The 66,816-nt window shown below is 40.4% G+C and overlaps 6 protein-coding genes and 1 pseudogene across 6 annotated transcripts; all 7 read left to right on the forward strand.

Annotated features, from left to right (window-relative positions):
• Nucleotides 1-1,074: 1,074 nt before the first annotated feature.
• Nucleotides 1,075-4,202, forward strand: LOC113652339 (extracellular calcium-sensing receptor-like). The gene is made up of 6 exons (XM_027161311.2): nucleotides 1,075-1,178; nucleotides 1,383-1,674; nucleotides 1,806-2,618; nucleotides 2,696-2,923; nucleotides 3,039-3,162; nucleotides 3,295-4,202. The coding sequence occupies exons 1-6, from the start codon at nucleotides 1,132-1,134 to the stop codon at nucleotides 4,200-4,202; spliced, it is 2,412 nt and encodes an 803-aa protein (XP_027017112.1). The 5' UTR covers nucleotides 1,075-1,131.
• A 1,964-nt stretch (nucleotides 4,203-6,166) lies between these two features.
• LOC113652635 (extracellular calcium-sensing receptor-like) lies at nucleotides 6,167-13,564 on the forward strand. Its single transcript, XM_027161838.2, has 12 exons — nucleotides 6,167-6,228; nucleotides 6,433-6,724; nucleotides 6,858-7,674; nucleotides 7,751-7,974; nucleotides 8,070-8,193; nucleotides 8,369-9,267; nucleotides 10,388-10,557; nucleotides 10,705-10,996; nucleotides 11,150-11,965; nucleotides 12,037-12,264; nucleotides 12,438-12,561; nucleotides 12,657-13,564. The coding sequence occupies exons 1-12, from the start codon at nucleotides 6,182-6,184 to the stop codon at nucleotides 13,562-13,564; spliced, it is 4,941 nt and encodes a 1,646-aa protein (XP_027017639.2). The 5' UTR covers nucleotides 6,167-6,181.
• Nucleotides 13,565-23,786: 10,222 nt separating this feature from the next.
• On the forward strand, nucleotides 23,787-29,586 carry LOC113652561 (annotated as a pseudogene).
• A 207-nt stretch (nucleotides 29,587-29,793) lies between these two features.
• On the forward strand, nucleotides 29,794-33,967 carry LOC113652562 (extracellular calcium-sensing receptor-like). The gene is made up of 6 exons (XM_047822815.1): nucleotides 29,794-30,078; nucleotides 30,211-31,023; nucleotides 31,100-31,327; nucleotides 31,423-31,546; nucleotides 31,718-32,616; nucleotides 33,884-33,967. The coding sequence occupies exons 1-6, from the start codon at nucleotides 29,821-29,823 to the stop codon at nucleotides 33,965-33,967; spliced, it is 2,406 nt and encodes an 801-aa protein (XP_047678771.1). The 5' UTR covers nucleotides 29,794-29,820.
• Nucleotides 33,968-37,626: 3,659 nt separating this feature from the next.
• Nucleotides 37,627-40,688, forward strand: LOC113652645 (extracellular calcium-sensing receptor-like). Its single transcript, XM_027161850.2, has 6 exons — nucleotides 37,627-37,769; nucleotides 37,909-38,200; nucleotides 38,292-39,107; nucleotides 39,189-39,416; nucleotides 39,560-39,683; nucleotides 39,781-40,688. The coding sequence occupies exons 2-6, from the start codon at nucleotides 37,943-37,945 to the stop codon at nucleotides 40,686-40,688; spliced, it is 2,334 nt and encodes a 777-aa protein (XP_027017651.2). The 5' UTR covers nucleotides 37,627-37,769; nucleotides 37,909-37,942.
• Nucleotides 40,689-48,891: 8,203 nt separating this feature from the next.
• On the forward strand, nucleotides 48,892-51,711 carry LOC113652656 (extracellular calcium-sensing receptor-like). The gene is made up of 5 exons (XM_027161868.2): nucleotides 48,892-49,164; nucleotides 49,320-50,135; nucleotides 50,212-50,439; nucleotides 50,583-50,706; nucleotides 50,804-51,711. Exons 1-5 carry the CDS (start codon nucleotides 48,907-48,909, stop codon nucleotides 51,709-51,711), a joined length of 2,334 nt encoding a protein of 777 aa, XP_027017669.2. The 5' UTR covers nucleotides 48,892-48,906.
• A 1,408-nt stretch (nucleotides 51,712-53,119) lies between these two features.
• Nucleotides 53,120-56,159, forward strand: LOC113652649 (extracellular calcium-sensing receptor-like). The gene is made up of 5 exons (XM_047822546.1): nucleotides 53,120-53,600; nucleotides 53,804-54,619; nucleotides 54,697-54,924; nucleotides 55,018-55,141; nucleotides 55,264-56,159. Exons 1-5 carry the CDS (start codon nucleotides 53,343-53,345, stop codon nucleotides 56,157-56,159), a joined length of 2,322 nt encoding a protein of 773 aa, XP_047678502.1. The 5' UTR covers nucleotides 53,120-53,342.
• Nucleotides 56,160-66,816: the final 10,657 nt, after the last annotated feature.

The following is a 66,816-nucleotide window of genomic DNA, read 5'->3' on the forward strand; positions in this document are numbered from 1 at the left end:
GTATCCTGCCTTAATACCCGATGACGCCTGAAGCACAGGCTCCCCGTGTCCCTAGGTCGTTCGGATAAGCGGTAGAAAATGAATGAATGAATGAATTTATGTACTTCTGCAAAAGGTAGATCTTTAGACACCATGTGAAGATGGCCAGTGTTGATAAGAGGAACCTTATTCCACCACTTAGCTGGCAGAACACACAAGAGTCATAATGTATTCCTTCCTTATACTATGGGAGAAGTTGTGATCAGTCAAGCAGAGAAGGAGGATTGAAGGCAGTGTGCTTTAATCAGGTAAGTAGGTACCGATTTGTTTTTCTGTTTGTAGGCAAGCATCAGTGTTTTAAATCTGATTATGGCAGCTACAGGAAACCAATTGAGGAGTGTAGAAAGTGGATGGTGTGGGAGAACTTAAAAAATTAAAAAATGTGTCTGGCATCTGCATTCTAGATCAGTTGCAGAGTTCAGGATGTAATCAGAGGAAGACCTGCCAGGATCAAGTTGTAGTAGCTGAGTCTTAAAATTACAAGGGGCTAAACAAGCACCTGATTAGCCTGAGTGGATAGAAATGGATAAATCCTTATGAGATTGTGCAGAAGAAATTGAATAGAGAATGTTAATTGACATGAGAGGGCAAGGACAGTTGATTGTACATGGTAACCCAAGGTTGTGTGAAGTGACTGAAGGTAAGATTAGAATGGGGTCCAGGGAGAGGACATGATCCAGACAAAGAGATAAATCACTTGGGGTGAACAGCTTTTCAATTTCGCTGGAATTAAATCTTAGCCAATGTGTTGCCGTCCATGAGGAGATCTCTGCCACATATGCTGAGATGTGCATATTAGATTATGCATATTAGAACAGAAGAGGACAATAATGAGGTAATACAATTTGTAAACCTACACCCAAGGGTCTGGTTAATTTGGGAATCAAATTGTTATTTAAATGACTAAACATCCATCATAGTATTTATGGAGGGATGATAATGCGGCTCCTGTACACATGGATTTTATTCACTCAGGTGAGAGCTGCGGATCCTCCCTGCAGCTTCCTAGGCCTGCCCAATCCTCCTGAACTCAGCAAAGATGGAGATGTACTGATTGGTGGTATCTTTTCCTTCCATGTCAAATGGGACCAGATGACACAAGCCTTTACATCTGGGCCCCAACAACCAAAATGCAGAAGGTAAGACCACATACAGTAAGTGGAATCTGAATTTGGTTGAATTTGGTAAATGAAACCATAACAAACATTTAAGAGTGATTTAGTTAAAGGAGATTATAAACATTTAAAATTATTTACATTACAGTATTTATAAACGTGTTTCTGTATTAGTGCATATGAGTTCACTGAAAAGATTTATTAGTTTTATTTTTCTTGTTCCTGAAGTTTAAACCTTTATGAATTGCAAAATGTACAAACAATGGTATTTGCAATCGAGGAAATCAACAACAGAACTGATATTCTACCTGGTTTAAAATTGGGATATCGAATCTATGATTCCTGTGCATCAGTAGAAATAACTACAAGAGCCTCCTTGTCTTTAGTCAATGAAAATGGAAAAAATATATCTTTAAAGTCTTGCTCCAAACCTGATACAGTTCTAGCAATCATAGGTGAACCATCCTCGAGTCCTTCTATTGCATTGTCTGCTACTGTAGGACCTTTGCACATACCTGTGGTAGGACTTCTTATTTCTATGTAAATAAAGTATTTTCTTTTCCATAAAAATATCTTTTTTATGGTAAATTGAGAACATACTTAATAATTTAATATTAAGTAAATTACACATTAATGAAATCTCTATTTTAGGTCAGTCACCTTGCAACATGTGCATGCCTAAGCAACAAAATGAAATATCCATCTTTCTTCAGAACTGTTCCCAGTGATTATTACCAGAGCAGAGCTTTAGCTAAGCTGGTACGGCATTTTGGTTGGACATGGGTAGGAGCTGTGTGCAGTAATAACGACTATGGAAACAATGGCTTAAATGAATTTATAATTGCAGCCAAAGAAGAGGGAATCTGTGTTGAGTATTCCAAAGCCTTCTTTCGAACAGATCCCAGAGAAAAGATTTTGAAACTAGTTGAGATTATGAAGGCCTCAACCTCCAAAGTCATTGTAGCTTTTGTTGCATACACTGACTTTGGTCTTCTTCTAAAGGAAATGGCCTTACAGAATATGACTGGGTTTCAGTGGATTGGAAGTGAGTCCTGGATCTCTTCTTTTAACCCAAGCATTGTGCAATGGCAGGATCTTCTGATAGGGTCCATGGGTTTTGCTATCCCAAAAGCTCAAATCAAAGGCCTACGGGACTTTCTAACTAACCTTAATCCAGCTTCTGATGCAGCGATTTTCAAAGAGCTATGGGAGACAATATTTGATTGTAAGCTTCCCACACAAGAAACTGTTGAGACAAAAGAAATTTGCAAGGGTAATGAAAGTCTCAGTCAAGTTCAAAACCATTACACAGATGTTTCAGAGCTACGAATTGCAAATAATGTATATAAAGCAGTGTATGCTGTGGCTTATGCCCTGCATAACATATACAGCTGTTCAAAGTGGCAAAGTGGAAAAGAAGGTCCTACTGCATGTGCAAATATAACAGATAACAAACCATGGCAGGTAAGTATAACAATATAGCCTCATGAACAATATGTAATATATTTTTGATGGAAGTATTTTTGAAATGCTTTATTTAGGTACTCAATGAGTTGAAGAAACTCTATTTCACCACTACAACTGGAGAGGTTGTTTACTTTGATGAGAATGGAGATCCAGCAGCGAGGTATGAACTGGTTAATTGGCAACAACGCAAAGACAGTAAAATAGAGTTTGTTAAAGTAGGTTTCTATGATGCCTCTCTGAATACAGACCTGCAACTGTCATTTAACAACATCAGTATATCCTGGGCCCATAATAAATCACAGGTAAATAACAATATTTTTATACACACATAATGTGTAGAATAAACAAGTCATTATATATTTTAAATTATAAATATATTATAAATTAATAAATATATACAATAAAAATTGTTTTCAGGTGCCAGTCTCAGTGTGTAGTCCAAGTTGTCCCTTGGGTACAAGGAAGGCAGTACAGAAAGGAAGGCCAATCTGCTGCTTTGACTGTATACCATGTGCAGACGGAGAAATCAGTAATATAACAGGTATAATGAATAGTATTTAGATTCAAGAATGCATACAATATTCAAAAATATTTAAAGGTTTTATTAAGCTAATAATCACAAATAGTTGCAGTTGCAAATAGCTAAATTGCTGTTAATTTTATCTTTCTTTAGACTCTATAACTTGTATCACATGCCCACCTGAGCTGTGGTCTAATGACAAGAGAGATACGTGTGTGTTAAAGTTGGTGGAATTCCTGTCTTTTGAGGAGATAATGGGAATCATTCTTGTATCAATTTCTTTGTTAGGAGTTTTGCTCACCATCTGTATTGCTGTAATTTTCTTTAAACACAAGGACACACCAATTGTTAGAGCAAATAATTCTGAGCTGAGCTTCCTGCTGCTCTTATCGCTGACTCTGTGTTTTCTCTGTTCACTTACTTTCATTGGTCAGCCCTCTGAGTGGTCCTGTATGCTGCGCCACACAGCGTTTGGGACTACATTTGTCCTCTGTATCTCCTGTGTTCTGGGAAAAACTGTAGTGGTGTTAATGGCCTTCAGGGCTACACTTCCAGGCAGTAATGTCATGAAATGGTTTGGGCCTCTACAGCAGAGACTCAGTGTACTTGCCTTCACTCTCATACAGGTCATTATTTGTGTACTTTGGTTAATAATATCTCCTCCTTTTCCATACAAAAATATGAGCTACTACAAGGAAAAGATTATATTAGAATGTCATGTAGGCTCAGTTATAGGTTTCTGGGCTGTTCTGGGTTATATAGGACTTTTGGCTCTTTTGTGTTTTATTTTGGCTTTTCTGGCCCGGAAGTTGCCTGACAATTTCAATGAAGCCAAATTCATCACATTCAGCATACTGATATTCTGTGCAGTTTGGATCACATTTATTCCTGCTTATGTCAGCTCTCCTGGAAAATTCACTGTAGCTGTAGAGATATTTGCTATTTTAGCATCAAGCTTTGGTTTACTCTTCTGTATATTTGTTCCAAAGTGTTATGTAATCATGCTGAAGCCAGATAAGAATACAAAAAAGCAAATGATGGGTAAGGCATCTGTGAAATGATTGAATTGTCTAAATAGCCACAATTAAAATGATTTGTATAAAATATTTACCTTAATTAAAGTGAATGTTTTAATTTACAGTAAATGAAAGAATTTAAATAGATTTGTATAAAGATCTACTTTTTTCTCTGCAGTAATAAACTATTGTCTTTTGTCTGACTTTGCAGTAAAATTTGCGTATCATTAATGGTTAATGTTTTAAGTATGATTACATAGAGGTGTGTTTTCACATATATTTTGAAACAGTTTAATTTGCATTTACATTCATGGCATTTGTCAGATACCTTTATTCAGAGCAACATACAGAACTGTTCTATCAATAATTACTGTACATCCTGGTACTGTTTTACTCTTCCACTCTCTAAGAATATGACTGGTTTAGAAACTCTGTTATAGATTTAATATAGAAAGAAAAGCCCACAGCCAACACATTCTTAATTATCACATTAATTTAAGTACTGGGGGGCACGGTGGCTTAGTGGTTAGCACATTTGCCTCACACCTCCAGGGTTGGGGGTTCGATTCCCACCTCCGCCTTGTGCGTGTGGAGTTTGCATGTTCTCCCCCTGCCTCGGGGGTTTCCTCCGGGTACTCCGGTTTCCTCCCCCGGTCCAAAGACATGCATGGTAGGTTGATTGGCATCTCTGGAAAATTGTCCGTAGTGTGATTGCGTGAGTGAATAAGAGTGTGTGCCCTGCAATGGGTTGGCACTCCGTGCAGGGTGTATCCTGCCTTGATACCCGATGACGCTTGAGGCACAGGTTCCCCGTGACCCGAGGTCGTTCGGATAAACGGTAGAAAATGAATGAATGAATGAATGAATGTATGAATGAATGAATGAATTTATGTACTTCTGCAAAAGGTAGATCTTTAGACACCATGTGAAGATGGCCAGTGTTGATAAGAGGAACCTTATTCCACCACTTAGCTGGCAGAACACACAAGAGTCATAATGTATTCCTTCCTTATACTATGGGAGAAGTTGTGATCAGTCAAGCAGAGATAGAGGATTGAAGGCAGTGTGCTTTAATCAGGTAAGTAAGTACCGATTTGTGTTTCTGTTTGTAGGCAAGCATCAGTGTTTTAAATCTGATTATGGCAGCTACAGGAAACCAATTGAGGAGTGTAGAAAGTGGATGGTGTGGGAGAACTTAAAAAATTAAAAAATGTGTCTGGCATCTGCATTCTAGATCAGTTGCAGAGTTCAATATGTAATCAGAGGAAGACCAGCCAGGATCAATTTGTAGTAGCTGAGTCTTAAAATTGCAAGGGGCTAAACAAGCACCTGATTAGCCTGAGTGGATAGAAATGGATAAATCCTTATGAGATGTGCAGAAGAAATTGAATAGAGAATGTTAATTGACATGAGAGGGCAAGGACAGTTGATTGTACATGGTAACCCAAGGTTGTGTGAAGTGACTGAAGGTAAGATTAGAATGGGGTCCAGGGAGAGCACATGATCCGGACAAAGAGATAAATCACTTGGGGTGAACAGCTTTTCAATTTCGCTGGAATTAAATCTTAGCCAATGTGTTGCCGTCCATGAGGAGATCTCTGCCACATATGCTGAGATGTGAGCAGAAATATGCAAGTCTGAGGGAAGGCAGGGAGGATGAATTTAGTGTCATCGGCATACTGTAGCAATGGTATGAAAAACCATGCGAGGATATGACCTCACCAAGAGATTATGCATATTAGAAGAACAGAAGATGGCAATAATGAGGTAATACAATTTGTAAACCTACACCCAAGGGTCTGGTTAATTTGGGAATCAAATTGTTATTTAAATGACTAAACATCCATCATAGTATTTATGGAGGGATGATGATGCGGCTCCTGTACACATGGATTTTTTTCACTCAGGTGAGAACAGCGGATCCTCCCTGCAGCTTACTAGGCCTGCCCAATCCTCCTGAACTCAGCAAAGATGGAGATGTACTGATTGGTGGTATCTTTTCCTTCCATGTCAAATGGGACCAGATGACACAAGCCTTTACATCTGGGCCCCAACAACCAAAATGCAGAAGGTAAGACCACATACAGTAAGTGGAATCTGAATTTGGTTGAATTTGGTAAATGAAACCATGACAAACATTTAAGAGTGATTTATTTAAAGGAGATTATAAACATTTAAAATTATTTACATTACAGTATTTATAAACCTGTTTCTGTATTAGTGCATATGGGTTCAATGAAAAGATTTATTAGCTTTATTTTTCTTGTTCCTGTAGTTTGAGCCTCCGTGAATTTCAAAATGCACAAACAATGGTATTTGCTATTGAGGAAATCAACAACAGAACTGATATACTTCCTGGAGTCAAATTGGGTTACAGAATCTATGATTCCTGTGGATCAGTAGAAATAACTACAAGAGCCTCCTTGTCTTTAGTTAATGGAAATGTGAAAAAATTATCTGTAGTGTCTTGCTCCAAACCTGATACAGTTCAAGCAATCATAGGTGAAACATCCTCCAGCCCATCTATTGCCATGTCTGCAACTGTGGGACCTTTGCACATACCTGTGGTAAGACCTTTTTTGTGTCTTGTACTAATGAATAAATTACGATAAAAAAATTCTACTAATTTATTGTAAATCAAAAACATTCATGATAATTAAAGTTAAGTAAATTACAGGTTATTAATTCTTTGTATTGCAGGTCAGTCACTTTGCAACATGTGCATGCTTAAGTGACAAAATGAAATATCCATCGTTCTTCAGAACTGTTCCCAGTGATTATTACCAGAGCAGAGCTTTAGCTAAGCTGGTCAAGCATTTTGGATGGACATGGGTAGGGGCTGTATGCAGTAATAACGACTATGGAAACAATGGCTTAAATAAGTTCATTATTGCAGCCAAAGAAATGGGAGTCTGTGTTGAGTATTCCAAAGCCTTCTTTCGAACAGATCCCAGAGAAAAGATTTTGAAACTAGTTGAGATTATGAAGGCCTCAACCTCCAAAGTCATTGTAGCTTTTGTTGCATACAGTGACTTTGGTTTTCTTCTAAAGGAAATGGCCTTACAGAACATGACTGGGTTTCAGTGGATTGGAAGTGAGTCCTGGATCTCTGATATGAACACACCCAATGCTGAATGGCAACGTATTCTGAAAGGATCAATGGGATTTGCTATACCAAAAGCTGAAATTGACGGCTTAGGGGAATTTCTGACTAAGCTTAATCCCGCTACTGATGCAGATATTTTTAAAGAGCTATGGGGAACAATATTTGATTGCAAGCTTCCGCAACAAGTGAATGGTGAAATAAAACAAATCTGCAAAGGCAATGAAAGTCTCAGTCAAGTTCAAAACCTTTATACAGATGTTTCAGAGTTACGAGGTTCAAATAATGTTTACAATGCCGTTTATGCTGTGGCCTATGCTTTACATAACACATATGGCTGTTCAAAGTTAAAGAGTGGAAAAGAAGGTTTTATTACATGTGCAAACATGACAGATAATAAAACATGGCAGGTGAGTGTAACAATATATCCTTGTGAAAATCATATTCTTTTATTTGTTGCTGAAGTGTTTGGAATGCTTTATTTAGGTAGTGAATGAGTTGAAGAAACTCAGATTTACTAGTGCAACTGGAGAGGAAGTATACTTTGATGAAAATGGAGACCCTGCAGCAAGGTATGAACTGCTGAACTGGCAACAAGACAAAGATGGTAAAGCAGTATCTGTGAAAGTGGGCTTCTACGATGGGTCTTTGCAAGAACATCGGCAGTTGTCATTTAACAAAATCAGTATAGCCTGGGCCCACGACAAACCAGAGGTTAACAATTATATCTATACATTAGGATAATATGTATAATGAGTAATTTATGGAGTTGTTATCAAAACTATACACAGTTTAAAATTTGGTTTCAGGTGCCAATCTCTGTATGTAGTCTCAGTTGTTCCCTGGGCACCAGGAAGGCTGTACAGAAAGGAAGGCCCATCTGCTGTTTTGACTGTATACCATGTGCAGAGGGAGAAATCAGTAATATAACAGGTATAATTAATAAGACCCAGAAATATTTCAATATTTTTTAGTTTTTTAAAAGTACTATTGAACTGCAAATAACCTCAAATTATATATTTTTCCCCCTTTCAATTGTATTACTTACAAAAAACTAGAAATGCAATTACCTAAATGGTTTAAGTGATATTTGTTTTCTCTTACTTAGATTCTATATCTTGCATCAAGTGCCCTCCTGAACTGTGGTCTAATTACAAGAAAGATACCTGTGTCTTGAAGTTGGTGGAATTCCTGTCATTTGAGGAATTAATGGGAATCATTCTTGCATCATTTTCTTTGTTAGGAGTAACTTTAACTATCTACATTGCTGTAATTTTCTTCAAACACAAGGACACACCAATTGTTAGAGCAAATAATTCTGAACTGAGCTTCTTGTTGCTCTTCTCACTCTGTCTGTGTTTCCTATGTTCACTTACTTTTATTGGTCAGCCCTCTGAGTGGTCCTGTATGCTGCGTCACACTGCGTTTGGAATCACCTTTGTCCTCTGTATCTCCTGTGTTCTGGGGAAAACTGTAGTGGTGTTAATGGCCTTCAGGGCTACACTTCCAGGCAGTAATGTCATGAAATGGTTTGGGCCTCTACAGCAGAGACTCAGTGTACTTGCCTTCACTCTTGTACAGGTTATTATTTGTGTACTTTGGTTAACATTATCTCCTCCTTTTCCCTACAAAAATATGAACTACTACAAGGAAAAGATTATATTAGAATGTCATGTAGGCTCAGTTATAGGTTTCTGGGCTGTGCTGGGTTATATAGGATTTTTGGCCCTTTTATGTTTTATCTTGGCTTTTCTGGCCCGGAAGTTGCCTGACAATTTCAATGAAGCCAAATTCATCACATTCAGCATACTTATATTCTGTGCAGTTTGGATCACTTTTATTCCTGCTTATGTCAGCTCTCCTGGAAAATTCACTGTAGCTGTAGAGATATTTGCTATTTTAGCATCAAGCTTTGGTTTACTATTTTGTATATTTGTTCCAAAGTGTTATATAATCATTATGAAACCAGATAAGAATACAAAGAAGCATATGATGAGTAAAGCACCCGTGAATTGAATTTAGCTCTGCAAATCTTTACCAAAAATAAGATGTTTTTAAATTATGAACCTATGTAAAGAACATGTTCTAATATTAATTAAAGTTTTTAAAATGCAATAGCATAAAGATGTACAGTATTTCAATAATTTTCGTAAATAAACTGGTATACTTTGTCTGACTTTGCAGTACCATTCCAATATGCTTAGTAAAGAGTGCAAAAAGAATGGTCACTTAGCCAGCCCATGTTTTCCGATATATTTTGAGACAGTTTTTCCTAAAATATAATTGTACTGTATATAAATTATAATTCCATAATCTGTGAAAAAGAATAGATCTTAAGTCACACACTTGATACATATTTGTAAGTAAATTGTTAAAGGCCTATCATCAATAAAACTTTCTCTATCCATGCAGAGTAAGCGACTGTTTTTCTACCCTTGCGGTTTAATATTAAGGTATGGAAAACTGGCAGAATGCAAGGTATCTATTTGTGGCAAACTCAGTGGTTTGATGGCTCTTTTTTTGTTTAGTATGTAATTTCAGCAGAAACCTGCAAAAAACTTGAACAAAATCATAAAATATTACTTCTGGGTTGCTTCTGTTTGTTACAGGCAGAAGGTTAACACACAATGTGATTTTTTCCTTTAAGTCATGTGCAATCTATGCATGTTAAGATCAGTGCACCTACCATAGGAATGATAGAGACATTTAGCATGACAGGGTTACTTACAGGATACCATAAAACGTTCATTAAAAAAGGTTATTATCAAGATAAGACCCAATATGGACTAAATGAGAAAGCTAGAGAATTTGGCCAATCCATTGTAGATTTTTATTTATACACATGTACTGTATAATTTGGTGCATGCCCTACTCTATACATCTACTAATCTAACATTATACTCAATAGCATTCTTAGTACAGAAACAAAAAGAGTATCTGGTATTTTAACAGGTATTATGGAAAATGCAAATTAATGAAGTAGTACATATGCATACTGTAAGTAAACACCACACCTTGACGTCTAGGTATTGTGGGAGTTAAAAAGATTATATAAAAGCTTAGAGGTCTAGGTGCATTGGGAGGGATGAGAATGAGTTTCTTGCACACATGGCTTCTATTCACTCAGGTGAGAGCAGCTGATCCTCCCTGCAGCATCCAAGGATTGCCCAATTCTCCTCAACTCAGTAAAGATGGGGATATACTGATTGGTGGAATCTTCAACTTTCACAGCAAATGGGAGCAGCCAGCACGAACATTTACTTCAGGGCCCAAGAAAGGAGAATGCATTCGTTCAAGGTGAGGGAGAATAAGGATAGAGCATTGGGATATTGTCAGTATAAATGAGGTTATATCAAAAATCTATTTCAAAATGATCCTCATTGTGAATTTTAAAAAACATATATTGTTGAATTATATGCCGAATATGATTATTGTTGTTTACAGTTTGACCCTCAAAGAATTTCAAAGTGCACAAACAATGGTCTTTACAATCGAAGAAATCAACAATAGAAGTGATATTCTTCCTGGCATCAATTTGGGTTATAAAATCTATGATACATGTGGAACATCTGAATTGGCCACAAGAGCTGCCTTGTCTTTAATCAATGGTCATGGAGAAAATACAACTTCAGTGCACTGCTCCAAACCTGACACTGTTCAAGCAATTATAGGACATTCTGCATCTACCCCAACTATTGCCATCTCTACTACAGTGGGACCTTTGCAAATTCCTGTGGTAAATCTTAATTTCAAATTATAAAAATGATTTAAACTGAAATTGCACATGCATTGCATGTTATGTAGGCAATTTTTTTTTTTCATTAAATGAAAACATACCAAGTGGTATTATCTACAGTTTTTATATTTAAACCAAATACATTTATTACAGGTTAGTCACATTGCATCATGTGCATGTCTAAGTGACAAAAAAAAACACCCATCATTCTTCAGAACCGTTCCCAGTGATTACTATCAGAGCAAAGCTTTGGCAAAGCTCGTCAAACATTTTGGATGGACCTGGGTGGGGGCCTTGTGCAGTGATAATGACTATGGGAAAAATGGCATAAGTGCATTTATCAGTGCTGCCAAAGAAGAGGGAATCTGTATTGAGTATTCCAAAGCATTTTTTAAGACAGATTCCAGAGACAAAATTCTCAGCATTGTTGATATTATTAAGTCTTCAACCTCCAAAGTGATTGTAGCTTTTGTTGCATACTCTGACTTTGCTTTTCTTCTGAGGGAAATGGTCTTGCAGAACATGACTGGGTTTCAGTGGATTGGAAGTGAGTCCTGGATCACTGATTTAAACACTGCCAATGCTGAATGGCAACATATTCTGAAGGGGTCGGTGGGTTTTTCTATCCCAAATGTTAAAATCAATGGCCTGGGGTCATTTTTGACTAAGCTTAATCCATCTTCTGATGAACCTATTTACAAAGAGGTTTGGGAGACCATATTTCAATGTAAATTTGTAACACAAGAAAACACTGAGATGAAACAACTGTGCAACAGCAATGAAATCCTTGCTCAAGTTAAAAACAGTAGTACAGATGTTACAGACTTACGAATTGCAAATAATGTTTATAAGGCTGTGTATGCTGTGGCTTATGCCCTACATAACAGTTATGGCTGTTCAGAGAAGGAAAATGGACAAGAAGGTGCTATTGCATGTACAATATTAGAAGATTACCAGCAACCCTGGAAGGTAAGTGCAACAAAATAAACTAATAATTTGTATGCTTGAGAGTACAAATTAAGAGTATGCACTTCCTTTAGATAGTGAATGAGTTGAAGAAAATCCGTTTCATGACTACAACAGGAGAGGATGTATTCTTTGATGAGAATGGAGACCCAGCAGCACGTTATGAAGTGCTGAACTGGCAGCAAGGTAAAGATGGTAAAACAGTATTTGTTAAAGTGGGCTTCTATGATGCCTCTCTGCAAACACACCTTCAGCTGTCAATTAACAACAACAGCATAGTCTGGGCCCACAACAAAGCAGAGGTAAATAAAATTATCTATGCCATCGAAATATGTTCATATAGAATTTTTTATTGTATATTCATAAATACAGCACATTATTTTTACTGAAATGCAATTTAAAAAAATAATAAAATAATAAAATAAAATGAAGTTAATAAAATGCTTTACAATTACATACAAAATGTAACTTGCAGGTGCCAGTCTCTGTGTGTAGTCCTAGTTGCCCCCCAGGTACCAGGAAGGCTGTACAGAAAGGAAAGCCAATCTGCTGTTTTGACTGTATACCATGTGCAGAGGGAGAAATCAGCAATATAACAGGTATAATGAATAATATTTTTAAATAATGCACACAAGAACAGAAAAAACAGATCCATAATTCACATCAAAATAATATTTATCTTCTCTTCCTTTAGATTCTATATCTTGCATCAAGTGCCCACCTGAACTGTGGTCAAATGAAAAGAGAGATAACTGTGTCTTAAAGCTTGTGGAATTCCTGTCATATGAGGAAATAATGGGAATTATTCTCGTATCATTTTCTTTGTTAGGAGCTTTGTTCACTATCTGCATTGCAGTAACTTTCTTTAAACACAAGGACACACCAATTGTTAGAGCAAATAATTCTGAGCTGAGCTTCCTACTGCTCTTTTCTCTGACTCTGTGTTTTCTCTGTTCACTTACTTTCATCGGAAGGCCCTCTGAGTGGTCCTGTATGCTGTGCCACACAGCATTCGGGATCACCTTTGTCCTCTGTATCTCCTGTGTTCTGGGGAAAACTGTAGTGGTGTTAATGGCCTTCAGGGCTACACTTCCAGGCAGTAATGTCATGAAATGGTTTGGGCCTCTACAGCAGAGACTCAGTGTACTTGCCTTCACTCTTGTACAGGTCATTATTTGTATACTTTGGTTAACAATATCTCCTCCTTTTCCCTATAAAAATATGAAATACTACAAGGAAAAGATTATATTAGAATGTAACGTAGGCTCAGTTATAGGTTTCTGGGCTGTGCTGGGTTATATAGGACTTTTGGCTCTTTTGTGTTTTATCTTGGCTTTTCTGGCCCGGAAGTTGCCTGACAATTTCAATGAAGCCAAATTCATCACATTCAGCATGCTCATATTCTGTGCAGTTTGGATCACATTTATTCCTGCTTATGTCAGCTCTCCTGGAAAATTCACTGTAGCTGTAGAGATATTTGCTATTTTAGCATCAAGCTTTGGTTTACTATTCTGCATATTTGTTCCAAAGTGTTATATAATCATACTGAAACCAGAAAAGAATACAAAGAAGCAAATGATGGGTAAAGCACCTGTGAAATGAATTTAGCTTTCCAGATCTTCACCAATACTAAGATATGTTTAAATTAAGTAACATATGTAAAGAACATGTACTAATGTAAATTAAAGCTTTCAAAATTGTTTTGCATAAAGATTTACAGAACTTAATTTATTGTGGTAAATAAACTGGTATTTATCTGACTTTGCAGTACCATTTGTACATGGTTAGTGGTTAGCACAACAAGTATGGTGGCATAACTAACTGTGATTTCCATATTTTGATCCAGTTCTCACTCAAAAATTTAATTTTCTTTAAATTATGTTTCCATAATTTGTGCAAGAGAATATATCTTACATCACACAATAGACATTTGTACCTGCACTGTCAAAGACCTATCATAATAAAAGTAACTCTTCTATCCTTATTGTGTAACATTACTGTATAGTGTCTGAAGCTCTGTGTACAGACATGCCAATTAAATGTCTTGGGAAGGCCATAATAGCCCTGCAGGACCTGGGGCATTGGGCAAAGGACAGTAGGCTTGTAGGATTACTGGACAACCTGCCACCCTGGGCACCTTGGGCACATATCCTGTCCTTGGGTGCTGGAAAGCCTTGGACATGCAAGGAAAAATTCAGGGCAGGCGGGGGCAATCAACAGGGCCTGAAATCTCCCACTCTTTGAGGAAGGCCAAAGCTAAGAGCATAGCCACCTTCAGGGTCAGAAACTAATCAGAGGCTGACTCCATGGGCTCATAGGGGGCTTCCAGCAGTCCCTCCAAGACCACAGAGAGGTCCCAGGAAGGAAAGCATAGTCTGCAGGAAGTCCTCAGTCACCTGGAACCACACAGAAAGCATGAGTCCAGAGGGTGCCTTCCCAAGGAGGCCCCAAGGACAGGTTCATAGTTAGCAGCGATGGTGGCCTAGTACACCTTTAAAGTAGACAGGGACAGGCCCTGAGCAAGACTGTAGGAACTCCAGCACTGTAAAGAACAGGCAGTGAACTTGATATTGACAGCGTTTATTGCACCTGAGATTTAAAAGCCTCCACTTCAGTGCATACAGCTTCCTAGTGGTGGGAGCCCTAGCATCCAACAGAATCTAGCATCCAACTAGCATCCATCACCTCAGATAAGGGGCCTGCCTCTAGTAATTTGTCCCCCACAGGGACCAGACCCAGTGCTTCTGCATCTCGGGGTAGGATTGCCCCATGTGCCTCCTGACAGGAACCCTGCATGGAGTGCTGTCTTGGAGGGAGAATAGGTCCATAAACCAAATTTGAGAGGGCCAAAAAGGAGCAACTAGGAGAAGGTTGACTTGACTGTTAGAGCTACCACGGGAAATGCGTACAGATGGGGCCTTGGTCACGTTTGTATCAGGGCCCGACCTCACAGAAGCTGGATTAAGCTATTACCGGTACCTAGATCCTCTCTCCAGACCCCTTTTGCTGGACCTTCTGAAGTGACACAAAGGTCCCACTAACTATATTCTCAGTACACTTGGTCGTAGACGTAGTACCCGTGTGTGTCACATTAACCTGTTGAAACAGTATCATGCTCGGCCTTCTTCAGCAGAGTCCAAACCTGCCCCAGCTGTGACATAAGTGATTACTCTCTCCGTAAGTGGGATGATTCCTCCTGCTGAATACTCCCCTGAAGTTGATGATTTATATCTTGGTAGGAACTGCATGTCTTCCCTTCTTTTTGGTGAACTCTGAAGCCTTACAGTGGCTGCCAGTTACAACCCATGAAATGGTGTATTGTATTGTATTGTGTTCTGTACATGTCTGTGTGCAGGTTGATTCCAGGCCAGAGTTTCAAGCCTGCCCTAGCCTGCCCTGATCCTGCCCCCATATCGATGACATAATCACTAATCTGCTATATAAAGAGGGAGCAGAAGAAGAAGGAGGGTGTGTTATCAGTGGTGGTTCATTGTAGTGTTGCGAGAGATTGATTACTGTGGTGTTGTGATAGTTCTTGTTCTGGTTTTGACTTCTGCCTGTTTCTGATTCTGAGCTTGGTTTACCCTTGTAATTGTTGCTGTGGCTACATTTTGTATATATATCACTGTAATATTGTTTACTGTTTCACTGGCAGTAGGGGTGTGGCTGCCTTTTTTCTTTGGGAGTGGGTTCCTTTTTCCCCTGTGTGTTTCAGTAGGGAGTTAGTTATATATTTTTCTTTTCTTTGCTTTCAGGTAAGAATAATTATCTTTCAGACCTTTTTTATTATTTTGGCCTGGGCCCACCCTGAAGAGTCGCCCTTGTACTGTTGGTTGTGTATACTGTTATGAAAATACACCAATACATTTATCTAGAAATTCTATTTTGTGTATTTGTTTTTGCCCATTTATAAATGTATCAAATCATTGAATCCTGAGCTATAATTCTGTGCAGCCCAACCCTAGACTGGGTCGTAACAATCACCTCAGATGAGAGACCTGTCTCCAGTAACTGGTCCCTTTCAGGAACCAGACCCAATGCTTCCGCATCTCGGGGTAGGATTGCCACCTGAGCCTCCTGACAGGAACCCCGCATAGAGTGCTGTCTTGGAGGGAGACTAGGTCCATAAGCCAAACTCGAGAGGGCCAACAAGGAGCGACTAGGAGAAGGTTGACTTGATTGTTAGAGCTACCAAGGGAAATGCATACAGATGGGGCCTTGGTCACGCTTGTAACAGGGCCCAAACTCACTCCACCACCTGGGGGTGGACATGCCACTCCCTAGGCTCAGCACCTATAGGGAGGCAACAGCAAGTCTGCCTCCCAGTTTACATGCCCTAGGATGAATATTTCTCTCATTGAAAGAAACCTGGTCTCTGCCCAGAGCAGAATCTGCTGCACCAACCTGAATAGGGGGAAAGGACTACAGGCTGAAAGCGAGGCGTCTGTCAAAAGAGTCATGTGATGGTGACATGCCCCTAGAGTGGAACCGAAGACCATAAACCTTGGGTCTTTCCACACAGTGCATAACCCTTATGAACTCGAGAGGATGTCTGTGAGGAAGAAAGCCAACACCCCTGAGGCCTCATGTGATGCACACCCAAAGGAATAACGTTGGCTGCCTCTGCCATAAAGCTGAGCACTATATGAAGCTTCCATGCTACCAGGTAGTCTGAGAGAGGTATTAGCATTTTGCTATGCTTGCCTTGTCTAGTGCCCTGAAGCAGTAAGCTGGAAGGGGCTAACCCAGTAAGACATGACACATAAGGAGCATGGTTGGTCATAGCTGAACCCCATATCAGATAAGTTGGCAGGGTAGACAGCAATGGAGACAGCCTTGGTTGTTAAGATTCCTTCTGATCACAGATGAGATTGGTACAACTGCAAAACTTTGATGCAGCACATGTTGCTCTTCATTGAACACATCAAACTCCTCAGAGTCTGAGACAGAAAATAATAATAATTTTCACATTTGATTTAGGAGAAATAAACTAAGTGAGCTCCTGAAGCTGAAGTAGAAGAATTAAAGCCAGGTGCTTGGCTGGAGAACAGCCAAACAAGCATGGATTGAGCTTAGTGACAACGCACAATAATAGTTCTTCATTCAGGATGGGAGAAATCGCAAAATGAGCTCATGAGGTGGAAGCAAAGACATTAGAGTAAGTGGAGAGGATGAGAAAAATGGCTCACCAATTTCTCATTCTTTTTCAGCAAACTTAACCTCCAAACTCCATGACTATAATCTGCAAACCCCATGGGCATATTTGAACACACAACAATTCTATTTGCTGACCTGGGATCAGGGGCATTGCAGCATGCATTAACAAGACCATAGATAATCATCTACATAACATTCCCTGATTATTTCTGAAGGAAGTGTCTGAAGGAAGATGTCTGGCATGCCTGAAGTGTGGCAAGAGAGCTTGACCTGAGACATTTACTTTCTATGCAACTCAAAGCTGCATCATAGTTTTATGCTGTGGAAATCTGAGTACCAATGTAATCAAACTGAAGAAGAATGCTTCCGGGCAAGGAGATGTGTCAAGAACAATTGCTGACAGCAAACCGGACCCAATCACCCACAACGGACCGGGGATAATGCGGTCAATGCCATGTCCAAGCTGTGGAACATGGTGAATGTGTACAGAGAAGACCAGCCTGACCTCTCATTCACATTGACAATACATACAATGCTTTAGTATTCACTCATTTGTGCTAAAACAAAACATCACTAGACCAACACATCATCTTAAATTTACACTAGATTTAATTTGTCAGCAGAATAGATGTCACTGATATAGATATCATACCTCAAAGTGATGACATCACAGATAATTACCTCATACTGTACGAACTACCTGTAGAACAGGCTAACTGTGCGTCACCACGTTATTGACTTGGTAGAACTGTTGTTCTGACCAATAAAGACAGATAACCTGCCTGATCTGTCTCAGATTACTATACCTTTAAACAAAATAATCCAGATGTAATGACTAAACGCATATAACTACTAACTAGTCTTTCAACATGTTACAATCGTTTAAGCTCTCTGAGATCACAAAATGCAGGACTTCTGTTAGTTCCCAGAATATCAAAATCTACTAAAGGTGGTAGGGCATTTTTTGGAATAGCTTTTCTGATAGTGTTCGAGAATCAGACAGACATTCCCAGTTTGAAGGTAGATTAAAAACCTCTAAAAATCTCTTTAGTCAGCCATACACAATACTTCCCATAATCTTGTGCTCTAGTACATGCACATTAACAACTAGTGCTTGCTTGTATTATTGTATGAACAGCATCTATGCTAATTCCTCTCCACTGCATCTTTCTTTCTACCCATCCCGAGGCATCCAGAAATTGTACCAGATCCAATTGTCATTCGTGTCATGAACATTTTAGACCTTCACTAAGATGAGGCCAACCATGTGAGGATCCTGAGACATCTAGAGATTTGCCAGCTCCAGCTGGATATACTAAAAGGAGATGCCAACTACATGTGGTCCTCAAGGACAACAACCTCCTCATCAGTACAACATTTGTCGGACTGTATATTTATATTCACACTCTCCAGTGTCACACAAATGAGGATAGGTTCCCCTTTCATTAAAGGCACTATACAAATAAATTTGAATTTGAATTTACTTGGACACACCCTAAGTGGGCCTGTCCCTTGGGGATTTGAGTTCACAAGCGTCAAGAGAAGGGGTGTGAGCTGCCTCCTTCTGAGGAGTGTCAAAGTCAGCCACAATGGCCATCTGCTTATGGGCCTATGGGAGCTTGGATCTGGGCAGGAATGACTGGTAGAAATCCCCAGGTGCAGCAAGGGATCAGTTCCTTAAATACTACCAGCTGGCATTTAGCCTCCTTGTACCTGTCAACAACTATACTATTGGCATCATCAAACAAAATTAAGGCTTTCCCTAGGAAGGCTTTGTCTTTGGTTCCCATCAAATTGAGGCACATGTGCCTCTCAGTGAAGACCATGGCTGCCATTGAATGGCCAATGGTTCATGCAGACTCCTTGGTAGCACAGCGGGATACCACCACTGTGTCTGGATTTAATCCCTCTGGTTTGTCCAGGTCTATTTGCCATCCCAAGCAAAGCTGACTTGACTCTGCATGGTTTGGGGGCAGGGTGGGTTTCCACAATGAAGTAGATGAAAAAAGATAGCGAGTGTGTCTTCCACCTTCAGCAATGCTCCTGTGCCTGTGATTGTGAAGCTACAATACGATTGAATAATTTTAGGCAGCAGGGGAATGAAAACAAGCCAAGTATGGATTTTATCAAGTTCTTAACACCTCAGTGTGGAGAGCAGGGAAAACGGGAGATTGCAGTGAGGCGGTTGCATGCAGCCCAAAGTAAATAAACGAGCATATCCATATTTTTAAAGAAAGAGTCAAGCTGCTGAGTGCCCTTCAGAGGACAGTAATTTCTCCAAAATTAGAAGATTTTAGTTTTGACCACTCTGACCACAGCTTCAGCTATAGCCTATAATTAACTAGCAGAAAATGTAATGAATTACAGATTTCTGTATTTTTACAAATTATTACAGATCTATGTATTTCAGTACATGTAACTGTCTTCTGAACAATTCCCAGACGATAGTATGAGCACCTGTTCAGATGGTTAAGCAATTATGTGTAACATCGCATGTGCCTTTCAGGCAAACCTGCGGCCACCAGCACGCCTATTTATAGGCACTCAGTCACATAGCTGTAAGTGTCACGATTGAAGCACCTGCCTCGTCTCCCGAGCACCAACACAGAGAACCGTCTCCTGAGTATTAGCCATTTAGAGGTTTCCTATTTCCCATGCTATATAAGCTGAACTTGAACTTTACCCCAGTGCAAAGTCTCGATCAGCCATTGCGATCATTCTGAGCGTTTACCTGTTTGTCTCTAGTTCCGGTTTTGCTACTCTGTTTTTGTCTTTTGATTTATTGATTGTTTGCCTCCTGCCATGACCTTCTGCCTGTATTTCTGACTACGATTTTTGACTCCACTACGTTATTGTGTTTGCCGTCCCTGACCTTTGCCTGTTGCTTACAAGTGTCACGATGTGACATGGTGAGATAAAGGCAAGTGTGGATCCAAATGCAGTATTCCAATTTAATGAACAAAAAACGAGAAACAGGCAGGCAAAACAGGTCTGAACACAGAACAGGACAGGGAACAGGAACAGACAAGAGAAGAGAAAACGCCAAACACCAACAACGACTCACAACAGGGAAATGAACAAACAGTGTATAAATAGTAAACAGGGACCAATCACAAAGCAGAGACAATCAGAGACAAAGACAAAACACCTGGGGAAGAGATGGAATGCAATTAGTGTCCATGGTAAGAAATGAGTGGGCGGAGCAAACAATTAACATCAGGGAGAGACGGCAGACAGAAACAAGGGAAAACACAGACAGACACGTTACAGAACACCCCCCTACGAGCGGCTTCCAGACGCTCCCAAGTCCACAAAAACCAGTCCAGGAGGGTGGAGCGAAGGCGCAACCAGGGTGGGAGGGCGTTTTCGGGTTTGTGTAGTGGCGGCGCCAGCCAAGCAGGAGGCCAGGGCGGCGCCGGCAGAGCAGGAGGCCAGGGCGGAGCCGGAGGTTGAGCCAGGGACCAGAGCAGGACCGGAGACCAGGGTGGTGCCGCAGGCAGAGTCAGAGACCAGAGCAGGACCGGAGACCAGGGTGGTGCCGGAGGTTGAGCCAGGGACCAGAGCAGGACCGGAGACATGGGTGGTGCCGGAGGTTGAGCCAGGGACCAGAGCAGGACTGGAGACCAGGGTGGTGCTGGAGGCGGAGCCAGAGAAGGACCGGAGACCAGGGTGGTGCCGCAGGCAGAGTCAGAGAACAGAGCAGGACTGGAGACCAGGGTGGTGCTGGAGGCGGAGCCAGAGAAGGACCGGAGACCAGGGTGGTGCCGCAGGCAGAGTCAGAGAACAGAGCAGGACTGGAGACCAGGGTGGTGCTGGAGGCGGAGCCAGAGAAGGACCGGAGACCAGGGTGGTGCTGGAGGTGGAGCCAGAGACCAGAGCAGGACCGGAGACCAGGGTGGTGCTGGAAGCGGAGCCAGAGACCAGAGCAGGACCGGAGACCAGGGTGGTGCTGGAGGCGGAGCCAGAGACCATAACGGAGTTGGCAGCCAGGATGGTGCTCTGGGCCTGTAAACAGAGACAGGAGGTAGAAGGGCTGGCAAATCCAGCGAAACGAAACACAGGACGGATAAAACAGGAACATACATAGGTTCAGGCCAGGCAGAGAGTTCAGGGAGTTTGGGTGTCACGATGTCGACTGCGTTCTCCGACTCAGTCATTTCGGTCGACCAGGCCGATTCGGCTGGTTCCGTCGACCCGGTCGGTTCTGTCGACCTGGTCGGTTCGGCTGGTTCCGTCGACCCGGTCGGTTCCGCAGGTTCCATCGACCCGGTCGGTTCCGCAGGTTCCGGCGACCCGGCTGGTCCAGCTGGCGGCTTAGGGATGCCGGCCACCCGAGCCGACCTCATAGGGGTATCCTCCAGTTTGGAGACCAGCCGGTTAGCACGGGCCTCAGCCGAGCTCGCCGGTACGGTAGCCATGAGACTTGTCTCGGTCACTGGTGTGCACGGGACTGGGCTGGACGGAGGCACTCTAGGGCATTCGGGCGTCCGTGGCTGGTTCCTCTCTGTAGCCCACGGATCCCGATGCTTGCTGCCCCCCCCCAAAAAAAAATATTTACGGCTGGCTTCCGTCTCTACACTGCTCAAAGGTAACGTGGACCCGTCCAGGAGCAAGGGCAAGTTGACGAACTCCGAGAATGTTTTTATCTCTCGGGTAGACGGCATCAGATACCGCAGGATGTCCCTTATTCCATGCTTAAAGATATCCTTGAGCGCCTTCTCGTCGAAGTTGACCTGATTGCACAGGTCCACGAATACCTCCGTATATTCCTCGACCGGGGAGTCCTCCTGACAAAGACAAAACAGTATTTCTGCTGGATCCATGGGGTGAGTCGTTCTGTCACGATGTGAGATGGTGACATAAAGGCAAGTGTTGATCCAAATGCAGTATTCCAATTTATTGAACAAGAAATGAGAAACAGGCAGGCAAAACAGGTCAGAACACAGAACAGGACAGGGAACAGGAACAGACAAGAGAAGAGAAAACGCCAAACACCAACAACGACTCACAACAGGGAAATGAACAAACAGTGTATATATAGTAAACAGGGACCAATCACAAAGCAGAGACAATCAGAGACAAAGACAAAACACCTGGGGAAGAGATGGAATGCAATTAGTGTCCATGGTAAGGAATGAGTGGGCGGAGCAAACAATTAACATCAGGGAGAGACGGCAGACAGAAACAAGGGGAAACACAGACAGACACGTTACAACAAGATTGTTCAATAAAGCTGCAAATTGATCATCAGCCTTACGATGCATCATTACAGTAAGGGCCCGAATTTCGGCGCGCAGCATGTGGACATAGTCTGTGCCAGAATATTACCAGAACAGTAATACGTATCAGAGCACATAGTGCTCTGAGAGGTAATATATACACTGATAGGAGTTAGAAAAATAATGTTTTTCAATGAGTTTCATGGTGGTAACCTGTATCGGAGTGCAAGTCGCTCAGAGGGGTAATTTCCAGTAGAGCAAGGAGTTAACACTGTGCTCTTCCTCGACTGTCTCTTCCGTGCCTGCCTGGTGTAGCGTTTCACCTTCCCTTATTATTATTTTGGGTCAGATATATTTACAGTCACAAGCTAACCCCATGCATTATTTATATTTGCAGCAATTTAAACCTATCCTGTCATCATTCCCTATCCAGCCACGCGCATTCTCTATCTGCTTGGACACATGTCCGATTTCCTATCCACCACTGGAGTGGAACTGGAATCCTGCCCATAACAATATGATTTATTTGACAAATTGAATATGACAGTGCAGAACTAATGGCATTGGAATGCCTTTGTCATCATACAACTCAAGCCACAATAGGGGATTCTCCCAAGTACTCCAAAGATAGGTAATACAAAGTTATTGTTTGTCTGTGTCTTCACAGAAAAGTTACAGGCAGAAGATTACAGGACTGCAAACATAATGTCACTTTTCCTTTCCCGAGTGGCATGCATTTTAGACACTTTAGGTTCAAGTGCTAATATGGGATTGATAGGGACATTTGACATGTGACAGGGTTTCCCTTATTCAATGAACAATATATATACATTTATTTATTTATTTATTTATTGGCTGTGGCAATGCAGAGTTTAGGGCATGACCTACCCTACAAATCTTACTACAGAAATAATTGGAATATCAAAGTGGCATTTTAGCAGGTATTATGGAAAATGCTAATTAATTAGCTAATACATATGCATAAGGAAACAATACAACTTGATATGTAGGATGTGGGATTTAAAAAGGATTATATAAAAGCCTAGAGGTCTAGGTGGTTTGGGAGGGATGAGAATGAGTTTCTTGCACACATGGCTTCTGTTCACTCAGGTGAGAGCAGCTGATCCTCCCTGCAGCATCCTTGGACTTCCCAATCCTCCTCAACTCAGTAAAGATGGGGATATACTGATTGGTGGAATCTTTTCCTTCCATAGCAAATGGGAGCAGCCAGCTCAAACTTTCATATCAGGACCCAAAAAAGGAGAATGCACACATTCAAGGTGAGGAGATATTAAGATAATTTCAATTAGGTTATATTAAATACATATACAAAATTGATTCCTGTTGTGAATTGTACTTATTTTCTGAATTTAACTCATTTACTGAATATTCCAAATTTGATTTTTTGATACAGTTTGAACCTGAAAGAATTTCAAAGTGCACAAACAATGGTCTTTGCAATTGAAGAAATCAACAACAGAAGTGATATTCTTCCTGGCATCAATTTGGGTTATAAAATCTATGATGCATGTGTATCAGTTGAAATAACCACAAGAGCTGCCTTGTCCCTAGTCAATGGTCATGGAGAAAATACAACTTCAGTTCACTGCTCCAAACCTGGCACTGTTCAAGCAATTATAGGACAATCATCATCTACCCCGACAATTGCCATCTCTAATACAGTGGGACCTTTGCAGATTCCTGTGGTAAATCATATGTCTAATTTAAATTTGCATTATTTACAAATCTGCCTGTATTATCTACAGTATATATTTAAATCAATTGCATTTATTACAGGTTAGTCCTGTAATAAAAACACCCATCTTTCTTCAGAACGATTCCAAGTGATTACCACCAAATCAAATCAAATCAAAGTTTACTTATAGAGCACCTTTTTAAAACAGCAGGTGTTCTCCAAAGTGCTGTACAAACAATATAAAATAAACAATAGAACTAAAAAGCATAAAATAATAATAATAATAATAATAATAATAAAATAAAAACTAAATAAAAGTAATAAAAATGCAATAAATACAATAATAATTAGTAACACACACTAAAAAAAACTCCTAACAGGTAACTCTCATACTGCGTTGTATGCTGCACCATACAAATATGTTTTTAAATGTGATTTAAAAACAGTAAGTGAAGGAGCCTGCCTAATGTACAAAGGCAAATTATTCCAGAGTTTGGGGGCCGCTACTGCAAAGGCACGGTCACCTCTGCTCTTTAATCTTGCGTTGGGGGATACCAAAAGCAGTTGCCCAGCAGACCTAAGTGCTCTGGATGGAGCATATGGCTTTAATAGGTCTGAAAGATACTTAGGACCAATCTTATTTAATGATTTAAAAACTAAAAGTAAAATCTTGAAATCAATTCTAAAATGAACGGGCAACCAATGAAGGGAAGCCAATATAGGTGTAATGTGTTCTCGTTTGCGTGTCCCCGTTAATAAACGTGCAGTTGCGTTTTGTACCCTTTGCAAGCGTGTTAGAGATGCCTCACCGATGCCTACATAGAGACTATTACAATAGTCCAGGCGGGATGATATAAAAGCATGGATGACCCTCTCAAAATCAGTAAAAGATACAAATGACTTGACTTTAGATATTTGCCTTAACTGAAAAAAACACGATTTAACTACCAAATTAATCTGTTTTTCTAGTTTAAAGTCACCATCCATTAAAACCCCCAGGTTTTTGACAACAGGCTTCACAAATGACTTTAAGTCACCCAGATCACGAGTATTAATCTTACCGCCAGGTCGAAATAAAATGATTTCAGTTTTATCTTCATTAAACTTTAAGAAGTTGGAGGCCATGCAGGCTTTAATATCTTCAAGACATCTCAGCAAAGGTGCTACAGAGTTTGCATCCTTCCGTTTCAAAGGCAGATAGAGTTGCAAGTCATCTGCATAACAGTGAAATGAAATGCCATGTTTCCTAAAAATGGACCCTAAAGGTAATATATATAAAGAAAATAAAATCAGTCCAAGAATGGAACCCTGAGGGACTCCACATACAAAACATGCAGAAGAAGACACAAATTCCCCAAGACGTACAAAGAAAGTTCTTTCACCCAGATAAGATTTAAACCATTGTAACGCGGCACCCTTTATACCAACACAATGCTCAAGGCGAGAGATTAGTATATTGTGATCTATGGTGTAGAACGCAGCAGTAAGATCTAACAGCATAAGAACAGCATAGTTACCTGCATAGAGCACCAGAGCACAGCTTTGGCAAAGCTCGTCAAACATTTTGGATGGACCTGGGTGGGGGCTATGGGAATGACTATGGGAATAATGGCATAAGTGCATTTGTCAGTGCTGCCAGAAGAGGGGATCTGTATTGAGTATTCCAAAGCATTTATTAAGACAGTCTCCAGAGACAAAATTCTCAATGTGGTTGAAATGATCAAGGCTTCAACCTCCAAAGTAATTGTTGCTTTTGTTGGATACTCTGACTTTGGTTTTCTTCTGAGGGAAATGGTCTTGCAGAACATGACTGCGTTTCAGTGGATAGGAAATGAGTCCTGGATCTCTGATTTAAATGCTTCCAAAGCTGAATCGAAAAATATTCTGAAAGGTTCTGTGGGTTTTGCTATCCCAAACACGAAAATCAATGGCCTAGGGTCTTTTCTGAGTAAGCTTAATCCAATGTCTGATGTAGCTATTTACAAAAAGTTATGGGAGACCATATTTGATTGTAAGTTTCCCACAGAAGACAATACTGAGCTTAAACGATTGTGCAAGGGCAATGGACGTCTCAGTCATGTTCAAAACATTTATACAGATGTATCAGACTTGCGAGTTGCAAATAATGTTTACAAGGCTGTGTATGCAGTGGCTTATGCCCTACATAACAGTTATGGATGTTCAGAGATGGACAGTGGATCAGAAGGTGCTCAGGTGTGTACAATCCTAGCAGAACACCAGCAAACCTGGAAGGTAAGCACATCAAAATACACTGGTGGAAAATATGTACTTATGTGCTTAAATAAAACATACTGTATGCAACACTTCCTTTAGATAGTGAATGAGTTGAAGAAAATCCATTTCATGACTACAACAGGAGAGGATGTATTCTTTGATGAGAATGGAGACCCAGCAGCACGTTATGATGTGCTGAACTGGCAGCAAGGTAACGACGGTAAAACAGTATTTGTTAAAGTGGGCTTCTATGATGCCTCTCTGCAAACAAACCTTCAGCTGTAATGTTTTGCAGGTGCCAGGCTCTGTATGTAGTCCAAGTTGCCCCCCAGGTACCAGGAGGGCTGTACAGAAAGGAAAGCCAATCTGCTGTTTTGACTGTATACCATGTGCAGAGGGAGAAATCAGTAATATAACAGGTATAATGTATAGTATATTTGTTTAATAAAGCACACATTAACAGAAAGATATAATGCAGTATGCATGGAAAATTGATATTCATCTTCTCTTCTTTAGATGCTATATCTTGCATCAAGTGCCCACCTGAACTGTGGTCGAATGAGAAGAGAAATAACTGTATCTTAAAGCTCGTGGAACTCCTGTCATATGAGGAGATGATGGGAATCATTCTTGTATCATTTTCTTTGTTAGGCGTTTTGTTCACTGTCTGTATTGCTGTAACTTTCTTTAAACACAAGACTCTTTGTTTTCTCTGTTCACTTACTTTCATTGGTCAGCCCTCTGGGTGGTCCTGTATGCTGTGCCACACAGCATTTGGGATCACCTTTGCCCTCTGTATCTCCTGTGTTCTGGGGAAAACTGTAGTGATGTTAATGGCCTTAAGGGCTACACTTCCAGGAAGTAATATCATGAAATGGTTTGGGCCTCTACAGCAGAGACTCAGCGTACTCGCCTTCACTCTCATACAGGTCATTATTTGTGTACTTTGGTTAACAATATCTCCTCCTTTTCCCTATAAAAATATGAAATACTAAAAGGAAAAGATTATATTAGAATGTCATGTAGGCTCAGTTATAGGTTTCTGGGCTGTTCTGGATTATATAGGACTTTTGGCTCTTTTGTGTTTTATCTTGGCTTTTCTGGCCCGGAAGTTGCCTGACAATTTCAATGAAGCCAAATTCATCACATTCAGTATACTGATATTCTGTGCAGTTTGGATCACATTTATTCCTGCTTATGTCAGCTCTCCTGGAAAATTCACTGTAGCTGTAGAGATATTTGCTATTTTAACATCAAGCTTTGCTTTACTATTCTGTATATTTGTTCCAAAGTGTTATGTAATCATGCTGAAGCCAGATAAGAATACAAAAAAGCAAATGATGGGTAAAGCATCTGTGAAATGATTGAATTGTCTAAATAGCCACAATTAAAATGATTTGTATAAAATATTTACCTCGATTAAATTGAATGTTTTAATTTACAGTAAATGAAAGAATTTAAATAGATTTGTATAAAGATCTACTTTTTTCTCTGCAGTAATAAACTATTGTCTTTTGTCTGACTTTGCAGTAAAATGTGCATATTACTAATGGTTAGTGTTTTAAGTTTGATTACATAGAGGTGTGTTTTCACATATATTTTGAAACAGTTTAATTTGCATTTACATTCATGGCATTTGGCAGATACCCTTATTCAGAGCAACATATAGAACTGTTCTATCAATAATTACATCCTGGTACTGTTTTACTCTTTCACTCTCTAATAATATGACTGGTTTAGAAAGTCTGTTATAGATTTAATATAGAAAGAAAAGCCCACAGCCAACACATTCTTAATTATCACATTAATTTAAGTAATGGGGGGCACGATGGCTTAGTGGTTAGCACATTTGCCTCACACCTCCAGGGTTGGGGGTTCGATTCCAACCTCCGCCTTGTGTGTGTGGAGTTTGCATGTTCTCCCCGTGCCTCTGGGGTTTCCTCCGGGTACTCCGGTTTCCTCCCCCCGGTCCAAAGACATGCATAGTAGGTTGATTGGCATCTCTGGAAAATTGTCCGTAGTGTTATTGCGTGAGTGAATAAGAGTTCGTGCCCTGCAATGGGTTGGCACTCCGTCCAGGGTGTATCCCGCCTTGATGCCCAATGACACCTGAGGCACAGGTTCCCCGTGACCCGAGAAATTCGGATAAGCGGTAGAAAATGAATGAATGAATGAATGAATTTATGTACTTCTGCAAAAGGTAGATCTTTAGACACCATGTGAAGTTGGCCAGTGTTGATAAGAGGAACCTTTTTCCACCACTTAGCTGACAGAACACACAAGAGTCATAATGTATGCCTTCCTTATACTATGGGACAGGTTGTGATCAGTCAAGCAGAGATAGAGGATTGAAGGCAGTGTACTTTAATCAGGTAAGTAGGTACCGATGTTTTTCTGTTTGTAGGCAAGCATCAGTGTTTTAAATCTGATGATGGCAGCTACAGGAAACCAATTCAGTAGTGTATAAAGTGGGTAGTGTGGGAGAACTAAAAAAATGTAAAAATGTGTCTGGCATCTGCATTCTAGTTGAGTTGCAGAGTTCAATATGTAATCAGAGGAAGACCAGCCAGGATCACGTTGTAGTAGCTGAGTCTTAAAATTACAAGGGGCTAAACAAGCACCTGATTAGCCTGAGTGGATAGAAATGGATAAATCCTTATGAGATTGTGCAGAAGAAATTGAATAGAGCATGTTAATTGACATGAGAGGGCAAGGACAGTTGATTGTACATGGTAACCCAAGGTTGTGTGCAGTGACTGAAGTTAAGATTAGAAAGGGGTCCAGGGAGAGCACATGATCCGGACAAAGAGATAAATCACTTGGGGTGAACAGCTTTTCAATTTCGCTGGAATTAAATCTTAGCCAATGTGTTGCAAATAAGCAAGTCTGGCAGGGAGGATGACTTCAGTGTCATCCGCATACTGTAGCAATGGTATGAAAACCCATGCGAGGATATGACCTCACCAAGAGATTATGCATATTAGAAGAACAGAAGATGGCAATAATGAGGTAATACAATTTGTAAACCTACACCCAAGGGTCTGGTTAATTTGGGAATCAAATTGTTATTTAAATGACTAAACATCCATCATAGTATTTATGGAGGGATGATAATGCGGCTCCTGTACACATGGATTTTATTCACTCAGGTGAGAGCAGCGGATCCTCCCTGCAGCTTACTAGGCCTGCCCAATCCTCCTGAACTCAGCAAAGATGGAGATGTACTGATTGGTGGTATCTTTTCCTTCCATGTCAAATGGGACCAGACGACACAAGCCTTTACATCTGGGCCCCAACAACCAAAATGCAGAAGGTAAGACCACATACAGTAAGTGGAATCTGAATTTGGTTGAATTTGGTAAATGAAACCATAACAAACATTTAAGAGTGATTTATTTAAAGGAGATTATAAACATTTAAAATTATTTACATTACAGTATTTATAAACCTGTTTCTGTAATGGTGCATATGGGTTCACTGAAAAGATTTATTAGTTTTATTTTTCTTGTTCCTGTAGTTTGAGCCTCCGTGAATTTCAAAATGCACAAACAATGGTATTTGCTATTGAGGAAATCAACAACAGAACTGATATACTTCCTGGTTTAAAATTGGGATATCGAATCTATGATTCCTGTGGATCAGTAGAAATAACTACAAGAGCCTCATTGTCTTTAGTTAATGAAAATGAGAAAAAATTATCTGTAGTGTCTTGCTCCAAACCTGATACAGTTCAAGCAATCATAGGACAAACATCCTCCAGCCCATCTATTGCCATGTCTGCAACTGTGGGACCTTTGCACATACCTGTGGTAAGACCTTTTTTGTGTCTTCTACTAATGAATAAATTACAATAAAAAATTCTACTAATTTATTGTAAATCAAAAACATTCATGATAATTAAAGTTAAGTAAATTACAGGTTATTAATTCTTTGTATTGCAGGTCAGTCACTTTGCAACATGTGCATGCTTAAGTGACAAAAAGAAATATCCATCGTTCTTCAGAACTGTTCCCAGTGATTATTACCAGAGCAGAGCTTTAGCTAAGCTGGTCAAGCATTTTGGATGGACATGGGTAGGGGCTGTATGCAGTAATAACGACTATGGAAACAATGGCTTAAATGAATTCATTATTGCAGCCAAAGAAATGGGAGTCTGTGTTGAGTATTCCAAAGCCTTCTTTCGAACAGATCCCAGAGAAAAGATTTTGAAACTAGTTGAGATTATGAAGGCCTCAACCTCCAAAGTCATTGTAGCTTTTGTTGCATACAGTGACTTTGGTTTTCTTCTAAAGGAAATGGCCTTACAGAACATGACTGGGTTTCAGTGGATTGGAAGTGAGTCCTGGATCTCTGATATGAACACACCCAATGCTGAATGGCAACGTATTCTGAAAGGATCAATGGGATTTGCTATACCAAAAGCTGAAATTGACGGCTTAGGGGAATTTCTGACTAAGCTTAATCCCGCTACTGATGCAGATATTTTTAAAGAGCTATGGGGAACAATATTTGATTGCAAGCTTCCGCAACAAGTGAATGGTGAAATAAAACATATCTGCAAAGGCAATGAAAGTCTCAGTCAAGTTCAAAACCTTTATACAGATGTTTCAGAGTTACGAGGTGCAAATAATGTTTACAAGGCTGTTTATGCTGTGGCCTATGCTTTACATAACACATATGGCTGTTCAAAGTTAAAGAGTGGAAAAGAAGGTTTTATTACATGTGCAAACATGACAGATAATAAAACATGGCAGGTGAGTGTAACAATATATCCTTGTGAAAATCATATTCTTTTATTTGTTGCTGAAGTGTTTGGAATGCTTTATTTAGGTAGTGAATGAGTTGAAGAAACTCAGATTTACTAGTGCAACTGGAGAGGAAGTATACTTTGATGAAAATGGAGACCCTGCAGCAAGGTATGAACTGCTGAACTGGCAACAAGACAAAGATGGTAAAGCAGTATCTGTGAAAGTGGGCTTCTACGATGGGTCTTTGCAAGAACATCGGCAGTTGTCATTTAACAAAATCAGTATAGCCTGGGCCCACGACAAACAAGAGGTTAACAATTATATCTATACATTAGGATAATATGTATAATGAGTAATTTATGGAGTTGTTATCAAAACTATACACAGTTTAAAATTTGGTTTTAGGTGCCAATCTCTGTATGTAGTCTCAGTTGTTCCCTGGGCACCAGGAAGGCTGTACAGAAAGGAAGGCCCATCTGCTGTTTTGACTGTATACCATGTGCAGAGGGAGAAATCAGTAATATAACAGGTATAATTAATAAGACCAAGAAATATTTCAATATTTTTTAGTTTTTTTAAAAGTTGAACTGCAAATAACCTCAAATTATATAAATTTTTCCCCTTTCAATTGTATTACAAAAAATAGAAATGCAATTACCTAAATGGTTTAATTAAGTGATATTTGTTTTCTCTTCCTTAGATTCTATATCTTGCATCAAGTGCCCTCCTGAACTGTGGTCTAATGACAAGAAAGATACCTGTACCTTGAAGTTGGTGGAATTCCTGTCATTTGAGGAATTAATGGGAATCATTCTTGCATCATTTTCTTTGTTAGGAGTAACTTTAACTATCTACATTGCTGTAATTTTCTTCAAACACAAGGACACACCAATTGTTAGAGCAAATAATTCTGAACTGAGCTTCTTGTTGCTCTTCTCACTCTGTCTGTGTTTCGTATGTTCACTTACTTTCATTGGTCAGCCCTCTGAGTGGTCCTGTATGCTGCGTCACACAGCGTTTGGGATCACCTTTGTCCTCTGTATCTCCTGTGTTCTGGGGAAAACTGTAGTGGTGTTAATGGCCTTCAGGGCTACACTTCCAGGCAGTAATGTAATGAAATGGTTTGGGCCTCTACAGCAGAGACTCAGTGTACTTGCCTTCACTCTTGTACAGGTCATTATTTGTGTACTTTGGTTAACATTATCTCCTCCTTTTCCCTACAAGAATATGAACTACTACAAGGAAAAGATTATATTAGAATGTCATGTAGGCTCAGTTATAGGTTTCTGGGCTGTGCTGGGTTATATAGGACTTTTGGCTCTTTTATGTTTTATCTTGGCTTTTCTGGCCCGGAAGTTGCCTGACAATTTCAATGAAGCCAAATTCATCACATTCAGCATACTTATATTCTGTGCAGTTTGGATCACTTTTATTCCTGCTTATGTCAGCTCTCCTGGAAAATTCACTGTAGCGGTAGAGATATTTGCTATTTTAGCATCAAGCTTTGGTTTACTATTTTGTATATTTGTTCCAAAGTGTTATATAATCATTATGAAACCAGATAAGAATACAAAGAAGCATATGATGAGTAAAGCACCCGTGAATTGAATTTAGCTCTGCAAATCTTTACCAAAAATAAGATGTTTTTAAATTGTGAACATATGTAAAGAACATGTTCTAATATTAATTAAAGTTTTTAAAATGCAATAGCATAAGATGTACAGTATTTCAATATTTTTGGTAAATAAACTGGTATACTTTGTCTGACTTTGCAGTACCATTCCAATATGCTTAGTAAAGAGTGCAAAAAGAATGGTCACTTAACCAGCATATGTTTTCCGATATATTTTGAGACAGTTTTTCCTAAAATATAATTGTACTGTATATAAATTATAATTCCATAATCTGTGAAAAAGAATAGATCTTAAGTCACACACTTGATACATATTTGTAAGTAAATTGTTAAAGGCCTATCATCAATAAAACTTTCTCTATCCATGCAGAGTAAGCGACTGTTTTTCTACCCTTGCGGTTAAATATTATGGTATGGAAAACTGGCAGAATGCAAGGTATCTATTTGTGGCAAACTCAGTGGTTTGATGGCTCTTTTTTTGTTTATTATGTAATTTCAGCAGAAACCTGCAAAAAACTTGAACAAAATCATGAAATATTACTTCTGGGTTGCTTCTGTTTGTTACAGGCAGAAGGTTAACACACAATGTGATTTTTTTCCTTTAAGTCATGTGCAATCTATGCATGTTAAGATCAGTGCACCTACCATAGGAATGATAGAGACATTTAGCATGACAGGGTTACCTACAGGATACCATAAAACGTTCATTAAAAAAGGTTATTATCAAGATAAGACCCAATATGGACTAAATGAGAAAGCTAGAGAATTTGGCCAATCCATTGTAGATTTTTATTTATAGACATGTACTGTATAATTTGGTGCATGCCCTACTCTATACATCTACTACTCTAACATTATACTCAATATCATTCTTAGTACATAAACAAAAATATTATCTGGTATTTTAACAGGTATTATATAAAATGCAAATTAATGAAGTAGTACATATGCATAAGTAAACACCACACCTTGACGTCTAGGTATTGTGGGAGTTAAAAAGATTATATAAAAGCTTAGAGGTCTAGGTGCATTGGTAGGAATGAGAATGAGTTTCTTGCACACATGGCTTCTATTCACTCAGGTGAGAGCAGCTTATCCTCCCTGCAGCATCCAAGGATTGCCCAATCCTCCTCAACTCAGTAAAGATGGGGATATACTGATTAACTATGAACCTGTCCTTGGGGCCTCCTTGGGAAGGAACCCTCTGGACTCATGCTTTCTGTGTGGTTCCAGGTGACTGAGGACTTCCTGCAGACTATGCTTTCCTTCCTGGGACCTCTCTGTGGTCTTGGAGGGACTGCTGGAAGCCCCCTATGAGCCCATGGAGTCAGACTCTGATTAGTTTCTGACCCTGAAGGAGGCTATGCTCTTAGCTTTGGCCTTCCTCAAAGAGTGGGAGATTTCAGGCCCTGTCGATTGCCCCCGCCTGCCCTGAATTTTTCCTTGCATGTCCAAGGCTTTCCAGCACCAAAGGACAGGATATGTGCCCAAGGTGCCCATAGATAATTATCTACATAACATTCCCTGATTTTTTTCTGAAGCAAGTGTCTGAAGGAAGATGTCTGGCATGCCTGGCAAGAGAGCTTGACCTGAGACATTTACTTTCTATGCAACACAAGGCTGCATCATAGCTTTATGCTGTGGAAATCCGAGTACCAATGTAATCAAACTGAAGAAGAATGCTTCCAGGCAAGGAGATGTGTCAAGAACAATTGCTGACAGCAAACTGGACTCAATCACCCACAACGGACCTGGGATAATACGGTCAATGCCATGTCCAAAACATCACTAGACCAACACATCGTCCTAAATATACACTAGATTTAATTATGTCAGCAGAATAGATGTCACTGATATAGATATCATACCTCAAAGTGATGACATCACAGATAATTACCTCATACTGTACGAACTACCTGTAGAACAGGCTAACTGTACGTCACCACGTTATTGACTTGGTAGAACTATTTTTCTGACCACTAAAGACAAATAACCTGCCTAATCTGTCTCAGTTTACTATACCCTTAAACAAAATAATCCAGATGTAATGACTAAATGCATATAACTACTAACTCGTCTTTCAACATGTTACAATCGTTTAAGCTCTCTGAGATCACAAAATGCAGGACTTCTGTTAGTTCCCAGAATATCAAAATTTACTAAAGGTGGTAGGGCATTTTTTGGAATAGCTTTTCTGATAGTGTTCGAGAATCAGACAGACTTTCCCAGTTTGAAGGTAGATTAAAAACCTCTAAAAATCTCTTTAGTCAGCCATACACAATACTTCCCATAATCTTGTGCTCTAGTACATGCACATTAACAACTAGTGCTTGCTTGTATTATTGTATGAACAGCATCTATGCTAATTCCTCTCCACTGATTCTTTCTTTCTACCCATCCCGAGGCATCCAGAAATTGTACCAGATCCAATTGTCATTCATGTCTTGAACATTTGGACCTTCACTTAGATGAGGCCAACCATGTGAGGATCCTGAGACATCTAGAGATTTACCAGCTCCAGTTGGATATACTAAAAGGAGATGCCAACTACATGTGGTCCTCGAGGACAACAACCTCCTCATCAATACAACATTTCTTGGACTGTATATTTATAATCACACTCTCCAGTGTCACACAAATGAAGGCACTATACAAATAAATTTGAATTTGAATTTACTTGGACACACCCTAAGTGGGCCTGTCCCTTGGGGACTTGAGTTCACAAGAGTCAAGAGAAGGGGCGTGAGCTGCCTCCTTCTGAGGAGTGTCAAAGTCAGCCACAATGGCCATCTGCTTATGGGCCTATGGGAGCTTGGATCTGGGCAGGAATGACTGGTAGAAATCCCCGGGTGCAGCAAGGGATCAGTTCCTTAAATACTACCAGCTGGCATTTAGCCTCCTGGTACCTGTCAACAACTATACTATTGGCATCATCAAACAAAATTAAGGCTTTCCCTAGGAAGGCTTTGTCTTTGATTCCCATCAGATTGAGGCACATGTGCCGCTCAGTGAAGACCATGGCTGCCATTGAATGGTCAATGGTTCATGCAGACTCCTTGGTAGCACAGCGGGATACCACCACTGTGTCTGGATTTAATCCCTCTGGTTTGTCCAGGTCTATTTGCCATCCCAAGCAAAGCTGACATGACTCTGCATGGTTTGGGGGCAGGGCGGGTTTCCACAATGAAGTAGATGAAAAAAGATAGCAAGTGTGTCTTCCACCACCAGCAATGCTCCTGTGCCTGTGATTGTGAAGCTACAATACGATTGAATAAGTTTAGGCAGCAGGGGAATGAAAACAAGCCAAGTATGGATTTTATCAAGTTCTTAACACCTCAGTGTGGAGAGCAGGGAAAACGGGAGATTGCAGTGAGGCGGTTGCATGCAGGCCAAAGTAAATAAACGGGAATATCCATATTTTTAAAGAAAGAGTCAAGCTGTACATGTAACTGTCTTCTGAACAATTCCCAGACCATAGTATGAGCATCTGTTAAGACGGTCAAGCAATTATGTGTAACATCGCATGTGCCTTTCAGGCAAACCTGCGGCCTCCAGCACGCCTATTTATAGGCACTCAGTCACATAGCTGTAAGTGTCACGATTGAAGCACCTGCCTCGTCTCCCGAGCACCAACACAGAGAACCGTCTCCTGAGTATTAGCCATTTAGAGGTTTCCTATTTCCCATGCTATATAAGCTGAACTTGAACTTTACCCCAGTGCAAAGTCTCGATCAGCCATTGCGATCATTCTGAGCATTTACCTGTTTGTCTCTAGTTCCGGTTTTGCTACTCTGTTTTTGTCTTTTGATTTATTGATTGTTTGCCTCCTGCCATGACCTTCTGCCTGTATTTCTGACTACGATTTTTGACTCCACTACGTTATTGTGTTTGCCGTCCCTGACCTTTGCCTGTTGCTTACAAGATTGTTCAATAAAGCTGCAAATGGATCATCAGCCTTACGATGCATCATTACAGTAAGGGCCCGAATTTCGGCGCTCGGCATGCGGACATAGTCTGTGCCAGAATATTACCAGAGCAGTAATACGTATCAGAGCACATAGTGCTCTGAGAGGTAATATATACACTGATAGGAGTTAGAAAAATAATGTTTTTCAATGAGTTTCATGGTGGTAACCTGTATCGGAGTGCAAGTCGCTCAGAGGGGTAATTTCCAGTAGAGCAAGGAGTCAACACTGTGCTCTTCCTCAACTGTCTCTTCCGTGCCTGCCTGGTGTAGCGGTAGAGCTTCAGTCACACAATTCGGGGAGCTTAGCTTCCACATCACAAGCATTTCACCTTCCCTTATTATTATTTTGGTTCATATATATTTACAGTCACAAGCTAACCCCATGCATTTTCCCCTTATTTATATTTGCAGCAATTTAAACCTATCCTGTCATCATTCCCTATCCAGCCACACACATTCTCTACTGTATCTGCTCGGACACATGTCCGATTTCCTATCCACTACTGGAGTGGAACTGGAATCCTGCCTATAACAATATGATTTATTTGACAAATTGAATTTGACAAATTGACAGTTATTGTTTGTCTGTGTCTTCACACAAGAGTTACAGGCAGAAGATTACAAGACTGCAAAGATAATGTCACTTTTCCTTTCCCGAGTGGCATGCATTTTAGACACTTTAGGTTCAAGTGCTAATATGGGACTGATAGGGACATTTGACATGTGAGAGGGTTTCCCTTATTTAATGACCTTGACCTACCCTACAAATCTTACTACAGATATAATTGGAATATTAAAGTGGCATTTTAGCAGGTATTATGGAAAATGCTAATTAATTAGCTAATACATATGCATAAGGAAACAGTACAACTTGATATGTAGGATGTGGGATTTAAAAAGGATTATATAAAAGTCTAGAGGTCTAGTTGGTTTGGGAGGGATGAGAATGAGTTTCTTGCACACATGGCTTCTGTTCACTCAGGTGAGAGCAGCTGATCCTCCCTGCAGCATCCTTGGACTGCCCAATCCTCCTCAACTCAGTAAAGATGGGGATATACTGATTGGTGGAATCTTTTCCTTCCATAGCAAATGGGAGCAGCCAGCTCAAACTTTCATATCAGGACCCAAAAAAGGAGAATGCACACATTCAAGGTGAGGAGATATTAAGATAATTTCAATTAGGTTATATTAAATACATATACAAAATTGATTCCTGTTGTGAATTGTACTTACAGTATTTTCTGAATTTAACTCATTTACTGAATTTTCCAAATTTGATTTTTTGATACAGTTTGAACCTAAAAGAATTTCAAAGTGCACAAACAATGGTCTTTGCAATTGAAGAAATCAACAACAGAAGTGATATTCTTCCTGGCATCAATTTGGGTTATAAAATCTATGATGCATGTGTATCAGTTGAAATAACCACAAGAGCTGCCTTATCCCTAGTCAATGGTCATGGAGAAAATACAACTTCAGTTCACTGCTCCAAACCTGACACTGTTCAAGCAATTATAGGACAATCATCATCTACCCCGACAATTGCCATCTCGACTACAGTGGGACCTTTGCAGATTCCAGTGGTAAATCCTATGTCTAATTTAAATTTGCATTATCTATAAATCTGCATGTATTATCTAAAGTATATATTTAAATCAATGGCATTTATTACAGGTTAGTCACATTGCATCATGTGCATGCCTGAGTGATAGAAAAAAACACCCATCTTTCTTCAGAACGATTCCAAGTGATTACTATCAAAGCAGAGCTTTGGCAAAGCTCGTCAAACATTTTGGATGGACCTGGGTGGGGGCCGTGTGCAGTGATAATGACTATGGGAATAATGGCATAAGTGCATTTATCAGTGCTGCCAAAGAAGAGGGGATCTGTATTGAGTATTCCAAAGCATTTATTAAGACAGACTCCAGAGACAAAATTCTCAATGTAGTTGAAATGATCAAGGCTTCAACCTCCAAAGTGATTGTTGCTTTTGTTGTATACTCTGATTTTGGTTTTCTTCTGAGGGAAATGGTCTTGCAGAACATGACTGGGTTTCAGTGGATTGGAAGTGAGTCCTGGATCTCTGATTTAAACACTTCCAAAGCTGAATGGAAAAATATTCTGAAAGGTTCTGTAGGTTTTGCTATCCCAAACACTAAAATCAATGGCCTAGGGTCTTTTCTGAGTAAGCTTAATCCAATGTCTGATGTAGCTATTTACAAAGAGTTGTGGGAGACCATATTTGATTGTAAGTTTCCCACAGAAGACAATACTGAGCTTAAACGATTGTGCAAGGGCAATGAAAGTCTCAGTCATGTTCAAAACATTTATACAGATGTATCAGACTTGCGAGTTGCAAATAATGTTTACAAGGCTGTGTATGCTGTGGCTTATGCCCTACATAACAGTTATGGATGTTCAGAGATGGACAGTGGATCAGAAGGTGCTCAGGTGTGTACAATCCTAGCAGAACACCAGCAAACCTGGAAGGTAAGCACAACAAAATACACTGGTGGAAAATATGTACTTGTGTGCTTAAATAAAACATACTGTATGAAACACTTCCTTTAGATAGTGAATGAGTTGAAGAAAATCCATTTCATGACTACAACAGGAGAGGATGTATTCTTTGATGAGAATGGAGACCCAGCAGCACGTTATGATGTGCTGAACTGGCAGCAAGGTAACGACGGTAAAACAGTATTTGTTAAAGTGGGCTTCTATGATGCCTCTCTGCAAACACACCTTCAGCTGTCACTTAACAACAACAGTATAGTCTGGGCCCACAACAAAGCAGAGGTAAATAAATATATATATGCCATTATAAAATGTTTATAGAAATTTTGTATTGTATATTCATGAATACAGCATTTTATTATTAAATATAAGAAATAATGATTTTAGGGAAATAATAAATATATGCACTTTGTAATGTTTTGCAGGTGCCAGTCTCTGTATGTAGTCCAAGTTGCCCCCCAGGTACCAGGAAGGCTGTACAGAAAGGAAAGCCAATCTGCTGTTTTGACTGTATACCATGTGCAGAGGGAGAAATCAGTAATATAACAGGTATAATGTATAGTATATTTGTTTAGTAAAGCACACATTAACAGAAAGATATAATGCAGTATGCATGGAAAATTGATATTCATCTTCTCTTCTTTAGATGCTATATCTTGCATCAAGTGCCCACCTGAACTGTGGTCGAATGAGAAGAGAAATAACTGTATCTTAAAGCTCGTGGAATTCCTGTCATATGAGGAGATAATGGGAATCATTCTTGTATCATTTTCTTTATTAGGCGTTTTGTTCACTATCTGCATTGCAATAACTTTTTTTAAACACAAGGACACACCAATTGTTAGAGCAAATAATTCTGAGCTGAGCTTCCTGCTGCTCTTTTCTCTGACTCTGTGTTTCCTCTGTTCACTTACATTCATTGGTCAGCCCTCTGAGTGGTCCTGTATGCTGCGTCACACAGCGTTTGGAATCACCTTTGTCCTATGTATCTCCTGTGTTCTGGGGAAAACAGTAGTGGTGTTAATGGCCTTCAGGGCTACACTTCCAGGAAGTAATATCATGAAATGGTTTGGGCCTCTACAGCAGAGACTCAGTGTACTCGCCTTCACTCTTGTACAGGTCATTATTTGTGTACTTTGGTTAACAATATCTCCTCCTTTTCCCTACAAAAATATGAAATACTACAAGGAAAAGATTATATTAGAATGTCATGTAGGCTCAGTTATAGGTTTCTGGGCTGTGCTGGGTTATATAGGACTTTTGGCTCTTTTATGTTTTATCTTGGCTTTTCTGGCCCGGAAGTTGCCTGACAATTTCAATGAAGCCAAATTCATCACATTCAGCATACTTATATTCTGTGCTGTTTGGATCACATTTATTCCTGCTTATGTCAGCTCTCCTGGAAAATTCACTGTAGCTGTAGAGATATTTGCCATTTTAGCATCAAGCTTTGGTTTACTCTTCTGCATATTTGTTCCAAAGTGTTATATAATCATACTGAAACCAGAAAAGAATACAAAAAAGCAAATGATGGGTAAAGCATCTGTGAATTGAATTTAGCTGTCCAGATCTTCACCAATACAAATATCTGATTAAATTAAGTAACATATGTAAAGAACTACAAGAGCTACAATGTACAGTAATGAGTGCACAGTTTGTTTAACAGTCTAAATTTGCTGTCACTAATTGTTTTCACGGTTTTGGCAAACTTGTTGTAGCCTGCACCATCTCTATGTAGAGCAACAATAATTTTTTTAGATCCTCAGAGTTTTCTTTGCCATGAGGTGCCATGTTGAACTTTCAGTAACCAGTATGAGAGAGTGAGAGAAATTACATGAAATTTAACGCAACTGCTCCCTTTTCACACCTGAGACCTTGTACCACTAACAAGTCACATGACACCGGTGAGAGAAAATGGTTAATTGGGCCCAATTTGGACATTTTTACTTAGGGGTGTACTCACTTTTGAGTACAAAATGTCTAACTGGCAAAATGTCTAACTGGCAAGCAGTTTAGACATTAATAGCTGTGTGTTGATTTATTTCGAAGTCCAGCTAATGTACTGTTATACAAGCTGTACACTCACTACTTTACTTTGAGGCGAAGTGTAATTTCTTCTGTGTTGTCACATGAAAAGATATAATAAAATATGTACAAAAATGTGAGGGGTGTAATCACTTGTGAGATACTGTAAAGTGCAATATTTTAACTGTCTTTATAGTACTACAGTACATGGTTAGTAGTGAGTGCCAGATGTATGGTGACATTATTAATGTATGTTTTCACATATATGTTTTAAGCTGTTTTCCCTCAAAAGTTGTATCATTTCAATTATTTTCTGTAATCTGTTTTCTGTAATTTAATAGATCCTAAGAAACATACTGCACACACATTTCTCAGTTCAATGTCAAAAGCCTATTACCAATAAAAGTAAATGTTCCTAAGCGGTATAAGGGACTATTTATCAATGCTTGTGGTGTAACATTAAGGTATGGAAAATTGGCAAAATGCAAAATATTTATGACAAATTGAGCAGGTTAACTCTGTCCAAAAATATGCCAGAGAATCGGATTTTCTTTTCGGGATTTAATTTCAGCTGTAGCCTGTAATAAACTAGCACAAAATCAAATTATTACTCCTCAGTCAGAGCCGGTCCTGACCTCCCTTGGGCCATGAACAAAATTCTGCTAAGGGGCCCTCCTACCTAACCCGTGAGCCATGTAAACCATTTGCCACACATTCACAATTGCACTGGCAGCACAGCTCAGCTAATTTAGCTAGTCTGATAGAGACTAGAGACAGAATCACATAAACTTAACTTTACTGTTATATGCTCTTGCTGACATCAAACTTGAAGAGAACACAAGTTTACCTGATTGCTGTTCTTTCTCGCATTTAGATATATAGATAGATAGATAGATAGATAGATAGATAGATAGATAGATAGATAGATAGATAGATAGATAGATAGATAGAAACAACTTTATTATCATTGCATAGTACAGATACACAGCAACGGAATGCAGTTTGGCATCTACCAGAAGTGCAAAAGTGCAGATAAATATATAGCATATTTACAGAAGGTGGTATATATGAAAGTGTATACAGTAAATAAATATTACAGAATTACAGAAATGGTTCTAAGGCTGTGGCATTGAAAAGGAATGTGCAGAGCGAAAAGGTTACAAGATTACAAGATTATGGCATTTAAGGAGTTAGCCAGCTGAATAGTCTACTATATATAAATACACACACATATATATGTTATATACACATAGATGAATGTGAAATGGGCAGAATGTACAATAATGATATAAAGATACGTATAGATAACAAAAATAGTGCAGATGTAATGAGGACTAAAAAAGATAAACTATGTAATATGTACATGTATTGTACAAAGATTATATACAGAGGTTTGTTTTGTGTTTGTTTTGTAGTGATCTAGCGGTGTAGTGATCCACCATCACACTACTGAACTCTACGTTCAGTAGTGTGATGGTGGATGGAAAAAAGCTGTCCCTGAATCTGCTGGTTCTGGTGTGTAAGTTACTGTATCTCTTCCCTGATGGATTATGACTAAACATTTTATGACTGGGATGTGAAGAGTCCTTGATAATGTTGTGAGCTCTGCACAGACATCTGCTGTGGTGAATGTGTTCAATGGCAGTTACACACGTGGACAAAATTGTTGGTACCCTTCGGTCAATGAAAGAAAAACTCACAATGGTCACAAAAAAAACTTTATTCTGACAAAAGTAATAATAAATAAAAATTCTATGAATGTTAACCAATGAAAGTCAGACATTGCTTTTCAACCATGCTTCAACGGAATTATTTAAAAAAAATTTACTTAATGGAACAGGCCTAGACAAAAATGATGGTACCCCTAGAAAAGACTGAAAATAATGTGACCAAAGGGACATGTTAATTCAAGGTGTGTCCACTAACTAGCATCACAGGTGTCTACAATCTTGTAATCAGTCAGTGGGCCTATATATAGGGCTCCAGATAGTTACTGTGTTGTCTGGTGACAGAGTGTGTACCACACTCAACATAGACCAGAGGAAGGGAAGGAAAGATTTGTCTCAGGAGATTAGAAAAAAAAATTATAGACAAGCATGATAAAGGTAAAGGCTGTACGACCATCTCCAAGCAGCTAGATGTTCCTGTGACTACAGTTGCACATATTATTCAGAAATTTAAGATCCATGGGACTGTAGCCAACCTCATTGGATGTGGCCGCAGGAGGAAAATTGATGACAAATCAAAGAGATGGAAAATCAAAATGGTAACAAAAGAGCTTCATGCTCAAAGAACATGTGTCAGATCGCACCATCCGTCATTGTTTGAGCCAAAGTGGACTACATGGGAGACGACCAAGGAGGACACCATTGTTGAAAACAAATCATAAAAAAGCTATACTGGAATATGCCAAACTACATGTTAACAAGCCACAAAGCTTCTGGGAGAATGTCCTATGGACAGATGAGACAAAAATGGAATTTTTTGCCAAGGCACATCAGCTCTATGTTCACAGACAGAAAAATAAAGCATATGAAGAAAAGAACACTGTCCCTACTGTGAAACATGGAGGAGGCTCTGTTATGTTCTTGGGCTGCTTTGCTGCATCTGGCACAGGTTGACTTGAATCTGTGCAGGGTACAATGAAATCTGAAGACTATCAAGGGGTTCTAGAGAGAAATGTGCTGGCCAGTGTCAGAAAGCTTGGTCTCAGTCACAGGTCATGGGTCTTGCAACAGGACAATGACCCAAAACACACAGTTAAAAACTATTCTAAAGTGGCCTTCTATTAGCCCTGACCTCAATCCTATTGAGCATCTTTGGAAGGAGCCGAAACCTGCCGTCTGGAAAAGACACCCTTCAAACTGGAAGCAACTGGAGCAGTGTGGTTTTGACCACCATTTGCAGGGCTTTACGTTCACACACAGTGAAGCCAATGTACCATACGGTGATGGAGTTGGTCAGGATGCTTTTGGTGGTTCAGAGGTAGAAACTCTTTAAAATCCCCGGGGACAGATTTGATTTCTTGAGACTTCTCAAGAAGTGCAGGTGTTTTTATGCTTTTTAAACCAGAGCTGAAGTGTTCTGCTGCCAGGACAGATCCTCAGGAACTTAAAGCTGGAGACTCGCTCTACCTCAGTTCCATTGATGTTAACTGGTAGATGTCTCCTGCTCTTGGATTTCCAAAAGTCCACAATGACCTCTTTGGTCTTTCTGGCATTGAGGGTCAAGTTTACGGATTATGGATCTCTTCCCTGTAGGCCGATTCGTTGTTGTTTTCGATCTGGCCGACTACAGTGGTGTCATCTGCATACTTGATGAAGATGTTGGATTTATACAGAGGAGCACAATCGTGGGTGAACAGGGAATAGAGTAGTGGGCTCAGGACACAGCCCTGTGGGCTGCCAGTGTTCAGAATGAGGGTTGAGGATACCTGGTTTCCCAACCTAACAGATTTAGGTCTGTTGGTGAGAAAGTCCAGAATCCATCTGCAAGTGGAGGTACAGATACCCTTAGTGATCAGTACAGTGGGGAGGACTGTATTGAATGCAGAGCTAAAGTCAATGAACAGCATTCTGATGTCGGTGTTGCTTTTATCCAGGTGGGTGAGAGCTGAATAAAGAGCTGTGGAAACTGCATCCTCTGTTGACCTATTCGGGCGATAGGCAAACTGGTGTGGGTCAAGTGTAGGGGTAGGCCCACAGTGAGGTGATTCAGGACCAGTTTCTCAAAGCATTTCATAGCTATGGGGGTGAGTGCAATTGGGCAAAAGTCATTCAGGCATTCAACAGCTGAGTGCTTAGGCACAGGTATGATGGTTGTGGTTTTCAGGCATGTAGGAACTGTGGCTTGGGTCAGTGACAGGTTGAAAATGTCAGTAAAAACCTGTGCCAGTTGTCCAGCGCATGCTCTGAGAACATGTCCTGGTATACCATCCGGGCCAGCTGCCTTGCGTGCATCCACTCTGCTAAACACTGAATAGATATCCGTTGTTGAGAGTGAAAGTGGGCTGTAAGCTGTAGAAGAGTCTATGGTTGAGGTGAAATGTCCTGTGCTTTGGTCAAGACGAGCAAAAAAAAGTGATTGAGTTTGTCTGGTTGGAAGGCACTGCTGGTTGGTTGAGCTGTGCGTTTGTAGTCTGTGATGGTCTGGATGCCTTTCCACATGCGTCTGGAGTCAGAGTTGTGGAAGTGCTCTTCTATGTGGAGTTTTGCTTTCCTGATGCCTCTTTTCAGGTTGGCCCTGCCAGATTTAAAGGCAGCATCTCTTGCTTTCAACAGGAGATGGACTTCAGAGTTCATCCACAGCTTCTGATTAGGAAAGTATTTCACGTGTTTGCTGTTTGTGTTTTGCTGTTTGCTGATAGCTGCATGCAGTTCCTCCATGGCTAGCTCAGCATTACCATCCGGTGGAATGTACACCGCAGTCACAACAATGGCTGAGAATTCTCTCAGTTAATAAAAGGGTCTGCACTTAATCATTAAATACTCTAAATGAACAGAGCAACGACTTTCAGTAACAGTTGAGTCTGTGCAACATGAATTATTAACATAAATGCACAGACCTCCACCTCTGCGCTTACCAGAGTCCTCTGCCGTCCTGTCTGCCGAAAAACACCAATTACAAGACAGAGGCAATCACAGACTAAGACAAGACACCTGGGGAAGAGAATGAGTGTAGTTAATGTCCATGGTAACAGATAGGTGGGCGGGGTCAACAATTAACATCAGGGAAAGACGGCAGACAGAAACAAGGAAAAACACAGACAGACTCGTTACAGAGCAGGAGGCCAGGGTGGTGCTGGAGGCGGAGCCGGAGACCAGAGCAGGACCGGTGACCAGGGTGGTGCCGGAGGCGGAGCCGGAGACCAGAGCAGGACCGGAGACCAGTGTGGTGCCGGAGGTGGAGCCGGAGACCAGAGCAGGACCGGAGACCAGGGTGGTGCCAAAGGCTGAGCGTTCAGGTTCAGGCCAGGCAGAGAGTTCAGGGAGTTTGGGTGTCACCATATCGACTGCGTTCTCCGACTCAATCATTTTGGTCAACACGGCCGGTTCGGCTGGTTCCGTCGACCCGGCCGGTTCGGCTGGTTCCGTCGACCCGGCTGGTTCGGCTGGTTCTGTCGTCCCGGTCGGTTCTGTCGACCCGGTCGGTTCGGCAGGTTCCGTCGACCCGTCAGGTTCCGCAGGTTCCGTCGACCCGGCAGGTTCCGCAGGTTCCGTCGACCTGGCAGGTTCTGTCGACCTGGCAGGTTCCGTCAACCCGGTCGGTTCGGCAGGTTCCGTCGACCTGGTCGGTTCGGCAGGTTCCGTTGACCCGGCAGGTTCCGTCAACCCGGTCGGTTCGGCAGGTTCCGTCGACCCGGCAGGTTCCGCAGGTTCCGTCGACCCGGCAGGTTCCGCAGGTTACGTCGACCTGGTCGGTTCCGTCGACCCGGTCGGTTCGGCAGGTTCCGTCAACCCGGTCGGTTCCGTCGACCCGGTCGGTTGGGCAGGTTTGGCTGGTTCCAGCGACCTGGTCGGTTCCGTCGACCCGGCTGGTCCAGCTGGCGGCTTAATGATGCCGGTCACCCGAGCCGACCTCATCGGGGTATCCGCCAGTTTGGAGATCAGCCGGTTAGCACGGGCCTTAGCCGAGCTCGCCGGTACGGTAGCCATGAGAACTGGCTCGGTCACAGGTGTGCACGGGACTGGGCTGGACGGAGGCACTGTAGGGCATTCGGGCATCCGTGGCTGGTTCCGCTCTGTAGCCCATGGACCCCGATGCTCGCTGCCCCCCCCAAAAAAAAATATTTACGGCCGGCTTCCGTCTCTACACTGCTCAAGGTTAGCGTGGACCTGCCCAGGAGCAACGCCAAGTTGACGAACTCCAAGAATGTCTTTATCTCTCGGGTAGACAGCATCAAATACCGCAGGATGTCCTTTAGTCCATGCTTGAAAATGTCCTTGAGCGCCTTCTCGTTGAAGTTGACCTGATTGCACAGGTCCACGAATACCTCCGTATATTCCTCGACCGGGGAGTCCTCCTGACAAAGACAACACAGTATTTCTGCTGGATCCATGGGGTGAGTCGTTCTGTCGCGATGTGACATGGTGAGACAAAGGCAAGTGAGGATCCAATTGCAGTTTGAACTTTTACTCAACCAAACAAGAAACAAACAGATAGGCAGACAAAACAGGTCAGAACACTGAACAGGACAGGGAACAGGAACAGACAACAGAATATACCAAACACCAACAATGACTCACAACAGGGGAATGAACAAACAGTGTATATATAGGGAACAAGAACCAATCACAAGACAGAGGCAATCACAGACTAAGACAAGACACCTGGGGAAGAGAATGAGTGTAGTTAATGTCCATGGTAACAGATAGGTGGGTGGGGTCAACAATTAACATCAGGGAAAGACAGCAGACAGAAACAAGGGAAAACACAGACAGACTCGTTACAGGAGGTGGGGCCTTGCGTAATTTGCGGGGCCCTACGCAACATGTGTAGTGTGCCTATAAGGCCAATCGGCTCTGTCCTCAGTTATTTTAAGTTTATCTCTTCACATGTAACTGTCTTCTAAACCATCCCCAGACCATACTATTAGCATCTGTTCAGCAGGTCAAGCACATTTCTAATCTGTGACTAGAGGCTCTAGGAAATATGATTAATAATTAAATTGCATTTGAACAATTTAATATATTACAGCAGGTGAAAGGGCACTGACATTTCTGTGGCATAATACATCTCAAGCAAAAACAGAAAATGCTCCTAACCAAAGGTGATAATACAAATATTTAAAGACAAAAGAGTTATAGGCAGAGTATAACAGGACTGCAGAGGCAATGTGAGTCTTCCTTTTCCTAGTAGTTTCTGTTCTACAAAAGATATGGTCAGTTCACACGATGGGAATGAAAGGGACATTTAGCCTTAATAAGTTTCTCTTAATACAGACTAATTAAGTTTTATCTTTAGTTTATCTACTTAAACCACTTTAGTTTTCACCCCCTATTTTCATGAGTTTGTAGATAAATTGAAAAAACATTAGCAAGATAATATGCAGTAAGAACTGAAAAAGGAACCTTGTCGAATATGGCCATTCTGTATTTTTACATGTAGATGTATATTAATTGTAATATTATATTCATTGGCTTTAGCTATGTACAATATCCTAAGCTATGAACCAATTCAATTCAGATATTAGTTCAGAAATATTTGAAATATCACACTTGCATTTTAGCAGGTATTATGGAAAATGCAAAATAATGAGCTTGCCTATATGCATGTGTAATCATTTCACCTTGACGTCTTGGTATTGTGGGATTTAAAATGGATTATATAAAAGCTTAGAGGTCTAGGTGCTTTGGGAGGGATGAGAATGAGTTTCTTGCACACATGGCTTCTATTCACTCAGGTGAGAGCAGCTGATCCTCCCTGCAGCATCCAAGGATTGCCCAATCCTCCTCAACTCAGTAAAGATGGGGATATACTGATTGGTGGAATCTTCAATTTTCACAGCAAATGGGAGCAGCCAGCACGAACATTTACTTCGGGGCCCAAGAAAGGAGAATGCATTCGTTCAAGGTTAGAGAGTAGTAGGATAGGGCATAAGGATAATTTCAATAGAAATGAGATTTTATCAAATACATATTCCAAAATAATTCTTGTAGTTAATTTTAAAAAGCTTATTCTGAATTACATTGTGATTTATGTTGTTTTCCAAAGTTTGGCCCTGAAATCATATCAAAGTGCACAAGCTATGATATTTACAATTGAAGAAATCAACAATAGAAGTGATATTCTTCCTGGCATCAATTTGGGTTATAAAATCTATGATACATGTGGAACATCTGAATTGGCCACAAGAGCTGCCTTGTCTTTAATCAATGGTCATGGAGAAAATACAACTTCAGTGCACTGCTCCAAACCTGACACTGTACAAGCAATTATAGGACATTCTGCATCTACCCCAACTATTGCCATCTCTACTACAGTGGGACCTTTGCAGATTCCTGTGGTAAATCTTAATTTCAAATTATAAAAATGATTTAAACTGAAATTGGTCTTGCATTGCATGTTATGTAGGCAATTTTAATTTTAATTAAATGAAAAGAAAACATACCAAGTTGTATTATCTACAGTTCATATTTAAACCAAATACATTTATTACAGGTTAGTCACATTGCATCATGTGCATGCCTAAGTGACAAAAAAACACACCCATCATTCTTCAGAACCGTTCCCAGTGATTACTATCAGAGCAAAGCTTTGGCAAAGCTCGTCAAACATTTTGGATGGACCTGGGTGGGGGCCTTGTGCAGTGATAATGACTATGGGAATAATGGCATAAGTGCATTTATCAGCGCTGCCAAAGAAGAGGGAATCTGTATTGAATATTTCAAAGCATTTATTAAGACAGATTCCAGAGGAAAACTTCTCAACATGGTTGAAATGATCAAGGCTTCAACCTCCAAAGTGATTGTAGCTTTTGTTGCATACTCTGACTTTGCTTTTCTTCTGAGGGAAATGGTCTTGCAGAACATGACTGGGTTTCAGTGGATTGGAAGTGAGTCTTGGATCACTGATGTAAACACTGCCAATGCTGAATGGCAACATATTCTGAAGGGGTCTGTGGGTTTTTCTATCCCAAATGTTAAAATCAATGGCCTGGGGTCATTTTTGGCTAAGCTTAAACCATATTATGATGAAGGTATTTACAAAGAGGTATGGGAGACCATATTTCAATGTAAATTTGTAACACAAGAAAACACTGAGATGAAACAACTGTGCAACAGCAATGAAATCCTTGCTCAAGTTCAAAACAGTAGTACAGATGTTACAGACTTACGAATTACAAATAATGTTTATAAGGCTGTGTATGCTGTGGCTTATGCCCTACATAACAGTTATGGCTGTATAGAGAGGGACAATGGACAAGAAGTTGCTATTGCATGTACAAAATTAGCAGATTACCAGCAACCCTGGAAGGTAAATGCAATAAATAAGACTTCAGAAAAATGTGTACATATGTGCTTAACTAAAAAGTATGCAACACTTCCTTTAGATAGTGAACGAGTTGAAGAAAATCCGTTTCACGACTACAACAGGAGAAGATGTATTCTTTGATGAGAATGGAGACCCAGCAGCGCGTTATGATGTGATGAACTGGCAGCAAGGTAGCGATGGGAAAACAGTATTTGTTAAAGTGGGCTTCTATGATGCTTCTCTGCAAACACACCTTCAGCTCTCAATTAACAACAACAGTATAGTCTGGGCCCACAACAAAGCAGAAGTAAATAAAAATATATATGCCATTATAAAATGTTCATATAAATGTTGTATTGTATATTCATGAATACATCATTTTATTATTAAATATAAGAAATAATGTTTTTCAGGAAATAATAAATATATGCTCTTTGTAATGTTTTGCAGGTGCCAGTCTCTGTTTGTAGTCCTAGTTGTCCCCCAGGTACCAGGAAGGCTGTACAGAAAGGAAAGCCAATTTGCTGCTTTGACTGTATACCATGTGCAGAGGGAGAAATCAGTAATATAACAGGTATAATTTATAGTATATTTGTTTAATAAAGCACAAATTAACAGAAAGATAAACTGCAGTATGCATGGAAAATTGATATTCACCTTCTCTTCTTTAGATGCTATATCTTGCATCAAGTGTCCACCTGAACTGTGGTCGAATGAGAAGAGAGATAACTGTGTCTTAAAGCTTGTGGAATTCCTGTCATATGAGGAGATAATGGGAATCATTCTTGTATCATTTTCTTTGTTAGGCATTTTGTTCACTATCTGTATTGCTGTAACTTTCTTCAAACACAAGGACACACCAATTGTTAGAGCAAACAACTCTGAGCTGAGCTTCTTGCTGCTCTTTTCTCTGACTCTGTGTTTCCTCTGTTCAGTCACATTCATTGGTCAGCCCTCTGATTGGTCCTGTATGCTGCGCCACACAGCGTTTGGAATCACCTTTGTCCTCTGTATCTCCTGTGTTCTGGGAAAAACTGTAGTGGTGTTAATGGCCTTCAGGGCTACACTTCCAGGCAGTAATGTCATGAAATGGTTTGGGCCTCTACAGCAGAGACTCAGTGTACTTGCCTTCACTCTTGTACAGGTCATTATTTGTGTACTTTGGTTAACAATATCTCCTCCTTTCCCCTATAAAAATATGAGCTACTACAAGGAAAAGATTATATTAGAATGTCATGTAGGCTCAGATATAGGTTTCTGGGCTGTTCTGGGTTATATAGGACTTTTGGCTCTTTTGTGTTTTATCTTGGCTTTTCTGGCCCGGAAGTTGCCTGACAATTTCAATGAAGCCAAATTCATCACATTCAGCATACTGATATTCTGTGCAGTTTGGATCACATTTATTCCTGCTTATGTCAGCTCTCCTGGAAAATTCACTGTAGCTGTAGAGATATTTGCTATTTTAGCATCAAGCTTTGGTTTACTATTCTGCATATTTGTTCCAAAGTGTTATATAATCATACTGAAACCAGAAAAGAATACAAAGAAGGAAATGATGGCTAAAGCATCTGTAAAATGACTTTAGCTGTCCAGATCTTCACCAACACAAATCTGATAAAATTAAGTAAAATATGTAAAGAATATATACTAATATCAATGAAAGCTTTAAAAATAGTTTAGTCTAAAGATGTATAACTTCAGTAACTGTGGTACATAAGCTGGAATATTTTAAATTAACTTTGCTGAACCATTTATTTCTAGCTACCAGTTAGTGCCAGACATATGGTGACAATCAATGCATGTTTTCACATATTTTGTGGCTGTTTTCCCTCAAAAATATTATCTGAAAAAATAGTAGTTTGTTTTTACTAATTTGCGCAATAGAATATGTCTTAAGAAACACCTTACAAACAATTCTCAGTTCAATGTCAAATGCTTTTAATCAATAAAAGTAAATGTATCTAAGCAGTATAAGTATAAGGGACTGTTTTTCTATCCGTGTGGTATAACATTAAGGTATGTAAAATTGGCAAAATGCAATTTATCTGTGACAAACTGAGCAGGTTAACTTTGTCAAATAATATTCCCCCAAATCAGATTTTTCATTTAGCATTAAATTGCAGCAATAGCCTGAAATAAATTAGCACAAATTCAATTACTCCTTAGTTAATTTATCTTTTTACACGTCTTCCAAACAATTCCCAGACTATACTATGAGCACCTGTTCAGCATGTTCAGCACTTTTTAAGATTTGAATAGAATTTAAAGAGCCAATATGATTAACAACTAAATAGCATTGACATATGTAATATGTCAGTGCAGAAGGAAGGACATTATTATCTTTTTCATCATACATTTCAAGCAAAAACAGTGGATGCTCCTAAGCACTTCAAATGTGATAATACCTTTGTACTGATTGCCTGTGATTCATACAAGAGAGAGTTACTGTACAGGACTGCAGAGATAATGTGACTTTTCCTTTTCCCAGTGGTGTGCAAAATAGCCATTTTATGCTCAGGCCCTTCCATGGCATGGATTGTGACATTTAGCATGACAGAATTACCATAATACATAAACATAGATACTTTTTAATGTATCTATGTTTTAAAATTTGATATCCTGTCATGCTAATTGTCCTAATGGGGCATGCCCTATGGAGCATGTCCTACTCAGTCCATCATTTCAAAACAACTCTGAGTCCAGCTCTGAAATGCATCAAAGGAATTATGCAAAATGCAAATTAATGAGCTTGCAGATATGCATAAGTAATCACTACACCTTGATGTCTTGGTATTGTGGTATGTAAAATGGATTATATAAAAGCTTAAAGTTCTAAGTGGTTTGGGAGGGACAAGAATGAGTTTCTTGCACACATGGCTTCTATTCACTCAGGTGAGAGCAGCTGATCCTCCCTGCAGCATCCAAGGACTGCCCAATCCTCCCCAACTTAGTAAAGATGGGGATATACTGATTGGTGGGATTTTTTCCTTCCACAACAAATGGGAGCAGCCAGCACAAACATTTACCACAGGGCCTAAGAAAGGAGAATGCATAAGGTGAGTGGGCATAAGGACAATTTCAAAATGAATGAGGTTGTGTTAAAAGCATATTCCTTAATTATTTGCATTATACATTCCACAAGTTATTTTTATTTATATTGTGATTTTGTTCCAAAGTTTGAACCTTAGAGAATTTCAAAGTGCACAAACAATGATGTTTGCAATTGAAGAAATCAACAACAGAAGTGATATTCTGCCTGGCATCAATTTAGGTTATAAAATCTATGATGCATGTGCAACAGTTGAATTGACCACAAGAGCTGCTTTGTCCTTAGTCAGTGGTCATGGAGAAAATACAACTTCAGTGCACTGCTCCAAACCTGACACTGTTCAAGCAATTATAGGGCAAACATCATCTAGTCCCACTATTGCCATCTCTACTACAGTGGGACCTTTGAAGATTCCTGTGGTAAATCCTATGTCTAATTTAAAATTACAGTCATGTATTAAATGGAAATTACACTTGCATGTCCGCATTTCATTGCCTTGTACATGTGTAATGAAAATAAAATGAAATCTAATCTAGGCAGTTTGTATTGATTCTCATGAAATGAAAACCTAGGGAGTTGTATTATGTACAGTTTATATTTCAACCAATGACCTTTATTACAGGTTAGTCACTTTGCAACATGTGCATGTCTAAGTGACAGAAAAAAACACCCATCTTTCTTCAGAACAATTCCCAGTGATTATTTCCAAAGCAGAGCTTTGGCAAAGCTCGTCAAACATTTTGGATGGACCTGGGTGGGGGCCTTGTGCAGTGATAATGACTATGGGAATAATGGCATAAGTGCATTTATCAGTGCTGCCAAAGAAGAGGGAATCTGTATTGAATATTCCAAAGCATTTTTTAAGACAGACTCCAGAGACAAAATTTTGAAAATAATTGAGATTATCAAGGCTTCAACTTCCAAAGTGATTGTAGCTTTTGTTGCAAACTCCGACTTTGGTTTTCTTCTAAAGGAAATGGTCTCGCAGAACATGACTGGGTTTCAGTGGATTGGAAGTGAGTCCTGGATCTCCGATGTGAACACTGCCAATGCTGAATGGAAACATATTCTGAAAGGGGCTGTGGGTTTTGCTATCCCAAAAGCCAGTATCGATGGCCTAGGGTCATTTCTTACTAAGCTTAATCAAGTTACTGATGTTAGTCTTTACAAGGAGGTTTTTGAGACCATATTTCAATGTAAATTTCTAACACAAGAAAACGTTGAAATGAAACAGTTGTGCAAAGGCAATGAAAGCCTCACTCAAGTTCAAAACAGTAGTACAGATGTTACAGACTTACGAATTGCAAATAATGTTTATAAGGCTGTGTATGCTGTGGCTTATGCCCTACATAATAGTTATGGCTGTACAGAAAGGGTTAATAGACAAGAAGGTGCTATTACATGTACAAAATTAGCAGATTACCAGCAACCCTGGAAGGTAAGTACAACAAAATAGATTCATGAAAAATATGTATGTATTTATATTTATAACTGAGTATGCAACACTTTCTTTAGATAGTGAATGAGTTGAAAAAAATCAGTTTCACGACTACAACAGGAGAGGATGTTTTCTTTGATGAGAATGGAGACCCAGCAGCACGTTATGAAGTGCTAAACTGGCAGCAAGGTAAAGATGGTAAAACAGTATTTATTAAAGTGGGCTTCTATGATGCCTCTCTGCAAACACACCTTCAGCTGTTGTTTAACAACAACACTATAGTCTGGGCCCACCATAAACCACAGGTAAATAACAGTTATATAAATGATAATAATGATGTGTACAATAATAATGTTAGAGACGTATTATTAAAAGTACACTATAAAAATGATTTTCAGGTGCCAGTTTCTGTGTGCAGTAACAGTTGTACCCAGGGCTTCAGGAAGGCTGTGCAGAAAGGAAGGCCAATCTGCTGCTTTGATTGTATACCATGTGCAGATGGGGAAATCAGTAACATAACAGGTATAATTTTAAAGTTTTTCATGTCAGTGATGTAGACAAGTCATTGTATGATTTAAATTTGTATTAGACTATTAAACAAACAAGAAAAAATAATTAACTTCAGTGATTGTATTTTTCTTTAGATTCTATATCCTGCATCAAGTGCCCTCCTGAACTGTGGTCTAATGAGAAGAGAGATAACTGTGTCTTAAAGTTGGTGGAATTTCTGTCATTTGAGGAAATAATGGGAATCATTCTTGTATCATTTTCTTTGTTAGGAGTTTTGTTCACTATCTGTGTTGCTGTAATTTTCTTTAAACACAAGGACACACCAATTGTTAGAGCAAATAATTCTGAACTGAGCTTCTTGCTGCTCTTTTCTCTGACTCTGTGTTTCCTCTGTTCACTTACTTTCATTGGTCGGCCCTCTCAGTGGTCCTGTATACTGCGCCACACAGCGTTTGGGATCACCTTTGTCCTCTGTATCTCCTGTGTTCTGGGGAAAACTGTAGTGGTGTTAATGGCCTTCAGGGCTACACTTCCAGGCAGTAATGTCATGAAATGGTTTGGGCCTCTACAGCAGAGACTCAGTGTACTTGCCTTCACTCTTGTGCAGGTCATTATTTGTGTAGTTTGGTTAACAATATCTCCTCCTTTTCCCTACAAAAATATGAACTACTACAAGGAAAAGATTATATTAGAATGTCATGTAGGCTCAGTTATAGGTTTCTGGGCTGTACTGGGATATATAGGACTTTTGGCTCTTTTATGTTTTATCTTGGCTTTTCTGGCCCGGAAGTTGCCTGACAATTTCAATGAAGCCAAATTCATCACATTCAGCATACTTATATTCTGTGCAGTTTGGATCACATTTATTCCTGCTTATGTCAGCTCACCTGGAAAATTCACTGTAGCTGTAGAGATATTTGCTATTTTAGCATCAAGCTTTGGTTTGCTATTCTGCATATTTGTTCCAAAATGTTATATAATAATACTGAAACCAGAAAAGAATACAAAGAAGCAAATGATGGCAAAATGATGGTCTGTGAAATATATTCAGCTGTCTACGTATATATTCAATACTAAGATCTGTTCAAATAAACTAACATATGTAAACAACATGTGCTAATCTAAATGAAAGCTTTAAAAACATTTTGGAATAAATTGATATTTTATCTGACTTTAGTACTACATGTATATAGTTAGTAGTTAGTGAAAGAATTATGGTGACAATCAATGTATGTTTTCACATATTTTTGGGCTGTTTTCTCTCAAAAGTTTAATTTCTTTCAATATTTTTTCTTTATCTGTGCAATAAAATCACACACTGATCACACATTTCTGAGTGCAATGTCAAAGACCTGTTATCAATAAAAATAAACATACCCAAGCAGTGTACGGGACTGTTTTCTATCCTTGTGGTGTAACATTATGGTAAGGAAAACTGGCAAAATGTTAAATATCTCAAACTAAGCAGGTTGACTGTCCAAAAATATTTCCCAAAATCAGATTTTTCTTTTTAGCATTTAATTTCAGCTGTAGCCTGTACACTCCTCACAGTTTTTTTAAATATTGTTTTATATCTTTTTATGCAACAACACTGAAGAAAGGATACCTTCCTACTATGTAATGTAGTGAGTGTACCGCTTGTATAATGGCATTCACTAAATTCCAAGGGTTTCGTTTCTGGAGTTCTTGGGGGAAATATGAGCATACCTACGATGGATAATGAAGGACAAAACAGTCATGCAGGTAGATTTTATATCTACTATGCTTTATTATCTTACAGTTAAGCTACTTTCAAAAACAAATAAACAACCAAAAACTACGGTTTGGGTTAGATTATCAAATAGGTCATGCCTTCCCAATGACGTAATATCTGTTACGCTGTTCTGAAATCCCTGGAAAAAAGTGCATCCCCTTATATAACAGTGTACATTTGCTGTCCCCTCAAAATAACTCAACACACAGTCATTAATGTCTAAACCGCTGGCCACAAAAGTAAGTACACTCATAAGTGAAAATGTCCAAATTGGACCCAAAGTGTCAATATTTTGTGTGGCCACCATTATTTTCCAGCACTGCCTTAAACCTCTTTGGCATGGAGTTCACCAGAGCCTCACAGGTTGCCACTGGAGGCCTCTTACACATTTGAGAGCTGGTGGATGTTACAGACCTTGTACGCCTCCACCTTCCACTTAGGTGCTCTACAGATTCTCAATAGGGTTTCGGTCTGGAGACATGCTTGGCCAGTCCATCACCATTACCCTCAGCTTCTTAAGCAAGGCAGCGGTCATCTGGAGGTGTGTTTGGGTTAATTATTATGTTCGAATACTGCCCCTTGCCCAGTCTGTGAAAAGAGGGGATCATGCTCTGCTTCGGTATGTCACAGTACATGTTGGCATTCATGGTTCCCCTCAATGAACTGTAGCTCCCCAGTGCTGGCAGCACTCATGCAGCCCCAGACCATGACATTCCCACCATGATGCTTGACTGTAGGCAATACACACTTGTCTTTGTACTCCTCACCTGGTTGCCGCCACACATGCTTGACACACCTGAACATGGTTCCAGTATTCCAAGTCCTTGGTCTGCTTTTCTTCAGCAAACTGTTTGCAGGCTTTTTTGTGCATTATCTTTAGAAGAGGCTTTCCTCTGGGAATACAGACATGCAGACCAATTTGATGCAGTGTGCAGCGTATGGTCTTAGCACCTAACGGCTGACCCCCACTCCTTTAACCTCTTCAGCAATGCTGGCAGCATTCATACATCTATTTCCCAAACACAACCTCTGGATGTGACGTGGACCACGTGCACTCAACTTCTTTTGTTGACCATGGTGAGTCCTGTTCTGAGTGGAACCTGTCCTGTTAAACTGCTGTATGGTCTTGGTCCCCAATGCTGTAGCTTAGTTTCATGGTCTTGGCAATCTTCTTATAGCCTACACCATATTTATGTAAAGAAACAAATCTTTTTTTTCAGATCCTCAGAGCGTTCTTTGCCTTGAGGTGCCATGGTGCTTACAGTGGCCAGTATGATAGTAATAGTGAGAGCACCAAAATTAACACACCTACTCCCCATTCACACCTGAGACCTTGTAACATTAATGAGTCACATGACACCGGGGATAGAAAATGGCTAGTTGGGCCCAATTTGTACATTTTCACTTATTGGTGTACTCACTTTTCTGGCCAGCGGTTTAGACATTAATGGCTGTGCTTATGAATAATAAATGTGATGTTAGATGTATGTAAAATATACAGTATCTCACAGAAGTGAGTACACCCCCACATCTGTGAGATACTGTATATTTTACATACATTTAACATTACATTTATTATTCATAAGTGCCTTCTGAACATTTTTACAACCATACTATGAGCACCTGTTCAGCAGGTCAAGCAAATTTAACACTGTAAGATGTGAATAGGGACTATAAGTAACAAATTTGATTAACAAATGTATAAAATGCAGAAGGAAATGCATTGGATTGCCTGTCATCATACACCTCAATTAAAAATAAGGTATGCTCCCAAGCACTCCAAAAGTGATAACACATAGTTATTGATAGCTATAACACACACAAAAGAGTTACAGAAAGAGGGTTAAAGGACTGAAGACACAATGTCACATATTCTTTTCCAACTGGCATGTGTTCTAGGCACTGAGTACAGGCCCTAATATGGGATTGAGAGGGACATTTATCATGACAAATCCCTCTTCCTTATGGTTTAAGGAGCAATGGAGATGTGCACATAGTTGGCCTCAACGCAGGTGAGTGCTGAATCTCCGGTGGCAACACCGTCTCTCCTCCTGTTTTTCTCTCCTGAGGTAATTACCACAGACACGGCAGTGCTAACTTTAGCTTAGCATAGCTCTCTCAGCGCCGTTTTTGGAAACACAATTCAGCTCACTCCCCCTCAGCGAAGGTCATCCACAAACTCCTCTGTGGTCCACTAAATCAAGGAACATTTTTTCCAAGCTTGCTGAAATGCATCTCCAAGCCCTTTTTCTAACTATTTTCCTGGACACAGCCATCGGCATCACATGTTCAGGCCCTAATATTGGATTGAAAGGGACATTTAGCATGATAAGGCTACCATAATCCCTAAACAGATAAAAAAGGTAATATACAGTATATTCACTTTTGTGACAAGCCCATACCCACAGAGACAGAAATGTCAGTGCCACCCAAAGCCAATAAGCCCTGGCTAGCCAGCTGTATGCTACATGCCACCATATGCAAAAAGCTACCACCATCACCGTAGACTTTCGGACTCTGGTGGCATGGTACTCATTTAGCATGGTAACTCTGGCCTGACCATTAGTCGTAGGCCACACAGCAAGGCATGGACCGTTTCGGTTTTATGTGTTCAAGACAAGTCAAGAAGCTTATATTGTCATTTCAACCATATATAGCTGATATAATACACAGTGAAATGAAACAATGTTTCTCCAGGACCATAGTGCAACATAAGACTAAAACATTAAACAACACAGAGCTAAGGATTTAAGTCCTAGCCACATAAAGTGTAACCTTGTGCAACAGTGCGAGATGAGGACAGTGCAAACATACAATATAAAACACTACAAGACAAAATACAAAAAGAACACAAAATAGCACTGTCCAGTGTGCATACACTGTTGAGTGAGTGATTGATTTGTACAGTCCAGTGTAGTTCACGAAGTTGGGTGTGAGTGTGTGTTTGGTATAGGTCAGTTCTGTTTGTTGAGAAGCCTGATCGCTTGAGGGAAGAAACTATTGCACAGTCTGGTTGTGAGGGTCCAAATGCTACAGTATATTATTCAGATGGCAGAAGAGTAAAGAATGTGTGTGAGGGGTCATCCACAATGCTGTTGGCTTTGCAGATGCAGCATGTTTTATGTCCATGATAGAGGGAAGATGGATTTCGATGATCTTCTCAGCTGACCTCATTATCACTGCAGGGTCTTGCAAATCGAGATGTTGTAGTTCCAAACCAGCCAGTGATGCAGCTGCTCAGGATGCTCTCACTGGTCCCGCTACAGAATGCAGTAAGAATGGGGAATGGGAGATGGGCTTTCCTCAGTCTTTGTTGGGAGTAGAGGTGCTGCTGGGCTTTCTAACTGAAAAACCTGGTGTTGATTGACCAGGAACTTGGTGATCTTGATGTTTGCTATGGAAGATCTGTCAATGTTCAGTGGAGAGTGGTCGCTCTGTGTTCTCCTGAAGTTAACAACCATCTCTTTAGTTTTGCAAACATTCAGCAGTTAGCTGTTTCACCTCCTCTCTGTATGCTGACTTGTCGTTCTTGCTGATGAGACCCACAACAGGTTGTGTCATCAGCAAACTTGACTATGTGGTTTGAGCTGTGCATTGCTACTGTCTTGAGTCAACAGAGTTAACAGAAGTAGACTGAGCACATTGTTCATTTTTATGGTGCTGGAGATGATGTTCCCAATCCGGACTGACTGCCAAAGTCAGTCCCAGGGTCACGAGTCACTTTCTCATTGTCAACTTCTCCACATTGTACCCCAAGGTGGTCCCCACCTCCTGTAGCATTATTTGAGAGCTACTGCTCCTGTTCAGCAGAGTGGAAATATCAAAATACCTCTTGACTGACCAAGGTACACCTTTTGTGTCCCATCTTATGGTTGCTCTGTGTCATCTGTTGAAGCTAAAACACATGAATACATCTGCCTACCACCCCTAGATGGATCAAAGGCTTCAACCAAAAGCTGAAGAGCATGTATTTGACGAAGTGCTGCTCCCTGTCCCCAATGCTACCTGTAAGGTCTTGTCAAAATGGCAATTATTTCAAATTAACCTACTTAAAAACATGGATGGAGCCTTTGCCTGTTTTGTCTTCATTTGCCATATGTGCCAAAGATCCCATGGAGCACACATTGATTCAGAGAGGGGCTGATCTCACTCTGTCCCAGCAAAAAGATTTGACAGAGGTGGTGGACCAGTTTGTGGACATTTTCTGCTTGACTCCTGTGCCTGATCCACCTGGTCCACCAGCAGAAGTGGGAAAAAAGTTCCAGAATAGTGTGATTAGGGGATGGAGGACTCCTAAATGTGGTGGTGCTGAAGCCACATGGGAGCCTACATGTATCCAACGATTTCCAGAAGCTCAAACAGGTCTTGGGGGTCTGCAGGGTCTACCCCCTCCCCACAGGTGGATGACCTGGTGGAATGGCTCAGTAGAGCCTAGTTCATCTCCACCCTAGATCTGAATAGTGGATACTGACAGCTGGCCTCACCCCAGAAGCTAAAGGAAATACAGCCTTTATCACTACCAATGGCCATTGGCAGTATTGGGTTCTCTCATTTGGGCTGCACAGAGTTCCCACAGTGTTTCAGAGGCATATGGACATATTGTTGTGGCCTCATCATACATATGCTGCAGTCTATGTGGATGGCATTGTGATACACTCCTCCACCTGGCCTGAATAACTCCACTATTTGTGGGAGGTCCTGGGGGCTCTCCTGAAGGCAAGATCTTGGCCAATCTGAAGAAGTGCTGTCTGTGGCTGACCAAGGCACAATGCCTAAACTGTCAGTAAGGTTTAGATTGGGAACACACATGATAGGCTTTTATGTTTGCTTCTACATCTTGGTTTAGTGAAGCCATTTCTTCACAGACAGCAGCAGGATGGATTTGGGAGGCATGGGTTGGTTTATGGTGACATGAAGGCATAAATGGCCATCAGCTGTACTGTTATTGCTTCCTGGCTGATACAGTAAGTTACTGCAAACTGGAATTGTCTGAAGAGCAGAAGCCACCGGGCCTGACAGGGGTTGAGGAGTTTATTTCACTTTTAATGAGGTTCTTGTAATCAGTTATTACTTGGAATGTTTTCACCCCTTCTAGCCAGTGCCACCAATCCTAGAAGGCAGTAATAAAAAAGAGCAATAACTACCGGTTGGCATACATCATAATTAGCTTCTGCAGGGGTCAACTTCCGGCAATAGAACACACACTGAAACTATTTACCTGGCTCCCCAGAGCGCTGCTATAATACTGCCCTGATTCCATAACTAGAGGTGTAAAAGAAACTACTGTAGGTAGGGGATGTTTCAGAATGGGAGCTGTTGGAAACCAGTGTTTTAGTTTCAATCCGTTGTTGCCATTTGTGTTTAGCCCATAGAGATGTTGTGAGAGGTCATTAATAAATAAATTATGAAATTCTGTCAATTATGAGTCAATTGTGAGTCTGAAGATGAAGATTTTATCTCTGCTTTAACCTCCCATTACTCCTTTGATTTTCTTGCACTAAGAGAAACCTGGATATCCTCACAGAACACTGCTACACCACCTGCTTTATCCTCTGCCATTGCGTTCTCTCACTAACCACGAGAAACGGGCAGGGGTGGTGCTGTTGTCAAAGAGATGGTGCTTTACACCACTCCTCTTGTCTCATTTAACCATCTCCTCTTTTGAATTCCATGCCATTTCAGTCACATCTCCAATCATCCTTGTTATCATTGTTGTCTACTGCCCTCTTGGTCCCCTAGGCGACTTCCTGGAAGAAATGGACACACTGCCTAGTGCTTTCTCTTCCGATAGCTCCCCTCTGACAGTGCTTGGTGATTTTAACCTCCCCTCTGACAAGCTTCAATCTTCTTCCCTCCTGACTCTTCTTGACTCATTCTCCCTGACACTGAACAGCTACATCCCCACACACAAACGAGGCAATGTTCTGGACCTGGTTTTCACCCGTCCTTCTCCAGATACAGATGTGACTGCTACCCCACTACTCATCTCCGATCATCACCTGGTATCCTTCACCATCACTCTCGCTATCTTCTTTTATATTTTATTCTTATATTTTTATTGTTTACTTTTATTTCACTCTTTCATAGCTATATTTTCATCTGTGTTGTATTTTTTATTAATTGCACTGTCCATAGAGTGAACCTGATTCACATTTCACTGCTGGTTATATATGCTCTATATAATTGTGTATGTGACAAATAAAAACCTTGAGTCTTGAATCCTACCAAAAACTACCTATCACCCCCTCACTTTTACCTGCAACTCTTAACTCTGTCTCTCCTTCTTCTATTGCTTCTGATCCTCTTCATTCTCTTTTTCCTCACTACCCTTGTACTCAGCAACAGATACTTTCCTCTCATCTCTTTGCTCAACTATGGACTCTCTCTGCCCTCTGCCCACTAAACCCAAGAAAACTCCACAACATCATCTCTTCTCTACTCAACTCCCCGGATCCACCTTCTTCATCCTCCCTAACTGCAGAAGACTTTGCTTCCTTCTACCATGAGAAGATTGAGGAAATCTGCTGGACCTTCACTTCTGCCCCAACTGCACTTACATCTCACAGTATAGATTCTCCCACTCCTTCGTTGTTGTATTTTTCAACTGTAGCAGCAGAAGAGATTTTACAAGTCATCCAGTCTTGAAATCCTACCTCCTGCCCATTGAATCCACTCCCTTCCATTATGCTCCAGACCATCCCGCAAGACCTTCTGCCCTTTATTACCACTATCATCAATAGATCAATAGCATTTGGTTACGTACCAACTACTTTCAAGAGAGCAAAGGTTACTCCCATCCTAAAGAAACCTGCTCTGGATCCATCGGACATCAGTAACTACAGACCAGTACATTTACATTTACATTTACAGCATTTGGCAGACGCCCTTATCCAGAGCGACGTACATAAGTGCTTAAATCTCTAACACTGAATACATTAATGCTGGTTCACTAGGTTACATACTTAAGATACCATGAGTTTAAAACATTTGTTCAAAGTTAATGAAAAAGTGTCAGTTTTATTTTATTTTATTTTTTTTAATGCAAAGGATAAGGAAAGAAGTGCTAGTTGAAGTGCTTCCTGAATAAGTAGTATCACTTCCTGAATAAGCAGTATCACTTCTCTCATTTCTTTCAAAAATTCTTGAGCGTATTGTCTGTAATCAACTGTCTGTCTATCTCTCACAGAACAACCTCCAAGATCCCAACCAGTCTGGCTTTAAAGCAGCTCATTCCACAGATGCAGCCTTTTTGGATGTCTCTGAGAAAGTACATGCTGCTAGATCAGCCAAACTGTCATCCATCCTTATACTCCTTGACCTTATCCTCCTTGACCACAAGACTCTCTTGTCTGCCCTCAGGAGTCTTGGGATTTGTGGAGCAGCTTGGGAATGGTTTGCTTCCTACCTGGAAGGACGCTCATATCAGGTAACATAGAGGGGAGTGACATCTGCTCTATGCAGACTCTCTACTGGTGTCCCACAGGGCTCAGTACTTGGTTCTTTTCTTCTTTTCCCTGTATACTCACTCTCTTGTTGAAGTTATTTGCTCACATGGGTTCTCTTACCACTGCTATGCTGATGATACACAACTTATCTTCTCTTTCCCATCCTCAGATACCACAGCTTCTGATCTCAGCATGTCTGGCAGAAATATCATCATGGATGACTGCTCATCAGTTGAAGCTCAATCCTAGCAAAACTGAACTGCTGTTCATCCCAGGTGATTCATTACCAGGTCATGACCTTGCTATATCCCTGCACAACGATCTGATCTCCCTTCAGCCACAGCTCGCAACCTTGGGGTAACCATGGACAATCAACTGTCCTTTTCCACTCATGTTGCTAATTAGACATTAGAAGGATTTGGCCATTTTTGTCCACACAGGCTGCCCAGCTACTTGTTTAGTCTCTTTTCATTTCAAGACTTGATTATTGCAATGCACTGCTGGCAGGTCTACATATGAACGCAATCCGTCCGCTGCAAATGATCCACAATGCAACTGCACGGCTTGTTTTCAACCTGCCTAAGTTCTTGCATACCACCCTACTTCTGCGATCCCTCCACTGGCTTCTGTTAGCTGCACGCATCAGATTCAAAACACTGATGCTGGCCTACAAAGCCAAAAATGAGCCAGCCCCCTCTTACCTCAAAGCCCTCATCACTTCTCGCACTGCACCCGCACCCTCCAATCTACCAGCAATGCTCCCAGGGTAAGAGGCATGTATACTACAAGACTCTTTTCTGTTCTGGCACCAAGGTAGTGGAATGAACTTCCTCTAGGGGTAAGAGGCATGTATACTACAAGACTCTTTTCTGTTCTGGCACCAAGGTAGTGGAATGAACTTCCCCTAGGGGTCCAGACAGCTGAGTCACTGGCTATTTTCAAATGACAGTTGAAGACCTACTTATTCATGAAATACTTCAACTAGCACTTCTTTTTGAAAAGATTTAAAAAAAAATCAGCTATTCTCAGTTGCTCCGCAATATACGGAACTTATAGTGATAGAGTTGATAGTCCTCGATAGTCAATACAGAGTCTGAGTCCCCCATCTTTCTCCACAAAAAATAATCCTATGGCATTGGGTGATATGGATGTTCAAATGTACCCTGCTGCTTGGGCTTCATGTATATAGTCCTCCACGGCCTGGCTTTCTGAGTGTGACAGTGGGCAAACTCAAAAATTTGGGGGTATTGCATTTGGTAGCACTTCAGTCAGGCAGTATCAGGACTGTTGAGGGCAAAATTAAAAAGTCTGTTCTTGGCTGAGGACATCTTTGATGTCATTGTACTCCTGGGGATTTCTAATTTGGTTGTGAGGTTTGGGGCTTTCCATAGATGTAGTCAGGCAGGGGTGAGTAACGTCGTACTGCAGGCAATGGTTCAATTCAGAAGGGGGACCATTGAATAAGAGTTGTGAAGGTAAAGTCACAGGGTTAAGAGGGTTATAGAGAGAGAGGATGATGTAGAAAGTCAGTTCCTCTGTGTGAAATAATCCAGTTGTAAAGGTTACAGGGTGGTATAGTCCACAGCAAACTACACAGCAGTAACATGGAGTGGGGTAGTACATGCAGCCACAGCTTGTCAACAAGATTCAATGAGTTCACTGGTGCTCAGGAGTCCACTATGGCTAAGAATGAACTTTATGCACAAGAACTGTGAATATGGGTGTTGCCCAGTTGCATGGGTTCAGTGGATCCCTCCCTGGCTGGGGTAGATTCCTGTACATGCTGTTCTTGCAATACAGTTTGGAGAATTGTTTTGATCCATTGCTTTGGGCAGCTAGGGTCTGGAACATAACAACCTATTTACCCAGAAAATCAGAGACCTGAAGCAATCGGAGGAGCTGCACCAAGATGCCCCATCCCCGTCCTGGGCACTCCACTTTGTTAAGCTTTTCAGGCACCCTACATATCAACTCCCTGCAGGAAAATCTGGATCTGTGCAATCTCTGCTGGATTCATCTGTAATATAGCACCTGACACCTGGTGTTGGGAATCCATGTGCAGACATTATTAGAGCAAAGACTCCAAATTGTAATCCAAAACTGCATGGTCAAATAACATGTGAGACATAACGGCAATGAGAGGGCAAAGAATAAAGGCAAAAAAAATCCAAATCGCATACAGTAACTCAGAAAATTAGGAAAAACAGACATACACGTAGAAGTGGCTCAATACTCAGCTCCCTCTAGTGATTAAGGGGAGACGCTGTGAGTCAGGATTTCACAGTTTTCCTTTTCCCAGTCGTGTGCGTTTCAGGTACTTTAAGCTTAGGCCCTACCAAGGGAGTGATAGGGATATTTAGCATCAGAGGGTTACCTTTGTGGACTGTGGGGGCAGTCGTGGCCTAATGGTTAGAGAGTCTGACTCATAACCCGAAGGTTGTGGGTTCGAGTCTCGGGCCGGCCACGACTGAGGCACCGAACCCCCCCAA

Source organism: Tachysurus fulvidraco, chromosome 13, assembly GCF_022655615.1.
Source record: "Tachysurus fulvidraco isolate hzauxx_2018 chromosome 13, HZAU_PFXX_2.0, whole genome shotgun sequence".
Taxonomy (NCBI): domain Eukaryota; kingdom Metazoa; phylum Chordata; class Actinopteri; order Siluriformes; family Bagridae; genus Tachysurus; species Tachysurus fulvidraco.

Excerpts from the sequence above, each read along its gene's own strand:
- LOC113652339 (XM_027161311.2), top strand. The coding sequence starts at position 1,132 with ATGACACAAGCCTTTACATCTGGGCCCCAACAACCAAAATGCAGAAG. Across the intron at positions 1,675-1,805 it reads GACCTTTGCACATACCTGTG|GTCAGTCACCTTGCAACATG; the intron begins GTAGGACTTCTT and ends TCTCTATTTTAG. Across the intron at positions 2,619-2,695 it reads CAGATAACAAACCATGGCAG|GTACTCAATGAGTTGAAGAA; the intron begins GTAAGTATAACA and ends TGCTTTATTTAG.
- LOC113652635 (XM_027161838.2), top strand. The coding sequence starts at position 6,182 with ATGACACAAGCCTTTACATCTGGGCCCCAACAACCAAAATGCAGAAG. Across the intron at positions 6,229-6,432 it reads CAACAACCAAAATGCAGAAG|TTTGAGCCTCCGTGAATTTC; the intron begins GTAAGACCACAT and ends TTGTTCCTGTAG. Across the intron at positions 12,265-12,437 it reads GGGCCCACAACAAAGCAGAG|GTGCCAGTCTCTGTGTGTAG; the intron begins GTAAATAAAATT and ends TGTAACTTGCAG.
- LOC113652562 (XM_047822815.1), top strand. The coding sequence starts at position 29,821 with ATGGTATTTGCTATTGAGGAAATCAACAACAGAACTGATATACTTCCT. Across the intron at positions 31,024-31,099 it reads CAGATAATAAAACATGGCAG|GTAGTGAATGAGTTGAAGAA; the intron begins GTGAGTGTAACA and ends TGCTTTATTTAG. Across the intron at positions 31,328-31,422 it reads GGGCCCACGACAAACAAGAG|GTGCCAATCTCTGTATGTAG; the intron begins GTTAACAATTAT and ends ATTTGGTTTTAG.
- LOC113652645 (XM_027161850.2), top strand. The coding sequence starts at position 37,943 with ATGGTCTTTGCAATTGAAGAAATCAACAACAGAAGTGATATTCTTCCT. Across the intron at positions 38,201-38,291 it reads GACCTTTGCAGATTCCAGTG|GTTAGTCACATTGCATCATG; the intron begins GTAAATCCTATG and ends CATTTATTACAG. Across the intron at positions 39,108-39,188 it reads AACACCAGCAAACCTGGAAG|ATAGTGAATGAGTTGAAGAA; the intron begins GTAAGCACAACA and ends CACTTCCTTTAG.
- LOC113652656 (XM_027161868.2), top strand. The coding sequence starts at position 48,907 with ATGATATTTACAATTGAAGAAATCAACAATAGAAGTGATATTCTTCCT. Across the intron at positions 49,165-49,319 it reads GACCTTTGCAGATTCCTGTG|GTTAGTCACATTGCATCATG; the intron begins GTAAATCTTAAT and ends CATTTATTACAG. Across the intron at positions 50,707-50,803 it reads AGAAATCAGTAATATAACAG|ATGCTATATCTTGCATCAAG; the intron begins GTATAATTTATA and ends TCTCTTCTTTAG.
- LOC113652649 (XM_047822546.1), top strand. The coding sequence starts at position 53,343 with ATGATGTTTGCAATTGAAGAAATCAACAACAGAAGTGATATTCTGCCT. Across the intron at positions 54,620-54,696 it reads ATTACCAGCAACCCTGGAAG|ATAGTGAATGAGTTGAAAAA; the intron begins GTAAGTACAACA and ends CACTTTCTTTAG. Across the intron at positions 55,142-55,263 it reads GGAAATCAGTAACATAACAG|ATTCTATATCCTGCATCAAG; the intron begins GTATAATTTTAA and ends ATTTTTCTTTAG.